The 72,089-nt window shown below is 38.2% G+C and overlaps 1 protein-coding gene across 1 annotated transcript; it reads left to right on the forward strand.

Moving 5' to 3' along the window:
- Positions 1 to 51,145: 51,145 nt before the first annotated feature.
- LOC110888369 (protein FAR-RED IMPAIRED RESPONSE 1-like) lies at positions 51,146 to 51,975 on the forward strand. The gene is made up of 3 exons (XM_022135898.1): positions 51,146 to 51,293; positions 51,408 to 51,520; positions 51,655 to 51,975. Exons 1-3 carry the CDS (start codon positions 51,146 to 51,148, stop codon positions 51,973 to 51,975), a joined length of 582 nt encoding a protein of 193 aa, XP_021991590.1.
- The last annotated feature ends 20,114 nt before the right edge of the window (positions 51,976 to 72,089 follow it).

Here is a 72,089-nt window from a genome sequence, read left to right on the forward strand (position 1 = left end):
ACCAGTTCCTCCCAATCACCCATTACTGAGAGCATACCTCCACAAGTGACTGGGTCTGATGTTAATACCTCTGCTATCCAAGCAACAGCTGAGGAGGTTACACCCCCTGAGTTACAAGTAACTCTCGGTGGTAGTTCAAGTGGAGCAGCAACTACAACTGATGGAACAACAGATCTTCAGCTGGGCAGTTGTTACATAACTAAGACTCCCTTGAAGGCAATTTCTTCTATGGCAACATCGGTAACCACCAGCAAGTTATCTTTAGCTGCTGGTAACATCAAAGGTTCATCAATTGCTGAAGAAAGAAGTCCCCAGTACCAAGAAAAAGGGGCATCAATGGATGGCTTTTGGGCTACAGCTCCTAAGTCACACATTGATACAACTACTGCTGGTGGGGATTCAGATGATCCTGTTAATTCAGGTGATGATTCAAAATACAATGAATTGACGGCCAGAGTTGAAAATCTGGAATCTACAGTTGCAGAAATAAAAGATATGGTGCAGCAGCTGTTAGAAGCTCAAATAGCCCAATCTTCTGCTCCTCCTGCTCAAGCACCTGCTCCACAAGCATTTGCTACAAATGAGCTTTGGAATGTCTTTCAACCCATGCTTGAACAACAGCAACAAATGGCTGATAAAAAGCATGCTCTTCAAGTAAAAATGCTGACCAACATGGTGGAATCAAGGTTCAAAGACACTCAAGCAGATATCAAAGCTATAAAGGCTAGTATCCAAAAGACTGCTCAGAGTGAAAAAGCTCCATCTACCATTTTCTTCATGGATACACCCCTGGCAGATAATGCCAAAAAGGGGGAGAAAATCAGGTTGAAAAAGAAAGGTATAGAAGATGGGATGCACATTGAACCAGAAAAACCCAAATCCACAAAAACTTCTACAGCTGATACAATAGTAGTTACAAAAACTGCTGTCAGTAGCCAAACAGCTGCCATCTCATCAACACACACACCTCCAACACACACCACCACAACTACTGTTCCACCACCACCTGTATCTATAACACTATCATCATCTACAATCATATCACCACCACTGCCTCCTGCCATAAAGCAGAAGACAGCAGATGTTACAACATCTGTTGTAATGTCAACAGTGATTGAAACACTAGTTGTTTCAACCACTGTTAGTCAATCACAGTCACAAACCACTGATCCACCCAAAACATCATCAGCCTCCCCTCCACTAAAAAGGAGAAGGGTTTTCATTCCTGATGATGAGTCACCACCACCATCACCACCATCACATCCTTCATTTCCTGCTCAAAAGCAGAAGACATCTGCTGACACATCAGCAGTTGTAATGACAGCAACAGTTGAGACACCAGTTTTTTCAACAGTTGTTAGTCAACCATCCACCACTGCTCTATCTTTTACTATATCTCAACCAAGGCTCTTTAGCAGAAAAAGAAAGCCTATTACTGCCGATGAAGGGATACATGATCCAAATGCTGAAAAATATCCACTAGAGATTGATGCCATCAAAAATGAGATGAGGCAGTTCTATACAGAAACAGATCCTTCGAAAAGAAAATTCCCCTCACTCATTGGCTACATAGCTCCAGAAGATATAACTGATTATCTCAAGTTAAAGGCTAGGCAAGCTAAAGTTAAAGCTAAGGTTGACAGTGAAAAAGAAAGGCTAAGCGAAGTAGGCATTGCTAATAGACTGGAGTTCTACCTTGCAAAGGTTAAGCAGATGGAAGAATTTGCTCAAGAGCTAGAAAAGGAAAAGGCTGATCAAAAGAAGAGATTGAGAGAACAACTTCTAGCCTTCATCATGAAAGAAAAGTTCTATTCTGCTGAAGAATCACAGTTTAAAGAATGGCCTTTAGTAGCTCTGAAGCATGAGGCTGAAAGGATCCAAAAGGTCAAAAATGATCCTTCAAAGAAGAAAACTGCTCCAAACTGGAGTAAGTACAAAAGACTCATTGCTGATCTCACTACTGAATATAAAGGAAAGAAGAAGGAGTTAGTGGATGCTAAAGTAGACACTGCTGAAGCCATATCAAAATGGTCTAGGCGGCAAACTGATGAAGCCTATGAGAGGCTGAAGAAAAGGAAGAAGAAAGAACAATTGGTGAAAATGGAACAACAAATTGAAAACCTCAAGACAATGCTAAAATCAGCAGACAGTCCTACACTTGGGTCAAAACAAGATGAAGGTAAACAGCTGACTGAAGAAGAGGTCAAAGAAAAAGAAGCAGAGTTCTTCAAAGACACCATCATGAAAATGGGTCTGAAAGAAGATAGCTCATCAAAGCTTCAAAGCCTTTTTGTGAAGTTATTAAACAGCCCTGCATCCTCAAACACTGCAACAGGCATGATAGACAATGAAAAACAAGAGCTTACTGGACAAGAAACTACAGAAGACATAGCTGCAGCAAACAAAGTCATAGAAGAAGCTTTCAAAAGAATGTCTGAAAGTTTGCATGTGTTTTCAAGGCCATTATCCCTTAACTCACCAGAAGATAAATCTCTCCCAAGAAACCCATTAGGCTTTAAAATACTAAAGTGGATGTCTGATCAAAAGACCCACGTATTGACCCTGGTCAGAGCCAATGGTGAGGTGAAGCATATATCAAGGAAAGAAGCACTAGGCCTTAGTGTTCAAGATTTGCAAGATCTCCTTGAGCTCTCACTGTGCAGGGATGAAGATGACCAGAGTGCCAAAGAATCTGAAGCTGAATTCAAAGAACAAGCTAAGGCATTCTTGATGAGTAATAAAGGTCCTGAATAAGGAAGGGTTTTGGCATTATCTGTTCCAGGGGGAGATTGTTGGGATTGAACCCTAACAGAGGAACAGATAATGTAAAGCCAAAACCGGATCCCACCAGTGGACACTTAATAAGCAGCAGTTTACTCTAATCTCTCCCCTTGACAGTGGTTATCTAACAGCTGATGGATGTTAAGTGCTGCGCAACTACAACAACTGATAAACCAAACTCTGATGATTATCTAACAACTGCTGAAGACAAACTCTGTTGCTCTATCTACTGTTGTGTCCTAAGTACTGCTGAAGACTCAAGCACTGCCCTCTCAAAGACTGATCACCTTAGAAGAAAGCACTGAAGAATCAACATCTGTGCTAAGGCTACAACAGTGGAATGTGAAGCAGTAGTTTCCTTATGTTTTGTATTTTAGTGATTATCAGATGTTACATAACAGTAGTTTGTATAGAACAATATTTATAGTTTGTTAGGTCGTTAGATGTCACTATCATGGTGACGTCAGCTGAAGCATATCAGTAGTTTGGTTTGCCTATAAGTATGACAGTACTCTGTACTGTTACACTTGATCGTTTTGAGTGAGTTTTTCTCCTCAATTCATCCTTTCATCTTGTGCAACCAACTCTGGTGTATCAGGCTGAGGGGGAGTTTAGATTGTAAGCCTGCACTATAATCTTTTGCTTTTATGTAATCTTTTGACTCAATGAAAAGCAATTGTTTATCAATCTACACTTTCCTTTGTTTGTGTTTAGAAAGTTTGCTACTCATTTCCGCTGCACTTATTCGTTTCATGCAAACAAACACAATCACAGACAGCCCTCAGATCCTAACAAGCTTGGTAATAAACTCCCTTTTAAATACGTAGGGTTATCCCCCACAGTGACCTCACTCATTCATACAATTAGGTTTTTGTTGGGATTGAACCCTAACAGAGGAACAGATAATGTAAAGCCAAAACCGGATCCCATCAGTGGACACTTAATAAGCAGCAGTTTACTCTAATCTCTCCCCTTGACAGTGGTTATCTAACAGCTGATGGATGTTAAGTGCTGCTCAACTACAACAACTGATAAACCAAACTCTGATGATTATCTAACAACTGCTGAAGACAAACTCTGTTGCCCTATCTACTGCTGTATCCTAAGTACTGCTGAAGACTCAAGCACTGCCCTCTCAAAGACTGATCACCTTTGAAGAAAGCACTGAAGACTCAACATCTGTGCTAAGGCTACAACAGTGGAACGTGAAGCAGTAGTTTCCTTATGTTTTGTACTTTAGTGATTATCAGATGTTACATAACAGTAGTTTGTATAGAACAGTATTTATAGTTTGTTAGGTCGTTAGATGTCACTATCATGGTGACGTCAGCTGAAGCATATCAGTAGTTTGGTTTGCCTATAAGTATGACAGTACTCTGTACTGTTACACTTGATCGTTTTGAGTGAGTTTTTCTCCTCAATTCGTCATTTCATCTTGTGCAACCAACTCTGGTGTATCAGGCTGAGGGGGAGTTTAGATTGTAAGCCTGCACTGTAATCTTTTGCTTTTATGTAAATCTTTTGATTCAATGAAAAGCAATTGTTTATCAATCTACACTTTCCTTTGTTTGTGTAACAAAGTTTGCTTCTCATTTCCGCTGCACTTATTCGTTTTATGCAAACAAACACAATCACAGACAACCTTAGATCCTAACAATTGGTATCAGAGCCTGGACAGTTAAATTCGATCTTACAATCAATTTGACATAACAGTTCAGCTCAAAATTCATTGATACTAAGGTTGGTTGTATTCAGTTGAAAAACAGAGTAACGAGTGAATCATGGTCAAAATGGTTATTCAGATACTCTGTAAATCAACCAAGATGTCATATGACACACAAATCTCACACAACAAGTGTTATCATGCATATGTCACTCATAGTTTTCAGATCTATAAAATATCTAATGAATTATGGGATCGTTCAATGTTTTCAAAATTAATTTCAATTGTTGTTTTGATATTTGTGATGTTTTCAATAAACACTAAAGTATATACCTCAATTCAGCAAAATTTATGTTTATCTAAAACACTAGAATATTGCTGACATAGAAAAGAGGGAATAATACTTTAGTCAAAATCTCTCATATGCTCAAAGGCAAGTTGAGTACCTTCAAAAGGACCAAATCGACTTTGTCTAAACACATTGAGAAAATAAGGTGTCAAAACAGTCCTAATCATAAGTAATGTGAGATCTGTAATAAAACATGTTCAAATATGGTCAGATCTCTCAAAACATTGCTTCCAAATAATTATGGACAAAGTACGTTCAAAATATAATATCCTAGTGAGTATTTCTGAACATATGAATAAATAGGGTAAAAAGGGAAATGGAAAGTGAACAAATCTCAAAGTGTAGCTATCTCAAAGCTTTTGAAATCAAAAGAAAAGAGTATAAGCATAAAACACTCTTGAGATTTGAATCAGGTCATCAGTGGTCATTATGCAACTATGTGCACTCATCAAAACAGGAATTGTTCTGGTAACGATAGCATCTTCAGTGATGGTGCTTAAAAGGAGTTTACAATCAATTGACAAGAAAATGGCCAAAACAATGGTCAAAATAACTTGAGAATAATATGATCATGAATTCACTAGAAAACTGTCTGATCCTTTTGATAATCTTCAAAACATCCTTTATTTTTTAAGGTGTTTTCCTCTTAAATAAAAACCAGATATATTTTATTCTTTTATGAAATATATTTTGTTCTTTTTCTCATTTTTAATAGTAAAAGTTCATCTCTGGTCAGGGTGTAATTTTCTTTTTTTTTTTTTTTTTTTGTGAAATTACTATCCTTAAATCTGGTCAAAAGGAAATGACACACATATCAAGGTCATGTTAAGCTCAAGTTTGTTTTTCATAGATCATAAATTGATTGCAAATTGATTTAAGACTACTGAGATACTCATGATCTAGTTTATGTAATTAGACACAAAATGAGCAGCTCATGTAGGAATGTCTTCATCATCTGGAATGCTAAACCACTGTCTAGAAACTAGACAGATGGCAAAACCTTGAACAAAGTTTCTGAAGATAATTGCTGACAATTTAGCCTTGATAATTTACATCTAAAATGTATTTTGTCAAGAATAGCATTCTGGTACTAAACAGATGAAAGATTCCTACATCTGAGCAAACAGATGCTAAAATTATCAGTCAGTGGTCAAAACACTGCTGCACAACCAGGTGTCACACATATTGTCCTTATCAACTGTTGTATCTTAAAATGCTGTTGTGCTTTAACATCTGCTCTCTAAAGTCTGTCCACGGCTAAAGTGTCAACCTCTGCTCTTCAAAACACTGATGTTTAAAATCATTGTTTCATCCACTGTTTCATTGCATTACCGTTGTAACTACTGATACTTGATCCATCAGTAGTTGTTAAAACAACTGTCTTCCATCATTTACCATCTCATCAGATGTTTGACACGTGGTCAGTTTTTAGCTGTCAGATCATTATAACCGCTCACACGCATCAGCATTCACCTTTTTCCTAAATAAAACTCTGCCCTAACACCAAAACAGTGTTTTACTGTCGAATTGAATTCCAAAAGTTCTTTTCTCATAACAATTTCCCTCTCATAACTCCAAAAATCTTTTTCGATCTTCTTCATAAAAAATGACGAAACCAAAATCGAAAACAAAATCAAAACCATCATCTTCCTCCAAAACAGCAGAAGCCACTCAAATGGCCGCTGAAACACCGGAGATCCGCTACAAAGCTCCACACAATTATGTAGGTATACTCACAAAACCTACCGATAACCACACCTTCGACTCCATCCTTGACATCCTTTCTACATCAAAGTACAAAACTTTGATAACAGCAGACGCTCCTATTTACCTTGACACCCAGAGAGAGTTCTGGAAAAATGCCACCCTTGAAAAACAAGGAGATATCATCGCCGCAATCAACTCCTCGATACAAGGTAAGAAGGTAAACATCTCACCAAAATCCATCTCTGGAACCTTTAAACTCGATGATTTAAATGGAAAAACTTCATTTACAAAAGATGAGTTGGTAAAGGATTTCATGAACAGGGGCTATGCAGAACAACCAAATAGGGATACCCTACAAAAGGGTTACTTCCCTTCTGCACCCAGATTTTTATTCCACACACTGCTCATGTGTGTTTCTAATAAAACAACGTCTTTTAATGAGATACCAACGAAAATCCAATGCCTGGGGTATGCAATTTTAAATGACAAAAACTATAACTACTCCCAGGAAATATTTGATGACTTGGTAAAGAACGTTGATAATAAAGCATTTCTACTCTTTCCAAGATTTCTAAGCTACTATTTTGAACAAAAGTTTGTTGAGAAAGAAGCAGAATTGCCCAAACAAGGTGTCTCATTCAAAATAAACTGTTTAACAATAGAAACTTTTTCAAGAATGATGGCACCAATAAAATTAAAAACAAAAGAGGCAGAGCAGACTTTAGAAACTGCCACTGACCCTCAAGAAACCAGTGCTGAGCCCACTGCTCCAGGTGATCAGAGTAGCACACCCACTGCTCTGAAACCCACACCTACCACCACCAAAAAGACCAAAAGAAAACCATCCAGAAAACCCACCAAACCCAAAACAAAGGCAACTCTGGAAGATGAGATCCCAGAGCAACCGCCACTGACAGCACAAAAGTCACCAGAAACCACTGCTGCTACTTCCTCACAGCAGTTGGTAGAAAGATCTCAACCCCAGCCTCAAACTCCTCTTGCATCCTCACAAAAGGATCAAGTTATAAGCACAGGGACACCACATTATGAAGTTATGTATCCACTCGGATCCATCTTCCACAATCCTGATCCCAAGGACATGTCTCTTTCAACACCCATACCCTCACCAATAATAATGCCACAATCAATGATACCCCTGTTGCATGCAGTTGATATGGCACAGACAAAAACCAGTTCCTCTCTATCACCCATTACTGAGAGTATACCTCCACAAGTGACTGGGTCTGATGCACTTACCTCTGGTATCCCAGCAACAGCTGAGGAGGTTACACCCCCTGAGTTACAAGTAACTCTTGGTGGAAATTCAAGTGGAGCAGCAACTACAACTGATGGATCAACAGATCTTCAGTTGGACAGTTGTTACATAACTAAGACTCCCTTGAAGGCAATTTCTTCCATGGCAACATCGGTAACCACCAGTAAGTTATCTTTAACTGCTGGTAACATCAAAGGATTATCGAGTGCCGAAGAAAGAAGTCCCCAGCACCAAGAAAAAGGGGCATCAATGGATGACTTTTGGGCTACAGCTCCTAAGTCACACATTGATACAACCACCACTGGTGGGGATTCAGATGATCCTGTTAAATCAGGTGATGATTCAAGATACAACGAATTGACGGCCAGAGTTGAAAATCTAGAATCTTCTGTTGCCGAAATAAAAGATATGGTGCAGCAGCTGTTAGAAGCTCAAATAGCCCAATCTTCTACTCCTCCTGCTCAAGCACCTGCTCCACAAGCATTTGCTGCAAATGAGCTATGGAATATTCTCCAACCACTGCTTGATCATCAGCAACAAATGGCTGCTAAACAGCACGCAAATCAAGTACAAATACTGACCAACATGGTGGAGTCTCGGTTCAAAGACACTCAAGCAGACATCAAGGCTATAAAAGCCAGCATACAATAGAATGCTCAAAGTGAGAAAGGTCCATCTACCATTTTCTTCATGGATACCCCCTGGCAGATAATGCCAAAAAGGGGGAGAAAATCAGGTTGAAAAAGAAAGGTATAGAAGATGGGATGCACATTGAACCTGAGAAACCCAAATCCTTACAAACTTCAACAGCTGATACAACAGTAGTTACAAAAACTACTGTCAGTAGCCAAACAGCTGCCATTACATCAACACACACACCTCCAACACACACAACTACTGTTTCAACACACACCACCACAACTACTGCTCCACCACCATCATCATCTGTTGGTGCACTACATCTGTTGATTCCGTCTAGGTGTCTAGGATCAGGTCTTGCATTGTATTGTATAGCATAGGGTACATTTTTCGAGAAAACAGGAGTCTGTATAGGTTTTAGGAGCATGGATCGCTCATAGGGTCATAGATGTCTTGGGTCGCTTATCTGTCAATGGTGGATCGCTTTTGTGGTCAAAGTCTGGATCGCTCATATGTACATGTCCATATGAGCGGTTCCAAACCACTATATATAGGTGTGCTTGAGCGATCCCCAGTAGTTATGCCTTGTATTCCACGCCGAAGCTCTGCCGGTGTGAAGATTGAGCTGTAAATCGTTTCAAATCAGTAAAACAAACAGTTAGGAAGAAGTACTAGCTATATCTACTTGCTTTTCTTATTATTCCGCATCTGAATTGCAAGAGACGACCTCTGAACGACTCGTTCGGGTCAGCAATCGATCCTACAAGTGGTATCAGAGCATAGGAGGAGGTTTTCTACAGATTATAGCCGGATTTCATTGTTTCTTCTCACTTCTACACCTTCTTTTCACATTTACAGGAGATTTCACGGTTGAAATTCGATCAAATTCTCACAGATTGTGCGTAATAGTGCTTAGTCAAACCCTTGGAATTTTCAGACCGAAATTCAGCTTAAAAACAGTTCAAAATATGTTCGTAATGTGGATCGCTCAAATGACGTCATCGTAAACCGCTCGTAATTCACAGTTTTGGATCGCTCATTCTAACATTTCTGGACCGCTCGAGTGAAATTTTTCTGGTTCGCTCCAAAGAACATTGTGTGGATCGCTCATTTGGTTATTTGTCTGGATCGCTCTTTTGATTAATCAGTTTGGTCCGCTCGAACGGACACTATTTGCGAACCGCTCCAAAAACAACTACTGGATCGCTTATTTGAATCATTTCTGGACCGCTCAAAATTGATAGTCTGGATCGCTCGAACAGTTATCATTTATTCTGGATCGCTCCAAAACATTTTTTCTGGATCGCTCTTTTGTCATTTGCATTGAAAAACGTGCTAAGTCAACATGGATTCCGAGTTTTTCAACGCCTTTGCTACATCGACCACTCCAGCCGCAATTGCTCAAGCAATGAATTTAGAAAATGAGATGGGAACGACTCAAAAGCCCCCTAGACTGATGAGCATTGAGGAGTACTATGGGTGGAAAGATCGGTTTGAAAACTGGGTTCAAGCAAACCATCTTAGATCATGGGAGTGCATATTGAAGAAATACACGTTGCCTAGAACAGAGTTGCAAGTTATTAAAGAGATATCCGAGTTTACTGAGCAAGAACGAGCAATGTATAGAGCCGAGAAAATGATGATTAGTTTGTTACAGCAGGCGATTAAAGAAGATATATTCATTTTGTTGCAACACGACAAAACTGCTAAGTCTATTTGGGATGCATTAAAAGTCAAGTTTGAGGGAAGCGAAAACATGATTAAAAGCAAGAAAGCTTTATTAAAGAAAGAGTTCGATCTGTTTAGTAGTTTGCCGGGTGAGGATACTAAAAAGTTAATCGAAAGATACTGTCACTTGGTGCGATCATTATCAATGTTGGGAGTTGAAAAAGGTCGTGAGGAATGGGTGGATAAATTGGCTGACGCGTTACCTCAGAAAGAGTGGGGAACGTATTTGATGATTTTGAAAAATACTGGTGTGTACGATGGATTGACGATCTCACAGTTCATTGAGAAAATTGAAAGCCAGGATCTTGAACAGCAAAAGATCGCGAGGATGAATAGTCCGAGTGGTCAACAGGACGTGAAGATGTATTACAGGGGTAGTATTCCATCTACGGAATCTGAAAGAAGTCCGAAAATTCAAACCGCTTTCAGTGCTGGTGATTCATCTAAGAAAGCTGATCAGGGTTCGAACAAGAGTAGCAGCGGGTTTTCATCGTTTCCAAGTGTGAATCCAAAAGAGACTAACACAAGTTTTCAATCTCAAAGTACAAAAACTGGAAACGGATATGTGATTCAATGCAACATAGCTCTCAACCTACCAGAAGGTCAAAGCTTTTCTGAAGACACTGCGAAAGATCATATGGCACTTCTGGGTTCAGTTCTGTTATCCTATGAAGGTCTAGTGGCTGGTCGGATCGGAAATCCTATGCTCACTAAAGAGGATTACGATCAAATAGACGCTGAGGAAATGGAACTTATGGATATCAAATGGTGTCTTGCAAGTGTTCTTCGTCGGGCTGAGAAATTCAAAACCATTACCGAGAGAAATGACTTTTTAGATGCTCATGTTTCAACTTTAGGTTTTGATAAATCTAAAGTTACTTGTTTTCGATGCAGGGAAAAAGGCCATTTCAAGCGGGAGTGCAAAGGAAGAGAAGCTAGCGGAGCACAGAATCCATTCGGGAAAGATGATTATTATCGCAAAGCTATCTATCTGCAAGTTGGGCAATCCCATGAACCTCAGACTGCTCATGGGAGAAAGATTGAAGATCCTAAGAGAGCATGTTTGGTAGATTTCAGCTGGAGTGATTACATATCATCTGAAGCCACAGAAGCACGCATTATCGATCAAGATGATGAGAAACTACCTGAAGGTTTCAGTTGGGATATGTTTGTGGATAAGAAGGGAGAGTTCAAAGCCTTCCTTGCCAAAATTGTCCGAGAACCAAATTTGTTTGCTACTTGGATGAGATCTATCGGAGAGAATGTGAAAAGTGAAGATGAAAAGTCTGTTTCATCTGATGAAAGTTCAGACAGTACTGATACACTTTCAGAACACTCTGGAGATGTTTCAGATAGTTCAGATGATAGCATACAGAGTTTAGATGAACTTGAGCAAAATGAAAATGTTCCAGAAAAGGAAGTTGTTTTTGACAAAACACCGTCTGATTCTGATATATCAGATGGTGATTCTGATAAATCTGTACACTTTGATAAATCACCTGATAACAGCAGTAGTGATGATGAGAAAGAGAAACACATAAATATTGCAAAATCTCATTTGTCTCCTGAAAATTTTCATTTTTATTTTGCAGAAAGAATGAAGAAACTGAAGGAAAAACAAGCTGCAAAAGAACAACAATCTGAATCTGAAGGTGATGTTCAGAATGTTGAAAGTGTTGATGAGAAGGTTATCAAGGTAGAGAAAGAAGTAGAAAAGGTGATTGAAGTAGAGAAAGTGATTGAAGTTGTAAAAACAGTCGAAGTTGAAAAAATTGTTGAAGTCGTCAAGCCATGTGAGAAGTGTTTGGAAGCCTGCAAAGAGTGTGCAGCAAAAGATGATATCATAGCTGAGTATGAGAAAAAGAAAGAGCAGTTATTGTTCAATCTCAATTATGTGAAGGAATCATACGACGTATTGAACAAAACAGTAACTGGTCTCCAAACAACAAACTCAGAAAGAGAACAGGCGCTGACAATGATGAATGCAACTTTAATGTCGAAGCAAAAAGCTATAAATTTTTACATTGAAGAGAGTGCCAAATGGAAGCAAGAGTTGGAAACTGAAAAGATTGAAAATCAGAGAATTAGGAGGTTATTGTTGAGTTATTCTACCTCTGATTATCTTATTGATCGTGTTTATCCAACTGTTGCAGGTATGGAAGCTTTTCAAGATGAGAAGCCGAAAGAAAAGAAAGACTGTGGTAAGAAAACAACTGTTAGCTATAACAAGTGTCCGCCTCCAATTTGGGATGGGTATTCACCTAGGAAACCAAATGAGGAGCAACTTGCAAAAGCAGTCAATATAAAGCTTAAAACCGACACAACTGACGTTTTACCAGAAAACATTGATGTGACGTTTACCTCATCCGATACTGATCATGAGTCTAAATTAATCAAAAAGGTGGTCGATCAGGTGTTGGATACTGATGAGAAGACAGAGTCGAAATCTGAGTCTGAAAAGCCAAAGTCGTCAGTCAACAGTCAAAATTCGTCGGTTAAACGGTCTTATAGTAAAGAATTTTTGTTATCAAAGGCAGATTTGAATGATGAAACATTCGAAGTTGTGTATACTTTGAATGGTTCTGAAAAATTATATTACAACAAAGAGTTTCCGATAATGAGTATCAAAACAGAATTAATCAACAAAACTTTTAAACTAATAGAGGTTAATATTCCTAAATTAAAAGTTTTGAAAAGTTTTGATAAACCTAAAAAATATACTTCTAGAGTTCAACAACGTCTAAACAAGAAAAAAGGTTACAATTCTGGTTCTGATTTTTCAAAGAAACTTAACCAAAATCGTAGCTACAAAAAGAAATGTTTAGGTTTTGTTCTACCAGAAAATCATAAAAATGAGAAAAATTCTAAATCAAACACTGAATTTGTATCAGGTGGAAGCTCGGAAGATGAACAGCAGAAACCATTTTGGAGACAGTCTAACAAAGAGTTTCTTGCTGAGAGGAGAAGGAATGGAACTGGAGTATTTCATCCGAGAAATACTCAAACCTGTTTTAAATGCAATGACGCTGGTCACATTGCATCAGATTGTCCAAAAGATATCAAAGCAAAACAGGGAGTTTCTCAGAAGTTGAAAGAAAAAATTGTTGAAAAATCAAAAATTTTTGAAAATTTGAAATATGAGGTTGGAGAATGTTCAAAGAAACATTTTTACCAAAGGAAAGGAAAAGACAACCAAGTGTGGGTTGCAAAAAAGGTAGAAGAAAAGGTCGGCGATGAATCTGGTTCCACAAAGCCAGAAGAGCCACATGTTGTGAAGAAAATTTCAGTGAATGATGATGTTTTTCCATCACTGATGTTTGAGGAAGTTAAAAAGAAAGTTGGCAAAATTGAAATTTCAAATCAATTTTACAATGAAGAAAAAGAATTTGATGTCGAGAAAACATTCAACGGGAATGTTAAAAATATTTTTGGGAAAATGTTAACTGGGAATGCAAAGGGGGTAAAAGATTTTTATGCCACCAAAAAGGCGACATACAACCCCACTGAGCAAGAGTTGAAATCCATCAAGTCTGAGAAGACTTGGGTGGAAGTTTGTTTCCCATGATAGTCTTAGGACCATGCCGGAGATCCCAAGTTTATATCGTGGATCAGGAATCGGCATCTTTCTAGTATTTGAGAGGTTTGAATGTTTGTGATTAATGTTTGAATGTTTTGCAGGTGAAAGGACTACGCCAGAGCTTCCAGGTTGGTAAGTGCGAAGCAGGAATCAGCATTTTGATTGGTAAAATGGTGATGTAGACGTAACATTCCTACAATTGATAGTTTTTGGGTATCTACAAGTGGTAATCTTGATCCCACAAGTGGTATTTGTGGTTAAATTTTGAGATGTTTGGATACTTTGAAGTAATTACATTTACAAGTGGTACAGAAGGTTATTAAATGCAAATGGTAAATCAGGGACATTAAATTGTACTTGATTTACTATATATGGCAAAAGATAGACAAAATGATGAACCATATCCCCGTTTTTAAAAGAAAACAATCCTACAAGTGGTTGTTATCAACACATATTCATTTTCCGGAAAAGTCATTTTGATTAAAACAAACTTAAGTGTTTTGAAATCTAAATGAGAAAATGATTTGTGATAGGGGGAGTTCAGATTGTTTATGTCTAGTGAATGGCGATTTGATGTGATTCAGTGTCAGTTGTCAAGTTTCTGTACAATTTGTTTTTATGTTTTTTTTAAGTCTAGAAATTTTCAAATTTTCTTTAAAATGTGTTTGCATTTTAGGGGGAGTAGGGAAATTTCGAAAATCCAAAAACATTTGAAAATTTGAAAAAGTCAAAAACATGATAAAATTCAAAAATGAGTTTTGTTGCGAAAAAGAGGAAATGATAGTACATCAGTGGACTATCACAGCACGCTAAAGAAATGTAAAGTTAAAAAGTGTTAAACAATCTTACTGCGGATGTGTCAGTAGATTTTCGCACATTTAGTAAATTGAAACGAGATATAAACCTAAATTCAAACTTGCTTGATTCGTGGGTAACTATTCTTGAATATATGGGTAACCCCCGAAATCTTGTTTGAAAGGTCCCATATTCTGAGATATTAGGTCTTTATGCTCAGTGATATCTAGGGTATTATCCCGGGACTTCTGCTGTATGGAAGTACTGACCTAGTCTCCGGATAATACTTTCTGCTAAAGCTTTGAAACATAAGCTTCGCCCTCAGCATGCTGATGAAACAATAAAATTGATAGTCGCTGCTGTTGAAATGCAAAAAGATCCTCTAAAGGGGACCCACCAAAAGTCGAGCCGTCATCTCTCTGCTGAACGGAAGTTCTGACCTGAGCTCTCACGGTTTCGCATTTAACCCCTTGACAGATATCAGCTGTGGTATACTCACCTGTAAGACTGAATATTTGGGATCTGGAAACGGGAGTATATTCAAGTGGAGTGATACACAATTAAGTTTAAGTCTCTAAAACATTAATATCGTATCTCGAATCGATTGAAATTTGTGTTGAGAATTTAAGAGGACAAACATACTAACAATCTAGGTAAATTGTTTAAAGCTAAAAATGAAATCAAGCTTAACGGTGTTGGTGATTTGTCTCATAAACTGATATGATCCTCTTGCACGAACTCACAAAATATTGATTGTAAATATTTCATTTCTATATGTTTGTATTTTCATGTAGTGTCAAGATATATCTCTCAGAAAATCCAAAAAGATTTTTTGTGTGTTTTAGTTTAAATTTTGAAAAAATCAAAAAGATTTTCGACAACTGATGTTGATAAACTGATTTTCAAAATTCCGAGTGCTGAACATGATGAGCAGAATTTGAGGGGGAGTGTTTATGTAAATCTAATTGTTTTCATTAATTCTAATCTTCTTCAAGTGGTTCATCATAAATTGTTTTGAGAAGAGTTATGTGTTAGTATATAGTGATTTGAAATGTTAGTGAAAGAAATTTATTTCTAGGTTGAGATTGTGCAGGTAGCCAAGTTTCGATCCTGGAAATCAATTCTGAAGATTTCTGTTAGAATCAGACTGATAGATTCTGAAAGCTTGTGAAGATCAGATTATGATTCTAAAGATCATGTCATCTGTTGATGCTGATGAACTTAAGGAATCAAGAGATCTGATCAAGTGAATTAGAGAGTTTTATAGCCAGGCATTGATCCTGAAGATATTACTGAAGAACAAAAGAATGCCAGTGAATTGAGATGGGGAGTCTGAAGATTGAAAATAGAGAAAGCCCAGAGACTGATCAAGACTGAAGATGTGAAGACACAGCTTTGAAGTCAAGGTGTGTTGGCGACTCCATCAACATCTGAGGGGGAGTCTGTTGGTGCACTACATCTGTTGATTCCGTCTAGGTGTCTAGGATCAGGTCTTGCATTGTATTGTATAGCATAGGGCACGTTTTACGAGAAAACATGAGTCTGTATAGGTTTTAGGAGCATGGATCGCTCATAGGGTCATAGATGTCTTGGGTCGCTTATCTGTCAATGGTGGATCGCTTTTGTGGTCAAAGTCTGGATCGCTCATATGTACATGTCCATATGAGCGGTTCCAAACCACTATATATAGGTGTGCTTGAGCGATCCTCAGTAGTTATGCCTTGTATTCCACGCCGAAGCTCTGCCGGTGTGAAGATTGAGCTGTAAATCGTTTCAAATCAGTAAAACAAACAGTTAGGAAGAAGTACTAGCTATATCTACTTGCTTTTCTTATTATTCCGCATCTGAATTGCAAGAGACAACCTCTGAACGACTCGTTCGGGTCAGCAATCGATCCTACATCATTTGTGTCTATAACACAAAAACCACCACTATTTTCATCTACAATCATATCACCACCACTGCCTCCTGCCATAAAGCAGAAGACAGCAGATGTTACAACATCTGTTGTAATGACAACAGTGGTTGAAACACCAGTTGTTTCAACTACTGTCAGTCAGTCACAGTCACGAACCACTGATCCACCCAAAACATCATCAGCCTCCCCTCCATCAAAAAGGAGAAGGGTTTTCATTCCTGATGATGAGTCACCACCACCATCACATCCTCCATCCCCTGCTCAAAAGCAGAAGACATCTGCTGACACATCAGTTGTAATGACAACAACAGTTGAGACACTAGTTGTTTCAACAGTTGTTAGTCAACCATCCACCACTGCTCTATCCTTTCCTATATCTCAACCTAAGCTCTTTAGCAGAAAAAGAAAGCCAATCACTACCAATGAAGGGATACATGATCCAAATGCCGCACAATATCCACTGGAACTTGAAGCCATTAAAAATGAGATGAGGCAATTTTATACAGAAGAAGATCCCTCAAAAAGAAAATTCTCTTCACTCATAGGCTACATAGCACCAGAAGATATTAATGATTATCTCAAGATAAAGGCAAGGCAAGCTAAAGTAAAAGCTAAGGTTGACAGTGAAAAGAAAAGTTAAGCTAAGAAGGCATTACTAATAGACTGAAGTTCTACCTTGCAAAGGTTAAGCAGATGGAAGAATTTGCACAAGAGCTAGAAAAGGAAAAGGCTGATCAAAAGAAGAAGTTAAGAGAATAACTTCTAGCCTTCATCATGAAAGAAAAATTCTATCCTGCTGAAGAACAACAGTTTAAGGAATGGCCATTAGTAGCTTTAAAGCATGAGGCTGAAAGGATCCAAAGAATCAAAAATGATCCTTCAAAGAAGAAAAATGCTCCAAACTGGAGTAAATACAAAAAGCTCATTGCTGACCTCACTGCTGAATATAAAGGAAAGAAAAAGGAGTTAGTGGATGCTAAGATGGACACTGCTGAAGCCATATCAAAATGGTCTAGGCAGCAAACTGATGAAGCCTATGAGAGGCTAAAGAAAAAGAAGAAAACTGCTTCAGATGCTTCAAAGAAAAGAGAACAGATGATGAAGCTTGAACAGAAAATTGAAAACCTCAAGACAATGCTAAAATCAGCAGACAGTCCTACACTTGGGTCAAAACAAGATGAAGGCAAACAGCTGACTGAAGAAGAGGTCTTAGAAAAGGAAGCTAAGTATCTCAAGGACACCATCTCAAAAATGGGTCTAAATGAAGACAGCTTATCAAATCTTCAAAACCTTTTTAAGAAGGTACTCAACAAACCTGCATCTCCAAACACTGCAAAAGACAAGACTGAAGTTGAAAGACAAGAGCTTAGTGAACAAGAAACTGCAGATGATATAGCTGCAGCAGACAGAGTCATTGAAGAAGCTTTCAATAGAATGTCTAAAAGTCTGCAGATGTTTTCAAGGCCATCATCCCTCAACTCATCTGATAATAAATCTCTCCCAAGAAACCCATTAGATTCAAAAATACTAAAGGGGAAGTCTGATCAAAAGACCCACGTATTGACTTTGCTCAGATCCAATGGTGAGGTGAAGCATATATCAAGGAAAGAAGCACTAGGCCTTAGTGTTCAAGATTTGCAGGATCTCCTTGAGCTTTCACTGTGCAGGGATGTAGATGACCAGAGTGCCAAAGATTTTGAAGCTGAATTTAAGGAACAAGCTAGGGCACTCTTGATGAGTAATAAAGGTCCTGAATAAGGAATGGTTTTGGCATTATCTGTTCCAGGGGGGGATTGTTGGGATTGAACCCTAACAGAGGAACAGATAATGTAAAGCCAAAACCGGATCCCATCAGTGGACACTTAATACGCAGCAGTTTACTCTAATCTCTCCCCTTGACAGTGGTTATCTAACAGCTGATGGATGTTAAGTGCTGCTCAACTACAACAACTGATAAACCAAACTCGGATGATTATCTAACAACTGCTGAAGACAAACTCTGTTGCTCTATCTACTGTTGTATCCTAAGTACTGCTGAAGACTCAAGCACTGCCCTCTCAAAGACCGATCACCTTTGAAGAAAGCACTGAAGACTCAACATCTGTGCTAAGGCTACAACAGTGGAACGTGAAGCAGTAGTTTCCTTATGTTTTGTACTTTAGTGATTATCAGATGTTACATAACAGTAGTTTGTATAGAACAGTATTTATAGTTTGTTAGGTCGTTAGATGTCACTATCATGGTGACGTCAGCTGAAGCATATCAGTAGTTTGGTTTGCCTATAAGTATGACAGTACTCTGTACTGTTACGCTTGATCGTTTTGAGTGAGTTTTTCTCCTCAATTCATCCTTTCATCTTGTGCAACCAACTCTGGTGTATCAGGCTGAGGAGAAGTTTAGATTGTAAGCCTGCACTGTAATCTTTTTCTTTTATGTAAATCTTTTGATTCAATGAAAAGCAATTGTTTATCAATCTACACTTTCCTTTGTTTGTGTTTACAAAGTTTGCTACTCATTTCCGCTGCACTTATTTGTTTTATGCAAACAAACACAATCACAGACAGCCTTAGATCCTAACAGTTTTCCTATTAAACTCAGTTCTTGGGATCTCCAGTCTATTAAGTTAGGTTTCCATCATATGAACTTAATTTTTCAAGGCCTTCAGTCCCATTCCCATAGACGACTTCTGAACTAACTCTCTACTTAGGCCTTTTGTTAGCGGTTCCGCAATATTATCCTTTGACCTCACGTAGTCAATAGTGATAATTCCAGTAGAGATTAGTTGTCGTATCGTGTTATGTCTACGTCTGATATGTCTGTTCCTACCATTATACATTGTGTTATGAGCTCTGCCAATTGCCGATCGGCTATCACAGTGTATACAAATGGCTGATGCCAGCTTAGACCATCTTGGTATATCCTCAACAAATTGATGTAACCATTCTGCCTCATCACCTACTTTATCTAAAGTGATGAACTCTGATTCCATTGTGGATCTAGCAATAAACGTTTGTTTCGAAGATTTCCACGATATAGGTGCACCTCCAAGTGTGAATACATACCCACTTGTTGCTCTGGAATCATTCATGTCAGATATCCAATTTGCATCACAGTGTCACAGCAACAGTAGAAGTCATGATCGCAAAAACAGCAGTGTTCATGGGTTGGGATTCCATTCTGAAAAGAAAAGGACAAGAACAGTCAGTAACATATTATGTTTAAGTTTGTTAGTAACCTGCTGATTGAACTCGAAAGCTGAAACAGAAAAACAGGAAAGCTGAAAAAGAAACAATAACAGTGAATCGGGCTTGTGTTTGACACAATTCCCTTAAACAGATTTGTGGTATGTTCCCAGGGTACGCCGGTTCAAAGCAGCAACAGCGCACTGCCGGACTTGAGCACTTGCCTGAAAAGAAACTGGAGAAATGTCGTTGCAGAGATTGAGAGAGAAGAGAAGAAGCTGTTTGTTGGTGTATCTAAATTGATTAGCTTCAGTTATGAGTCTCGAGTGAAAAAACTGCCTCATGCGGGCTTGGGTTTTCGGAGCTGCATTTGTGTCCGCATGACGTGCGGACACGCACAAGTTCAATCAAATTCCAGTTCTGAAACTCAATTTTTGCAACCCCCCCCCCCCCCCCCCCCGCGCGCGCGTGGATAGGACTTGTGGTAAAACATGTTATAAGACTTACAATGGTTTGGTAAAGGTGTCTTACCACTTTGAGACTTTCATTCACACCCATTAACTTCCAACAATAACTTCCAACAGGGTTTTCATGTAAATATAATTTTTGTTTTCCTTAACGAATCTATGTTTTAAAATCTATAAACTACTAAATTTTGACAACTGACATATGTATCATCGTCACCATAAATATAATTAAAATATTTAAAAATATAATTATTTATAATACTAATCTCAAAAAATAATTTTGTATTTCGTAGAAAATAAATGTAAATAATTGCATCAAAATATATATTTCAAAAGAAAAAAAAATCCCAGTAACAAACCTACTAGAATGAAACATTGTTAACAATAGTGAAGGGGAAATAAAAATTAAATTTTGGGTACACGTTTCAGTTATATGATTCGAGTAAACGAGTATATAGTTTCGGTAATCGAGCTGGGTATCACCTATTCCATACCCATCCTATAAGTCCTCATGATGATATCAATTCATTCATATTACGAATTCTAGCGTCAAGGAACCACATAATTTTTTTGTGGTAATCAAGATTCAAACAAGAACATGAATCTAAATACCAATTATAATCTTGTATTATTATGAACTTTCCAAACCCTAGATTTTATTACAAGATGTAGAAGTGAACTCCCTAGAATCTCTTATTAGCAAGCAATCTAATCCTATTTGTAGCCCATGGACAATTACACTGATATTACAATAATGCCCGTAATAGTCCTTAAATTCGCTTCACATGCTTAAGCGAATTTAAACAACTTCGCTTATCTCTCAGTAAAGTCACTTCACATATTAATTTCTCTTATCACCTTAATTGATCTATTATCACACAGAATATGCACCAGCACCCCCCCCCCCTCTGAAAATAACATCAATTATGCAATTATTCGTATATTGACTTGATTATTTTGAAATGCAGCCATTTATGCACTAGTACATCTAATACTTGCGATTATTTTCACATCCCACACCCGTCACGTATCGGGTATACCCGTCCTGTTTGCTTCATGTTTCTAGTATACATGTCCCGTTTGCTTCAAGTTTCGAGTATACATGTCGAGCTCCGGGTTTTTTGCCATCCGTACATATTAGTTACTCATCGTTAAAAATATGTTAAATTCAAATAGTATATCATTTAACCTTTACTTAAAAATATATATATAGAAACCCCACCCCCTATTCGTCACCATGAAAACATAACGACTATTGTTTCGATACAATCAAAAAAGAGACTCGGTAACTTCGTAGTTACAAACGACCCTGGAGATAAATTTCAAATGTTTGTTGTCATCCTTTCCACTTGATTGTCGTTATAATAATGTGAACTTGTTGCTTCACCATAACTGCAATGTAGACACAGTAACTCCATGATGATGAATGAGAGAAGAGATGAGGTTATGATGGTAGCATTTAGATGTTATGTGAAGTATCAAAGGGAGCGTAAATGTGAGGATGATTTTTAAAAACTAAGACTATGCACCCTAAGGTGAACGTGAAGAGATTTCAAAAGGAGGGCATGGACGGGTGTTTTGATCGAGTTGTGTCATTTAGGAATTGTTGGAAAAATGTTAGTGAAAATGAGTTTTTCACTAATTTTGGACATAGATAATAAATATATTTATGTATGTGTTGTATGAATATTCATTAGTGGGTTTGTGTTCTTCTATGTGAGAGCATCATGATGAACTAAACCATGTCCAAAATTAAACTAAGATGAATGAGATTGCGAGCTCGAGGTTGTATGGCAGGAACAATTAAAGATGAGAAAATTGATTGAGCTCTATCAACTTGTCTCACATAGGTGGGATGACAAAACTTGAAGTAGTTTATAAGGAGTAGCACTCCTTATATATTGTTTACCTTTAGACAAACACTAGTGGGGACCCTAAAGGGTGTTGCATTTATGCGCACACATGCGCATGAGGTGGGCGATGGGATGTAAGACCAAACTTAAAACAACAGGATTTATGACATTTATCATGCATTTAGTACAAAAGTTTTTCGAGTATACAAAAAAAAAACTTCATGGTCTTAAGATCATACTTGATCATAATATTCAAGTCTACATCATGCTAGATAAACTTTCAAAACATAATTTCAAGTGTTTACATGTCACTAAAACAAAATAGACAAAATGCGGAAGCTTTGTTCGGTGTGTTCGGTTCTTGACATGGCTTGATCATCCTCCGGGGTCTAAGGAGCATCTTTACCTATCATACAATTTCATTTAAAAGATTAGAAATCAACGCATTTGAACAAAATAATTAAATACAAGACATTATATATTTTGTTTTCAGCCCCTTCACCCGGCCATGTCAAAAGGATCACCCGGCCGTGTCAGCTTAACATATATTTTTCACAGCTCAGTCACCCGGCCGTGTCAAAAGGTCACCCGCCCGTGTCAACTCTACACGTTTATTTTTCATCAAATTTACATCCAAACCTATCCAAACACATTTTAATTGCTTGGGGTTCGTTTCTTAACATGTCTAAGCTATCATCCATTACCCGGATCCATTATTCATATATTTTACGCTCCCGCTACCGGGTTTACGTTTTGCTTTATTTTGACCCGTTTGTTTACAAGTTCACCACTTGCATTATTGACATTTCTTCTTTTAGGCCACTTCGCCCGTTTTCGTGTTTACCAATTATGGCTTTTCGCTCCCCTCCCGAGGGAGCTTATGTAATAACTATCATGCTTAATTCCAAGGATTTAACCATGCTTTTCGAAATCATTTGACAAGCAAATATTCCGAACTTTGATCCTTCTACAAAGGTTCATGTTTTTACAACTCAACTTGTTTGACCCGTTACTTGCCTAAGTCACTTTGTCACTCTCGTGACTTAACGGTTTTCCTTGTTTTCCAAATTTCAATATAACAAAGTAAGACCAACAACTAATCATAATGTAGCGAAATTATAAGTCGCGTGCCTTCAAAGCGCACCCTTTAAGCGTGTATCACCTCCGGCTTGTCCACTTGACGACCCGGATTCTTTACCTAAAGAGTTCCATCTGAAATGCTTTTGAACTCTTTTACAATCAATAACGGACAATTTATTACGGTAATCAAATCTGTGTTTTTTTTTGTCCGATTATCAATACTTTGATTTTCACTTAGGCGTTTCTACAAACATCTAGCGGGTGAGATTTCTACAAAATGATTGCTAGGTTCTTAACATGTTATTTTCATCCATATCCACTTCAATTAAGCAATTTACACACTTTTAACACCCAAGTTACTGAATTTTATCATATAATTTCAGTTTTCACTAGAATGGAAATCATAATCCTAGTGTTTATCAAATCTCTACAATTTCATCATTCACCAACAATGGTGATTATTAACTTCTCAAGAATCATGCAAAGATTTTTACAAGAATTCATCTAGGGTTTACTCTAGACATCATATTACTTCAGATTCATTCATGCATCACATATTTAAGCTAAATTTCAGTTTTTCACATTTAACCTAGAATTCAAGGTGAACAAAATACTGAAATTTTACATACCTTTTTGATCCCTACAACGAGGTGATCACTAATTCATGTTCAAGACTTGATTTAGGGCAGATTTGAGGCTTCAATTTAAGGATTTTGTGTGTAAACTAGGGTTTGAAGGAAACCCTTTGTCGCCCCTGCCTTCTGTTCGATCCAAGCACCCACACCAATGTGTGTTTGGGTGATTTTGTTTACTAATTAGTAATTAAGTTTCAAGTTGGCAAGATTGGTCCTAAACCTTGTTTAACTTACAATCAAAGTGATTTAACCTCATTATATGCCACCTTAAGTTTTGTATTTAACTAGGTTATAAATTCCTAGTTAAATGATTATGTAAATTTAAATTTTAATATAAGGTTTTATATTTTCGGGTTGTTACATGGGCACTTTGGTGGCGCACTATGAACTTCGCATACTCGTGTTGACGTGAGCCACTTAGGGACCACCTTTGTATTTATGAAAGTAGGTTCAAGCAACGTGGTTTAGGTTTAACTGGTGCATGGTTCTGATCTGATGCGTGTGGTGTAAGCCAAATAGTTCGGGTTTGGAATAATAGATGACGTCAAAAGTAACACTCGATGATTGTGTTTTATATGTTGGGTGTGTTTTATATTGTGTTTTTTAGGCACTGGTGTGTTTTGTTTGTGTGGGGTGTGTTTAATTGTGAAAACTGATATAACCCAATGTGAAGAAAAAAATACTTCCGGTAAAGTATGAAATAAAAAAAAAAAAACTTTAAAAGATAGAAGTTTTATCTCTAAGAAAAAAGTTTAGAACATCACTTACCATTAAAAAAAATTATTTCAGAAGGAGACATAACGTAAAACTCAATAATGGAGGGTAAGCTTATGAACTTTCAGATACTTAGTCTTCTCTAGGGTACCCAAGCTTCATTGACTTACGCATCGTCATCAACATATGTGGCTTAACATGTGTCTAATACTCTAGAAGACTTTTGTCACACCCCCAAAATCCAACTGCGGAGTATCACCGCTTGGGAGCGTGACTGACCAGGATCAAGCCACCAATCATATAGAACATTGTATAAAATAAAAGTAATTACAATATAATCCAAACCAAATCCATATGATAGGTGTTTCCAAAACATAAGTAAGTTATCATTGTTTAGCGGAAACGTATAATCAAAACCCAACGTAAATAAGTACGACATGTCATAAGTGTTTAATAAGATAATCACGATCCAAGCCCACAACGACCCGCTCCTCCATGTGCAAGCTCCATATACCTAACGACCTGCAAGGCATGTAACAGAGGATCAACAACTAGTTGAGCGAGTTCACAGAAAGTAAATGCGTAATAGTAAGTTCGTTTGTAACAGGTGGCTCTACTGGGCCGTTAGTACGTTCTATTGGTGGGGGTTTCCCACGTTGTATAACCACTAGACTACTCGTAACCATAAGTATCCTTCACAACCGAGGATAGTAATAAGCATAAGTATCCTTCACATCCGAGGATAGTAATGAGTATAAGTATCCTTCACATCTGAGGATAGTAATAAGTATAGGTATCCTTCACAACCGAGGATAGTAGTAAGTATAAGTATCCTTCACATCCGAGGATAGTAATAAGTATAGGTATCCTTCACAACCGAGGATAGTAGTAAGTATAAGTATCCTTCACATCCGAGGATAGTAATAAGTATAGGTATCCTTCACAACCGAGGATAGTAGTAAGTATAAGTCTACGTAGATTGCAAGTATGTGTCCTGCACAACCGAGGACAGTGAATAGCATAAGTATGTGTCCTGCACGACCGAGGACAGTGGTGTGGTAGTCTAGTATAAGTATCAGTACGTATCCATTCAATCATATTCCTTCAATCCCATTCCCAAGCCCTTGGGAATCCCATGCCTTAGTAAGGGTGTGAACTCACCTTGGTTTGCTCGGTATGTTATTGCTTCTAGGGTTTATGAATCTCTAAGTCCGTTACACACGACCTAGGATATATTGCACATGATTCGATGTAAGTGTTTGAAATCAATTATCAATTAGGGTTTACAAATCTTGGCGTTCAATCAACTGTGTGTGATAAACGATTACATACTCATCTAACATGGATTGCACATAAACACAGTAATATACCACAATTACAGCAACATAGGCATCATATCATGCAGAACAGAACATAGTACATGCTGTTATTGTATCACACAGTACACAGATGGTAAAACTCAAATGTTAACACATTCAGGCAAGGTTCAACAAAGAAAGTCGGACTACATACCCATTCAATAACCTCGGGCCATTAACCATTAAACAAACTCGGTCCATTTAACCAATCAACAAACTCGGACCATTAACCATTAAACAAACTCGGTCCATTTAACATTATTAAATTCGGACCATTACCCATTCAACAAAACTCGGTCCATTTACATCATTAAACTCGGACCATTATTAATCCATTAAACTCGGACCATATGTAAACATTATACTCGGACCATATGTAAACATTATATTCGGACCATATGTAATCCATTAAACTCGGACCATATGTGATCCATTAAACTCGGACCATATGTGATCCATTAAACTCGGTCCAAAGGCAACCCATTAAACCCGGTCCAAACAATCAACATTAAACTCGGACCACACAATCACATTAAACTCGGTCCAAAGGATATCCATTAAACTCGGTCATAAGGTACCTCGGACATTCACGAATTATCATACAAACTCGGGCATATAAAAACCATTAAACTCAGACTATCAAATCATGAATAAACTCAGATAAACAATTTCTCCTACGGTCATTGGGATCATAACAGTTACGTTTTGCTATCATTTGAACAGGAAACCCTAAATTCATACGTCTGCAATACACTGATCAAAGCAATGACCACCATGTCTACATCTTACGCGTCACAATCATCAAGCAATTGATTATCTGACTAATCATCTTCATAACACAACAATCAACATCAATCAAAAACACAGAAGCATCATGTGAAGACTAGGGTTTGCACGCATTACAAGAATTAAGCATTGCTAACAATCAAACGATTAATAACAAATGATAACATAATTACCTTGGATGATTCTAGAGAAATAGCGAAATCGAAAGTGATGATTATCTTGCAAATGATGATGGTGATGATGATTGCTAGAGAAATGAGTGTACGTGCTTTGGTTTTTGTGAAAAGTGATTAGTGAAGTTGAGATTAGGGTTAAGTATTTAGGATTTCACTAATTACCATTTACATCCCTAAGTATTATATTTTTCACATGCACACCATCTCATAACCATTTCCTAATTTTACCACCAAGTTCATATATTTACCAATTTCACAAATAACAAACAACTATGCACAATCCAATAATCAAAACATATATAATCCCATGGAAATCAATTGTGCAAATACACGACTAATCAATACATGAACATGCAATAAATACGAAATAGAATCTTGGAAATTCGAGTTGTCACATTATCCCCAACTTAAAAGAAATTTCGTCCCGAAATTTGGTACGCACTCACTGAGGAAGCTAGGTAAGCTGTATTGTTCACTGGTTTTCCTGGGGTGTCACATCATCCCCCCGTTGATTTGGAATTTCGTCCCGAAATTCCGCAGTAGTAGCTTCAGTCTCAGTAGTGGTTGCACGGTTTTCGAATAACTGGGGGTACTTTTCTTTCATTTGGTCTTCGCGTTCCCAGGTGTACTCTGGGCCACGTCGGGAGTTCCAACGAACTCGAACAAGAGGGATTCTCTTGTGTTTGAGGACCTTAACATCCCGGTCCGTGATTTCAACTGGTTCCTCGACGAACTGCAACCGCTCATCGATAGTGAGTTCCTTAAAAGGAACTATGAGGGTCTCATCTGACAGGCACTTCTTCAGATTCGACACGTGAAATACATTGTGAACTGCACCGAGTTCAGCTGGTAGGTTCAGTCTGTAGGCTACTGGGCCTATTCTTTCAGTGATTTCGAACGGTCCAACATACCGTGGATTGAGTTTGCCTCGTTTACCAAATCGAACCACACCCTTCCAGGGTGAGACTTTAAGTAAAACCCAGTCCCCGACCTGAAATTCCAATGGCTTCCTACGCTTATCCGCGTAGGCTTTCTGACGGTCGTGTGCTGCCGCCATGCGTTGTCGTATTTGTGCAATCTTTTCTGTGGCGTCCACTACAATCTCTGGACCCGTAATCTGACTATCCCCCACCTCTGCCCAACAGAGAGGTGACCGGCATTTACGTCCGTACAATGCCTCGAATGGAGCGGCTTGTATGCTGGTGTGATAACTGTTATTGTATGAGAACTCCACTAAAGGGAGATGCTTTTCCCAGCCGTTGCCGAAATCAATGACACATGCCCGAAGCATGTCTTCAAGAGTCTGGATCGTTCGCTCAGACTGCCCATCCGTCTGAGGATGATACGCTGTGCTCATGTCTAACCGTGAGCCGAAAGATTTGTGCATCGCTTGCCATAGCTCTGACGTGAATCGTGCATCCCGATCCGAAATGATGGAGGTGGGCACCCCGTGCCTCGAAACAACTTCTTTAAGATAAATGTCTGCAAGAGTGGAGAACTTATCCGTTTCCTTAATAGCCAGGAAGTGTGCAGACTTGGTGAGTCGATCCACAATCACCCATATAGTATCATTCCCACGCTGGGATCTGGGTAGGCCTGTAACGAAATCCATGGAAATTTCTTCCCATTTCCATTGCGGTATCTTGGGTTGCTGAAGTAGGCCCGCTGGTTTCTGATACTCCACTTTGACTTTTGCACACGTCAAACACTTGCCGACGTAAGTTGCTATGTGGGCCTTCATGCTAGGCCACCAATAGGTAGTTCTGATGTCGTGATACGTTTTATCCGAACCTGGATGTATCGAGTAGCGAGACTTATGAGCTTCATCCATCACAAGCTCTCGTAAATCGCCATAAAGTGGGACCCAAATACGCCCTGTTACATAGTAGGCGCCGTCTTCCTTTTGTTCCATGTGTTGCCTTGAGCCGCGTAAGGCTTCAGCTTTGACGTTTTCAGGCTTTAATGCTTCCATCTGAGCAGTTCGTATCTGTGCAGGAAGATCAGACTGAATAGTGAGCTGCAAAGCTAGTACACGCTTAGGTAGAGTGTCTTTCCGACTGAGAGCGTCAGCCACAACATTGGCTTTGCCTAGATGGTACCTGATGGCGCATTCATAATCATTAAGCAGTTCGACCCATCGTCGTTGACGCATGTTCAAATCCTTTTGCTTAAGGATATGCTCGAGACTCCTGTGATCGGTGTAAATTGTGCACCTGGTACCGTACAGGTAGTGTCGCCATATCTTAAGTGCAAAAACAACAGCTCCTAGCTCTAAATCGTGCGTCGTGTAGTTCCGTTCATGAACCTTGAGTTGACGAGAAGCATAGGCAATAACTTTATCCCGCTGCATCAATACACAACCAAGCCCCTGTATCGACGCGTCACAATAGACTACAAAATCGTCCGTGCCCTCTGGCAATGAGAGAATAGGTGCGCTGCAAAGTCTATCCTTTAAGTACTGAAAAGCCGTTTCCTGGGAATCTCCCCAACGGTAGGTGACACCTTTCTGTGTCAACATTGTGAGCGGCTGCGCGATCTTGGAGAAGTCTTTAATAAATCGTCTGTAATACCCCGCCAAACCCAAGAATTGGCGTATTTCCGCTGGTGTACGCGGTGCAGGCCAGTTCCTGATCGAATCTACCTTGGATGGATCGACATGAATCCCATCCCTGTTCACCACATGGCCTAAGAAGTGGACTTCTCGAAGCCAGAAGTCGCATTTTGAAAACTTTGCGTACAGTTGTTCCTTTCGAAGAAGTTCCAAGATAAGACGTAAGTGCTGCTCGTGTTCCTCCTGACTCTTGGAGTAGATCAGAATGTCGTCGATGAAGACAATGACGAACTTGTCAAGATAGGGTTTGCACACCCTGTTCATAAGATCCATGAAAACTGCAGGCGCGTTCGTAAGCCCAAATGGCATGACTAGGAACTCGTAGTGACCGTAGCGAGTTCTGAATGTTGTCTTGGAGACATCCTCACCCTGGACTCTCAGCTGGTGATACCCTGATCTCAAGTCTATCTTGGAGTAGTAACTCGACCCTTGCAACTGGTCGAATAAATCGTCAATGCATGGAAGTGGATAACGGTTCTTCACTGTGACCTTGTTCAGTTCGCAGTAATCAGTGCACATCCTGAAAGTGCCATCCTTCTTTTTCACGAATAGTACTGGAGCTCCCCAAGGTGAAGAGCTTGGAAGAATAAAGCCCTTATCCAAAAGCTCTTGTAGTTGTTTTGAAAGTTCTTCCAGTTCAGTTGGAGCTAAACGATACGGTGCTCGAGCTATGGGTGCTGCTCCTGGTGCGAGCTCGATTTATAATTCGACCTGACGATGAGGCGGTAGACCAGGTAAATCTCCAGGAAACACCTGAGGAAAGTCGCGTACAACTGGATGGTCTTCCAACTTCTTTTCTTTCGTTGATGCGTCAGTAACGAGAGCCAAAATTGCGGTGTGGCCCTTCCGCAAACATTTCTGAGCCTTCAAGAAAGAGGTGATGCCAACCACAGCACCACTCTCGTCGCCTTGAACTTCGAGAGGTTCTTGACCAGCACGAGGAATGCGAACAATCTTTTCTTTGCATAGGATTTCTGCTTGCTGTTGCTGCTGGCGATTCTGATTTGCAGGCCGTGGGCTCCTGAATCCTTAGCTTCATGGCCCATCTTGAGACACCTCTGGCAACGTCCCTCGTTGCACCAACCACCGTGGTGTCTGTTGCATTTGTTACACATTGGGTGAATTCCCCGATATCCACCCTGCCCCTGACCACCAGAAGTTGGCTGACTCGGGCTCTGGTGATCACTATTCTTGCGCTGCTGCTGTGCTTGAGACTGAACGGTAGCGGGACCCTTGCTGGAGTACCCATCCCATTTCCGCTTGTTGTCACTGAGAATAGCAGAAATAGTAGTAGTAGCACCAATGCGTCTAGGCAGCTTGTTCTGTTCCACTGCCTGATCTGTGAGGCGATGAGCAAGATGAGTGACATCCTGGATAGTAGCAAAGTTGGCCGATGTCACGTAACTTTAAATCTCTGAGGCTAGACCCTTGAGGTACAATTCGATACGCTTGCTTGGAGGGTCCACCATGGTTGAACACAAGATGGCCAGTTCGTTCGACCGTTTCGTATAAGCATCAATTTCCTGACCCCGTCATTTTCAAATGGTAAAGCTCCACTCCCAACTTGTGGATGTCATCATGCGTGCAGTATTCCCTTTTAATGCGTTCTTTGAATTCGTTCCAAGGGGTGGCGTTAGCAGCTGCCAGCCCTAATATCTGAACTTGCGTGTTCCACCAGGTTAGCGCGATTCCTTCCAACGTAACAGTGGCGTACTTGACCCTGCGAGTCTCAGGGCATTCACACATCTCGAATACCGACTCGAGCTTCCCAAACCAATGGAGCAGTCCCACTGCTCCTTCTGTGCCACTGGATGCGTTTGGACGACAGTCCATGAAGTTCTTGAATGTGCAGACAGGTTGCTATGCGTTCTGACTCGTTGCGCGAGAAAGATAGATCAAGGTTAAGCGCGAGAGTTGGGTCACGAGAGTAGGATCTAACATCCTAGGATAGGTCTGGATTAGCAGGTTATACCTCCTGCTTGTGCGGCTGCAAACGCCGCAGCAACTTGTTTGTTAATAAGAGCCGCCAACTGGGCTTGAGTCATGTCAACACGTCCAGACATGATCGAACGGCAAAGGTAGCATAAGTATGAATGGTTCGCGAGTAGGGCGATGACAGAAAAGTGTAGGCACATAGGTGTTCTTAAGCAGTAACAAGTAATGAGCAAAGTAATGTAAGCATACTACGAGCAAAGTTCTATGCAATTCTAGCATGTAGGCAATAAACATAAACCTTATTACCTAGGATGTCGAGTCTTGCACGTGGAGCGAAGCGTCGTTGTGGATCGTTGAGAGCACTGTTCAGGTTATAGTCTGGTTTTAATAAAAACGTTTTCCCATATTAAAACCAAGTTCTCTATAACCAATGGCTCTGATACCAATCTGTCACACCCCCAAAATCCAACTGCGGAGTATCACCGCTTGGGAGCGTGACTGACCAGGATCAAGCCACCAATCATATAGAACATTGTATAAAATAAAAGTAATTACAATATAATCCAAACCAAATCCATATGATAGGTGTTTCCAAAACATAAGTAAGTTATCATTGTTTAGCGGAAATGTATAATCAAAACCCAACGTAAATAAGTACGACATGTCATAAGCGTTTAATAAGATAATCACGATCCAAGCCCACAACGACCCGCTCCTCCATGTGCAAGCTCCATATACCTAACGACCTGCAAGGCATGTAACAGAGGATCAACAACTAGTTGAGCGAGTTCACAGAAAGTAAATGCGTAATAGTAAGTTCGTTTGTAACAGGTGGCTCTACTGGGCCGTTAGTACGTTCTATTGGTGGGGGTTTCCCACGTTGTATAACCACTAGACTACTCGTAACCATAAGTATCCTTCACAACCGAGGATAGTAATAAGCATAAGTATCCTTCACATCCGAGGATAGTAATGAGTATAAGTATCCTTCACATCCGAGGATAGTAATAAGTATATGTATCCTTCACAACCGAGGATAGTAGTAAGTATAAGTATCCTTCACATCCGAGGATAGTAATAAGTATAGGTATCCTTCACAACCAAGGATAGTAGTAAGTATAAGTATCCTTCACATCCGAGGATAGTAATAAGTATAGGTATCCTTCACAACCGAGGATAGTAGTAAGTATAAGTCTACGTAGATTGCAAGTATGTGTCCTGCACAACCGAGGACAGTGAATAGCATAAGTATGTGTCCTGCACGACCGAGGACAGTGGTGTGGTAGTCTAGTATAAGTATCAGTATGTATCCATTCAATCATATTCCTTCAATCCCATTCCCAAGCCCTTGGGAATCCCATGCCTTAGTAAGGGTGTGAACTCACCTTGGTTTGCTCGGTATGTTATTGCTTCTAGGGTTTATGAATCTCTAAGTCCGTTACACACGACCTAGGATATATTGCACATGATTCGATGTAAGTGTTTGAAATCAATTATCAATTAGGGTTTACAAATCTTGGCGTTCAATCAACTGTGTGTGATAAACGATTACATACTCATCTAACATGGATTGCACATAAACACAGTAATATACCACAATTACAGCAACATAGGCATCATATCATGCAGAACAGAACATAGTACATGCTGTTATTGTATCACACAGTACACAGATGGTAAAACTCAAATGTTAACACATTCAGGCAAGGTTCAACAAAGAAAGTCGGACTACATACCCATTCAATAACCTCGGGCCATTAACCATTAAACAAACTCGGTCCATTTAACCAATCAACAAACTCGGACCATTAACCATTAAACAAACTCGGTCCATTTAACATTATTAAATTCGGACCATTACCCATTCAACAAAACTCGGTCCATTTACATCATTAAACTCGGACCATTATTAATCCATTAAACTCGGACCATATGTAAACATTATACTCGGACCATATGTAAACATTATATTCGGACCATATGTAATCCATTAAACTCGGACCATATGTGATCCATTAAACTCGGACCATATGTGATCCATTAAACTCGGTCCAAAGGCAACCCATTAAACCCGGTCCAAACAATCAACATTAAACTCGGACCACACAATCACATTAAACTCGGTCCAAAGGATATCCATTAAACTCGGTCATAAGGTACCTCGGACATTCACGAATTATCATACAAACTCGGGCATATAAAAACCATTAAACTCAGACTATCAAATCATGAATAAACTCAGATAAACAATTTCTCCTACGGTCATTGGGATCATAACAGTTACGTTTTGCTATCATTTGAACAGGAAACCCTAAATTCATACGTCTGCAATACACTGTCAAAGCAATGACCACCATGTCTACATCTTACGCGTCACAATCATCAAGCAATTGATTATCTGACTAATCATCTTCATAACACAACAATCAACATCAATCAAAAACACAGAAGCATCATGTGAAGACTAGGGTTTGCACGCATTACAAGAATTAAGCATTGCTAACAATCAAACGATTAATAACAAATGATAACACAATTACCTTGGATGATTCTAGAGAAATAGAGAAATCGAAAGTGATGATTATCTTGCCAATGATGATGGTGATGATGATTGCTAGAGAAATGAGTGTACGTGCTTTGGTTTTTGTGAAAAGTGATTAGTGAAGTTGAGATTAGGGTTAAGTATTTAGGATTTCACTAATTACCATTTACATCCCTAAGTATTATATTTTTCACATGCACACCATCTCATAACCATTTCCTAATTTTACCACCAAGTTCATATATTTACCAATTTCACAAATAACAAACAACTATGCACAATCCAATAATCAAAACATATATAATCCCATGGAAATCAATTGTGCAAATACACGACTAATCAATACATGAACATGCAATAAATACGAAATAGAATCTTGGAAATTCGAGTTGTCACAACTTTTATACAAAATCTATGCAATTGGGCTGACTTTAATAAAGAATATTAAGAAGATAAAAACTGTCAAATTATCAAATAGAACACTTGGTTTGAACCTCTTTAAAAAGTCGACTAATCACAATTACCGCTCATTCTCAACTTAACTAAGACGGTTTGCCTAAGTCCTCAACTCAAGTGTGTGGACTACCCACCCAAATATTTTGATTTGTTCCGACTATCTAGATATATGTTAAAGTTTTATTGAGTTGTTTTGTGTTGTAAGCATTATTTGATATTCAATATAAACTCTACATTATATCTACATCTATTTTTTAGTTGGGTATGTGTATGTGTTAGTGTTGATCTTTCATTCCTCATATATTGTGTATCATTTGTTGAGATGATTGATTGTCAAACTCATCCCATGACAAATGTTTACCCCTTTGATAACAAAATAAAACAACCCGTAACCCCTTGAACTGCCTCTTGCCTTTTGTTCGTTATCATTATATTCCCACATACCATAAAATCGAAACATGACTTCCATGTCTCTTGCCTTTTGTCCGTTGTCATTATATTCCTAATCAAACCTAAAACTATAGATTCCCAAATCTCAAGTTTCAATTCTTGACTACAATTCTATAATCGATTCAAGAGTTTTACCTTGTTATTAATCCAAATGGTGATGGGTTATAGTGGTGTTTTAATGCTTATAATTATTTGAATATAAATAAATTAATTTATCCAAAATAGAGATTCACATTAAGACCACATGGAATGGTAGCGTGGATAGGGGAGGGCAAGCCCCTTCACGCCTACCATAGCACCCCGCTCCCTTGCCCGTGGGCGTTGCCTCTTTCCAATGGCAAGATTCTTATGAGTATTACCCCTCTTCCATTCCTTAACCTGTTGTATCAGTTCTGTTTAATCATAATGGAAAACATGTAAACATACCTGTTACAGCAGACAGTGCAGTGGAGAATCCAGTCAGAGAAGATGGCATCGAGTTCGACATAGTTGTCAGTGTGATCTGGTTCCTCCTTGGGGTGCTAACTGATGATGGTGATGATTAAACCGAATAGGGGATTCGGTATGGAGAAGAGGACGATGATGATGATGTTATGATTATAGGGTATGTCTAATTGTGTAACTGTGTAACCCTTTAACCTCTATATAAGTCTCCTTATATAAGCACCCAGGAGGAAACCTAATTAGTTAATAAGGGTAATATGGTCCATCAACAATTACCAACTAATTATTAATAGGTTATTATATATTTTGATCTATATTATGTAAATGATTATAATGGCTACTAGATTAAATATTAAACATAATATATTTAATCTTACATTCTCCCACTTAGCTGAGTAATCATTTACCATGAGTATTAGATAAGCCTGATCAGGAGCTAACACTCATTTTAGCCTTAAACAAGTACTATAGCAGAGAAATACAACCGTTGAATCATTATGCGACTCAGGACCCCATTAGTCATGCTATAGCCTTAATTTAAAACCTAATCGTTATGATCAAAATACGCATAAGCCCTTTGTTTGATTTGTAACTTTATTTGTCTATATGCCATTATACCGGTTGAACATATTCTAAGAGACATACAAAATCAAACTGAGGAAATTTCATTAATCATAAAACATAAGCTAGTACAATATGCTAAACAAGGTCTGTACTAAATCCCATATTCCGAACATGTTCTTCGTAAACCTTAGGAGGGAGACCTTTAGTCATCGGATCCGCAAGCATATCTTTAGTACTAATATACTCGATACAAAGATTATTTTCCTCAACTCGTTCACGTACAAACAGATATTTTGTATCGAGATATAAACCAGCTCCAGTCGAACTGTTACTGTTCGAGAAACTAACGGCAGCTGAGTTATCACAATAAAGCTTCAATGGTCTAGAAATGGAAATAACGATTTTGAGTCCAGTGATCAGATTTCTAAGCAACATTCCATGACAGGTTGCGTTATAAACAGCAATGTACTCTGCCATCATTGTGGAAGTTGTAGTCAACTGTTGTTTATGACTCTTCCATGAGATCGGGCCGCTTGCTAACATAAAGATATAGCCCGAAGTGGATTTCTTGTCATCTTTGCATTTGGAAAAGTCAGAATCAGAATAGCCCACCACTTCTAAATGATCACTTCTTCTATAAGTCAGTTTATAGTCTTTCGTCCCTTGCAGATATCGAAGTACCTTCTTAGCTGCTTTCCAGTGATCTAGGCTAGGATTAGTCTGATAACGGCCTAGCATTCCAGCAATATAAGTGATATCTGGGCGAGTACAAACTTGAGCATACATCAAGCTCCCGACTACTGACGCATAAGGTATCTGGCTCATTTGCTCCTTCTCAACCTCTGTTGTCGGACACTAGAATGAACCGAAAACATCTCCCTTAACTACTGGAGCGACGGAGGGTTTGCACTGTTTCATGTTGTAACGCGTAAGGACACGATCTATGTAAGCCTTTTGAGACAATCCTAAGATCCCTTTGTGTCTATCTCGGTGAATTTCAATGCCAATGACGTAAGAAGCATCTCCGAGATCCTTCATGTCGAAGTTATGCGAGAGTATCCGCTTCGACTCATGCAACATGTCTAAACTATTACTTGCCAATAGAATATCATCTACGTAAAGGTCAAGTATAGTAAAGTTCCTCCCACTCATCTTGAGGTAGGTGCATTGATCCACTTGATTCTTCATAAAACCTTGTTTCTTCATGACTTCATCAAACTTTAGGTACCACTGATGTGATGCTTGTTTTAACCCGTAAATGGATTTCTTCAACTTACAGCTCCTGACCTTCAGGTTTAAAGCCTTCAGGTTGTTTCATGTAAACATCTTCGTCTAAGTCTCCGTTAAGAAAGCGGTTTTAACGTCCATCTCATGCAGCTCTAAATCAAAATGAGCTACTAGGGCCATGACGGTCCTTAATGAATCTTTACGAGAGACAGGTGAAAACGTCTCATGATAATCAATTCCCTCTTTCTGAGTGTAGCCCTTTGCAACCAATCTCGCTTTGTAGCGTTCAACGTTCCCATTCAGATCCAGTTTTGTTTTGAACACCCATTTACATCCTACGGGTTTGACACCGTTGGGTAATTATACCAAATCCCAAACGTCATTTTTCTTCATGGATTCAAGCTCATTAATCATAGCTTTGTTCCATTCAGAAGACTGATCACTGCTAATGGCTTCATTGTAAGAGATAGGATCATTGAGCTTTCCGGGATCCATTTCAGTCAGGTAGGTAACATAATCATCCAAATTAGTAGGCCTTCTTTGCCTAGATGACCTCCTGAGTGGATTATCAGGTTCAACCTTGTCTTGGTGCTGAGCATTTGATGTGCCTTCGTCATGAGGTATAATGGGTTCTAATTGTAGAGGTAAATTTGGAGTTGGTGTAGTAGCTTCAGGTACAGTAGTTGCATTGGGTACAAAAAGAGTAATCGGAGTAATGGTAAGCGACGAGTCTCCCACCCCCCCCCCCCCCCCGCGTCTTGTACTTCTTGCAATTCTTCGTATGGGTTGGTACTGCTCCCACTGACCTTGAAATCCTCCAGGAACGCAGCACGCTTGGTTTCAACAATACGGGTGACATGGGAAGGACAATAGAAACGATGACCCTTAGAATTATCAGGATACCCAATAAAGAAACAGGTAACTGTTTTAGGGTCAAGTTTCCTTAGGAAAGGATCGTAAAGTTTTGCTTCAGCAATGCAGCCCCATACTTTCATATATTTAAGACTCGGTTTCCTTCCTGTCCAAAGTTCATAAGGAGTTTTGGGGACAGACTTAGAAGGAACTCTATTGAGTATATGAACAGCTGCTTTTAACGCTTCAGTCCAGAGGAATAATGGTAAATTAGTGTTGGCTAACATACTGCGCACCATGTTCATAAGGGTACGGTTTCTTCTTTTAGCAACACCATTCTGCTGAGGTGTACCAGGCATGGTGTGTTGGTTCACAATCCCCTGGCCCTTACAAAACTCATAAAATGGACCAGGAGCTTGACCCACATCAGTATGTCTTCCATAATATTCACCGCCTCTATCTGATCTCACAACTTTAATCTGACGATCTAATTGCTTTTCAACTTCAGCCTTATAATCTTTAAAAGTTGTCAGAGATTCAGATTTCTCCTTAATAAGATACAAGTACATGTAACGAGAATAATCATCAATGAAAGTGATAAATGAAGTATGTCCTGTTATGCCAGCGATTTGGTAGGGACCACTAATGTCAGTGTGAATGAGTTCTAATAAATTAGAGCTCCTAGTGGCACCTTTTTTATTCGCTAATGTCATTTTACCTTTAAGACATTTGACACATGTTCCAAAATCAGAGAAATCGAGAGGAGGTAAGACTTCATCCTTTACGAGACGATTTAATCGTTCTCTTGATATGTGGCCTAAACGTTGATGCCACAACATAGATGAAGTCTCTAAGTCTCGTTTCTCTTTCATCTTTGTGATTGATTCATTAATGTTATATGACAACAAAGATTTGGAAAAATTATCATCTAGTTCTAATCTACAGAGACCACCATCCAGAATACCAGTACCATAAAGAACAGAATCATAGAGGATAGAGAGTTTGCGGTGACCATGGGAAACAATAAAACCGTCCTTGTCTAACTTTGGTCCTAATACAAGGTTCCGAGTTACCTCAGGAACATATAAGGTATCATAAAGTTTAATACATAAACCAGTTTTCATAAATAATTGTAATGTTCCAATGGCCTTCACTTCTAATTCTCGATCATTCCCAAACTTAAGCGTTCTTTGGTTTCTTTCCAGCTTCCGGATTGTAAGGAATCCCTGAGTTAAATTGGTAACATGAACCATAGAACCAGAATCAAACCACCAAGAATTAGCAGGAACACTTAAATTATAGGACTCAAGTATCATAAAATAATCGTTACCTTTCTTAGCCAGCCACTCCTTAAAATCAGGGCATTCCTTCTGCATATGTCCTGCCTTCTTACAGAACTTGCAGTGGATTCTGCCTAAGGAGTTCATAGAGCTGGAAGGTGCACTTGCATTAGGATTTGGCCTTTGGACTTTAGAAACATCCTTCCTCTGATGATTGTTCTTCCGTTTCTTAGAGTTGGAGGTGGTGAAGTTTGCAACATCGGTGGTGCGATCCATCCTCATACGCCCTTCCTCCTGTACGCACATAGCGACCAGCTCACTCATCGTCCATTTGTCCTTCTGAGTGTTGTAATTGATCTTGAATGCTTCAAAGGATGAAGGAAGCGAAGTAATGATGAAGTGAACGAGGAAACCATCACTGATTTCCATTTCCAGCCCCTTCAGCTTATTGGCCATGTCATTCATCATCATGATGTGCTCGCGAATGCCACTCCTCCCATCATACTTAGTTGTCACCAGCTTGAGAATAAGGGTACTAGCGTGTGCTTTAGATGTCCCCTTGAACTGCGCCTCCACAGAAGCTAAGTAGGTTTTAGCATCTTCAGAATCAGGAATGGCTCCCCTGATTGCATTGCTTATGGACTGCTTCATGAACATGAGAGACATGCGGTTACACCTAGTCCACTTTTCATGAGTTAACTGCTCAGCAGCAGTACTTTGTGGAGTAAGGTCCGCTGGCTTATTCTCTCTTAGAGCATAGTCAAAGTCCAGCAATCCAAGTGTAAGCATGACAGCATCCTTCCATGCAGCAAAGTTATCACCAGTCAAAGGTGGAATCCCGCAATTGGGCGCTGATTGTGGAAATAAGATGAGCAAGTTATGATACTAAGAAAGAAGTCCTAATGTGATCTAAGGGCACGTTAAACTAAGGCAGGCATAAATAATGACCATTTTACATTATGAAGCTGTGATATTGTCTATTACTAACATCAAAATAATAGACTTAGTTAAAAATTCTACTTAAACGAAGACAAATCAGCTTTGGCCAGAAGTGTAATCATTTAAGCATATGTGCAAAGTGGTTGTAACAAATCACTTTAGCTATGCACTTGTTAAGTATGCCATCTATGAAGGAATTAAATCAGCTTTGGCCAGATATTAAGACATTCATGTTTATGATGCACACTTAACATAGCTTTCGTAATACTTGAATGATAAGTAGATGTATCAAATCAGCTTTGGCTAGAAATGATACATCAGAAGCTTATTCAAGTTAAGCCATTTTGGTTTTTGTAAAACATTATCTGATTCTGATTAATTAACTAAGTAATTACAAAAACCAATTATTTAGTAGCAAACCACCTGTTAGCGCGTTCACATTAAACAACCTAAAATAATGAGGTTTCGAGTGAGATCTCGAGTCAAGTTATGAGATCTCGAGTGAGATCTCGAGTCAAGTCTCGACTCATCATTATGAGGTCTCGACTCATTAAAAGTCTCGAGTCGCAACCTTAGTGTCTCGAGTCGTAATCATTTTCTCGACTGCTGTGAATTATGAGATCTCGACTCCTTATGAGGTCTCGAGTCGCAACCATGGTCTCGAGTTGTGAAGATTGGAGCCCTTAGTCGAAACCTTAGTGGTCTCGAGTCGAGACCTTATGATCTCGAGTCGAAATTGTTGTCTCGAGTTGTAAACATTTGAGAACACTTATGATTTCGAGTCGAGACCTTGTGGTCTCGAGTCGAGATCTTGGTCTCGGCTCGTTAGAAGGGATCTCGAAACATCCTGTTAACAGCTGTGAATGTGAAAACCTAATTGAAAATTCGAATTCTAAGGGATTATGAGATATGGTTTCCTGTTTTAAGATGATCTAATTTTATAAAAAAAAAATATTTCAAAAATTATAACTGTATATCTTTTAACAGTTTTCGAATAAACTTAGCAGATTAAATTGGATCAAAAAGGAAAAAACACTCATCAATCCTAATTAAATTCCAAAACATAAAGGAATTTCGAATTTTCGTAAGAACATGATGAACCCTAAAAAAATAAAACATAAATTGTGGAACCCGAAACCTGAATTTTAAGGCTTTTCTAAAACAGATTTCGGATATTAGTTTATACGTTTTGATTTCGAGACATTTAAAACAAATTCTTTTCCTCGAAACAGAGATCTCGAGTGGATCTTTATGACTCGAAACCGGCTGTTAGGTTTATTAAGTTATCAAAAATTCCGTTTTCCACATTTCTATCCCAGAATTGATGGATACGAAAACAGAACCGACTAATCAACATATGCTCTGATACCACATGTTGGATCAGTTCTGTTTAATCATAATGGAAAACATGTAAACATACCTGTTACAGCAGACAATGCAGTGGAGAATCCAGTCAGAGAAGATGACATCGAGTTCGACATAGTTGTCAGTGTGATCTGGTTCCTCCTTGGGGTGCTAACTGATGATGGTGATGATTAAACCGAACAGGGGATTCAGTATGGAGAAGAGGTCGATGATGATGATGTTATGATTATAGGGTATGTCTAATTGTGTAACTGTGTAACCCTTTAACCTCTACATAAGTCTCCTTATATAAACACCCAGGAGGAAACCTAATTAGTTAATAAGGGTAATATGGTCCATCAATAATTACCATCTAATTATTAATAGGTTATTATATATTTTGATCTATATTATGTAAATGATTATAATGACTACTAGATTAAATATTAAACATAATATATTTAATCTTACATAACCTACTTAACTTTTTAGCCCCTATGCCCTTGTTTGATGCCTTTCATCACCCTTTCTTTTTTGTGATGTGAACGGCAAAGCTCTTAACGTTTACGTTAAAAGGTTTTGTCCTCTTACCCTTGCTCGTCACTGTATAGTCTAACAAATCATTGTTATGCACGTTTCTTAATTCTCATTTTCATTATAAAACAAATGTTTGTTTAAGTTTATCAAGAATTGATTAAGAATAAATAAATAAACGTATAAATTAATTATAAGAATAAATAAATAAACGTATAAATAATGTGCGGAAAGCGCAAGACAAATTAGAGAAGACAAAACATGGGCCTATGTTGATGTGGCCAAGTGAAATTATCTCCACCGTGTTGATATTCTATTGGTTGTAAACACCAAGTTGGGTCCTACAATCCCATGGTTTTTTCTTCTAATTACTTATTGAGGCTAGAGGGTGTGGCTTCGCGCCACTCCGCCACATAAGCTCAATAGCGCCTGTTGGCGTCCCACCTGCACCCCGCCTCCGTTAAAGGGGGCGCTATCGATTGATTCCGCCAAAGGATTAGCACGCGCGATAGAATGAAATCAAGGGGCCCCACCAAAAATCAACCAATCAGCTTTTTTTTATTTATCTTTGTTTTAATATAGTTAAAAGGGGCTTTGTAAGGGGCGTTTTTCCACACCGTATAAGTTAACGATAAAGCCCCATGCTTATATGTCGTCTACGTGGCGCTTATATGGCATAATAAAGCCCCTAGGGATTTAAACCACACCCTCTAGTCTAATAGTGTGTTGGTTAAGAAACTAAAAATTGAGAAATTCTAGAATATAAATCTCATTTTTCCTAGGTTATTTTTGTGCACAGGTGGTTCCAAAGTAATAAGAAAACTTTTATAGGGTTGTAATGAAACCAGCTATATTATATTGAATAAATGGTTGGGTCATTAAGAAGACATGGGCACGTAAATCGTAGTTAGTAGAAATGAGAATGTTTAGGTGGATGTGTGTTCACACAAGGTTAAATAGAATAAGAAACAAGGGTTTTTTAGGAGAGATTAGAGGTTACTATGTTAGATAAGATAAGGGAGGGGGATTGAGATGGTTTGCACCTGTGAAGAGGAGAGATACAATGCCATCGGTTAGATCAGTCGAAAGCCTCACTTGCATCTCTGACGACATAGTCGGGGATAGAACCTCGTAGCGATGTATGAATAAGTTTATGGACTTTTAGAGGGATGGTAATGAGTTGACTTGGCTTTGAGTTAGTGTCTTAACTCTATCTATACTTTATGTAGCATTTGCATGGTACCTTTATCTTATATGTATGTGTCTCTATGTGCTTTATCACTACTATTACATCATTCCACAATTTTCTGTTATTGGTAGCTTGCTAATACTATATTTTTTAGTTAATTTTATTTATTTCTTGCTCTTTGCTGTTTTAGATCTTATTTGTAGAAGTATATGTTTCTAATATTCTTTTCATGACCAGGGAAAGGATGTGTTGGATGATGATAGTAATGGTTTACCTTGGAGATGGTTGATCCTTGGTGATGGTATGAATTAACGATGGTTAACCATGATATATCCTTTGTTTTTTTTTTCTGAATAGCTAATTATTCCCCTTAAATACTTACACCTTTAAAGGATTGAACCTTGATCTCCGCACAAGAGATAATTGCTCTTGACTGTATATCCTTGGTAATGGTCTATCATGAGATGGTTGCTCATAGTGATGGTATGGCTTGATGTTAGTTCGCCCTAACAACGACCATGCCTTAATGATTAGTACTACCATGAACAATGAGTAACATCTAAATTTTAGGAGTAAGTTTAATTGGTTTTGTATTTCGAATACAAGCATTTGGGACTTCAACTAAAATCGACATTATCTAAGATTTTGTAATTTTTAAGTTCTTGGTTTTCGAAAATGAAGGTGCTACAACAAACATTTAGGGGAAACAAGTTGAATTGGGGCAAATACCCGTTCAAGTGTTCTGGACTGACACTTTTGATATGGAATGTAATAGAATTCGTTTCGATGCCTTCAAATGACTAAGAGGTTGTGCTTTAACGTTAAATGATCAATTTGGTGAAGCTTGGTATTTTAAGACTAGGTGGTTGAATAAATGTGACATGTAACTCGTAGATTTGACTTATGACTAGGATCAACATAATTGAAAACTTATTTGGTAAGGCAAACTGTTTGGTCTTTTCTTAAACGAGAGGTGTATTAAAATGATAATTTAAATTGATGTGCAAAATTTTATGTCTGTATGTATTCTATGCAGTTAGGGTATTATATGATCTTACTTATCTAGTTATGCTATTTATTTAATGCTTTTCTCAAGTAAAGTTCATGTTTAGATATTGAATAACATGCTAGTATAGTTATATCTACATATTATAAGCAAGCAAGTATTTTGTTAGTGATCTTTTGTATATGAGAATGGAATTAGGTATATAACTTTGGCATGTGGATAAATATTAAGTATGTGTGACTTGGACAAATGAATTATGTGGGACAAATAAGACCAAATTGAACACTAGCAAATTATATATATATATATATATATATATATATATATATATATATATATATATATATATATATATATATATATATATATAGGGGCTGGTTATCGTACAAATGCTGTCACACCCCCAAAATCCACATGCGGAGTATCACCGCTTGGGAGCGTGACTGACCAGGATCAAGCCACCAATCATATAGAACAATGTAATTAGTAAAAGTAAATGTAAGTAAACCAAACCAATCCATATGAAAGGTGTCCAAAACATAAGTATAAATTCAACGTTTAGCGGAAGCAAATGAGTAAAAGCCCATCATAAATAAAGTATGTAATGTCATAATGTTTAATCAAAGCATTCACGATCCTTGTCCACAACGACCGCGCCTCCCAGTGCAAGCCCCATGTATACCTAACGACCTGAAAGGCATGTAACAGAGAGTCAACAACTAGTTGAGCGAGTTCACAGAAAGTAAGTTCGTAATAGTAAGTTCGTTTGTAACGTGTGGCTCTACTGGGCCGATAGTATGTTCCATTAGTGGGGGCTTCCCATGTTTGCATATACACTAGACTATTTGTAACCATAAGTGTTCTTCTTAACCCGAGAATAGTAGTACGTACAAGGCTTACGTAGGCTTTACATAAGTGTCCTTCACAAACCGAGGACAGTGGTACGCGGGGGTTTACGTAGGTTTTACGTAAGTGCCTGACACAACCAAGGCAGTAGTGAGTATAAGTTTACGTAGGTTTTACGTAAGTGTCCTTCGCAACCTGAGGACAATGATGTGTACAAGTATATGTAGGCTTTACGTATGTATCCTGCGCATCCGAGGACGATGGTAGATAGTCTAGTAACGGTGTAAGTATAAATCTATTCCTTCAATCCCATTCCTAACCCCGGGAATCCCATGCCTTGGTAAGAGTGTGAACTCACCTTGGTTTGCTCGTTATGTTATTGCTTCTAGTGTAAATAAATGATTAGGTCCGTTACACACGACCTAGGGTACATTGCACATAAACTCGATGTAAGTGCCCACGTTCAATTAGGGTTTTCAATTCCTTAATTTCCAAACAGATCATCATGACATAGATTGCATATACATACAATAACATGCAGTGACATGCATACAGTGGCATCCAATGATATATATAGTAACACACTTAACATGCAGTGGCATACAATGATATATACAGTAACCCCTTTAATGATTGAAAACTCAGACAGTACATTATTCATGAAATTTGGACCTTACATATCATTGTAAAAAGTTCGGACCTTTATATCCTTTACAAGAATTCGGACTACACAACACAATCAAAAGTCGGACCCTTGTATTCTTTGTAAAAGTCGGACATATCCCCCCTTATAAAATTCGGACATCAAGCATGTATAATATTCGGACCATGATACAAGTTTTATAAAATTCGGACAAGTAAACATCATCAAGAATTCGGACCATTTACTACATCCCAAAGTTCGGACCCCCTTTATATCATACTTAAAATTCGGACAACCCTAATACAAGTAAAAAGTCGGACAACACTTAATACAAGTAAAAGACGGACAACACTAATACAAGTAAAAGTCGGACAACACTATTACAAGTAAAATTCGGACAAGGCTCATGCCTTTAAAACTCGGACAAGGTTTGTGCCTTTAAAACTCGGACAAGGCTCATTCATAAAGTTCGGACACTACACATTAACAATAAGTTCGGACCTTGTGAGTTAATTAATCAAAATTCGGACTAAATCATCAAACATAACTCGGACAGCATCAAGTAAACAAAGCTCGGACTTTACATGAAAATCAAGAGTCGGGCCACTATCAATCATGCGAACATTCAACATCATTGTAACAGTTACGTTTTTACGATCAAGAAACCCTAGTTTTCATACATTCAAAGTGCAGTAATCTAATCAGCAAATCAAACATCTCTATCATACAAGCATCTCATTGTCAAGCATTTGATTACACTACTAATCATAAACCATTTCACAATAATCAGAATTGACCAAAACACAGAGCCATTTATATGTAGAATTAGGGTTTTGCATGAATCACATAATCAAAGATTAACAACAAGAAATCATAAAACGATTACCTTGGATTGATTCTAGATAAAGAGAGGAATCAAGAGTGATGATTGAGAGCTTGTGCCAATGATAAAGAAGATGATTGTAGAGAGGATTGGAGGATGTGAAAGTACGTATACTGATTTTTGTGAGATGATTAGTGAAGAAGAGTATGGTTAAGAGTTGTTAAGGTTTCACAATCTACTCTACTCACCCCTAAGTATCATCTTTTACATAAAACACACCCATCACAATATAATTTACAGTTTCATCACCAAGTTCATGTATTTGTCAAATCTTTCGCAATTAACACATAACCATGCAAAATCACAATATACTTTATCAAACCAGAACGTATACAGTTACAACGCAACCAATTGTGCAAGTAAACAACTAAACAAACAGTGAACGTGCAATAAATGCGAAAGTGGAATCTCGGAAACTCGAGTTGTCACAAATGCGCTTATCGTACATTACGTACGCTACAATCTCAGCCGTCAGATCATCTTCCCGCATTGAAAATCGCATGTTGTTACAAAAACCAACATGCTATTTCATCAAAATTATCACATGCGAAATTGAATTATCACATGCGAAATTGTTACAAAAAAACAACCTACTATTTCATCAAAATTATCACATGCGAAATTGAATTACCACATACGAAATTGTTACAAAAAAACAACATGCTATTTCATCAAAATTATCACATGCGAAATTGAATTACCACATGCGAAATTGTTACAAAAAAACAACCTGCTATTTCATCAAAATTATCACATGCGAAATTATAATAAAAAAACAACATGCGATTTTAATTGCGGGAAGATGATCTGACGACCGAGATTATAGCGTACGTAATGTACGATAAAGGAATTTGTACAGTACCCTTTACATATATATATATATATATATATATATATATATATATATATATATATATATATATATATATATATATATATATATATATATATATATATATATATATATATATATATATATATATATATATATATATATAGGGTCAGGATTTAGAAGAACGGTGAAAAGTGTGAGAATGGTGAGAACGATTTTGATGGTGACATGTGGCATTGATGTTATATTACACTAAGGGGTAATATTGTCAAAAAACCCACTCACATGAACTGGGCGTTCAAATAAAACGCCATAAGCTATTTTTTGAGCTATAATTTACAACAGCTCAAAAAAACCATTTTTTTAGCCATATAGCTTCTAGTTAAAACGCCATAACAAAAAAAAAAAAAACTATTTTTTTGAGCTATAATTTACAACAGCTCAAAAAAACCAAATTTTTAGCCATATAGCTCACAGTTAAAACGCCATAACAAAAAAAAGCTATTTTTTTGAGCTATAATTTACAACAACTCAAAAAAACCATTTTTTTGAGCCATATAGCTCCCAGTTAAAACACCATAACAAAAAAAAAAACTATTCTTTTGAGCTATAATTTACAACAGCTCAAAAAAACCATTTTTTGAGCCATATAGCTCCTAGTTAAAACGCCATAACAAAACAAAAACTATTTTTTAAGTTATAATTTACAACATCTCAAAAATACCATTTTTTGAACAGTAGTTAAAACGCCATAATAAAAAAAAGCTATTTTTTTAGCTATAATTTACAACAGCTCAAAAAATGTGTCTAACCGCCTAAATTAATATTTTTTGAGCTCAGAAAAATCATAATTTGTACTGTAAAAACGCCATAAAACACCCAGTTTAGAAAAACGCCATGAAAAAACTCAGTTGAAAACGCCATAAAACACTCAGTTCAGAAAAACGCCATGAAAATACCTAGTTAAAACGCCATAAAAACACCTAGTTCTGAAAAACGTCATGAAAATACATAGTCTAAAACGCCATAAAACACGTAGTTCAGAAAAACGCCATAAAACCAGTTAATTTTTTTTCGAAAAGTATATCAATGGTTTACTCGTTGGAAAGATAAAAAAACACTGAGTTTTATAGTGTAATTTTTTTTGAAAAATAATCATGTATAAAAAAGTTATTGTCGTTTAAATATGATGGGGGAAAATGGCATGTGATTAGCATGTGCACCTTTGTTTGGATCTTCCTATTTTACCCCTCCTGGTAGTTCCAAGGCCTCTATTATTTACAAAAATGCCACCGCATCAATCTCAGCCACAAACCACTAAGAACTTATGGCAGAGAATCGTTCTCACCGTTCTCACACTTTAGAGGTTCTCTCCTGATCCTGTTCCTATATATATATAGAGAGAGAGAAACGAGTTCAGGAGAGAACGGTGAAAAGTGTGAGAACGGTGAGAACGGATCCTGGCCCAACACGTGGCAGGGGGCCCTAATTGTTATGCGGGGGTACGATTGTCCTTTTATACGTTCCTTTCTTATTCGCGTTATAAATCTTTTTCAAATTAAAACTCCAAAGATTTATTGTTAGCTGTTACCTCCTTTGCAAGCTTTCTCAGATCTATGGCGTTTAACATGGATTTTGTTCGACAAAGTAAAATTCGTTGGTGTTTTCTATTTTTCGTTCCAGCAAATCATGCAACAGATATGGCGTTTTGTTCTTTTATCATTGTTCTATGGCGTTTTTTGTATTATTATTTTTATAATGTGTTGTATGATTTTCAATAGCGTTATTCAATTATGCAATTTAATCGCGTTTTAATTGATATTTAATCTATTAATAAGAACTGCAATTGGAGTTTTCGATATTAATTTTAATTACCGTTTACGTTCTAGTGTATTTCTTATGTTTTTACGATCATTAGCGTTTTTCGTCTATTTGATTAGTTTTGAATTTTATTTATTAGTATTTGTGAATATAAGTTATTACTATTTTGTTATTTTGTGTAAACATTAGTTTTGTTAATTTTGGGGTTTTTATTATGATATTATATTTTGTTAATTATTTCTGTTGTTAAGTGTTTTTAATTATTCATCTCATTGCTTTTTTTATCATGTCATTTTTAAATTATGTGTTTATTATGTCTTGTTTATTATTCAATTAATGGCGTTTTAATGTATAATGTTATTACGAGACATCACTCTGTTTTTCTGATTTTTCTATTCCTCTCTGTGTTTTCTCAGACAAAGCATCTTCCTCGAGTCAAAGGCATTGCCCCAAAACTGGATTATCATGTATCATTCCTGACGTCAGTGAAGAATTAAAGCCCAGAAAGGAAATGCTATTCTCAAGCCTTGATGATTGTTATTCAATGTATATTAAGTATACCAAGGAGTGTGGGTTTTCAATCAGGAAAGGGACTACAAAGACAAACTCTAAAGGTGTCTTACATATTAAGTATTTCTTGTGTACGAGAGCTGGGGTATATAAGGACAAGAAGGTTGATACGTTCGACCCCAATCAAAAGGAGTGAGTAGTTCGATCTAACTTTTCAAAGAGGACTGATTGTGGTGCACTGTTATGTGTAGAATTCGGGGATGGATTTTGGAAGGTGTATAAGTTTGTCGAGGAGCACAATCATGAACTTGTTGAACGTCCTGTAAGAATTTTCTTCCATCTGAATGACACCTCACTCAGCTCCAGAAGCAGGTTATACACAGCATGTCTAAGCTGAATTTGGGTCCTGTCAAGGCGTTTAATGTTATGAAGACTTGTTTTGGCGGTTTTGAAGACGTGGGCGCAAGCAAAGTTGAATTTAAGAAGTATAAGAGGCAAATTAACTTGTTCATAGGGGAATATGACGCTGATATGGTTAAGAAACATTTGAATGAAAAAAAACATTCCCAGCCTAATTTCTCGTATGATTACAACACAGACGAAAAGAATCGTTTGAAGGGTCTTTTTTGGTGTGACGATCAAGCCAAACGTAATTACCACGTGTTTGGTGATGTGATTTCGTTTGACGCCACGTATCGTTACAACAAGTAATTTTTTATAATTCAACTTCTTTGTTTTTGGCGTTTTATTAATTTACATGCAATGACGTTTTTTTACTTTACATGCAATGGCGTTTTATATTTTACATGCAATGGCGTTTTTATATTTTACATGCAATGGCGTTTTATTAGCTTACATGCAATGGCGTTTTACTAGTTTACATGCAATGGTGTTTTACTAGTTTACATGCAATGGCGTTTTATTATTGTTTCATTTCTCATGGCGTTTTCATATGCAGATACTCTATGGTGTTTGTACCGTTCACTGGTATAGAAAATCATCACTGCAATGTTACATTTGGTGCAGCATTGTTGGCGTCTGAAACTGCTGATACGTATATTTGGTTGTTAAGAGTTTTTCTAAAAGTTGTTGGTTCTCAACCAAAAGTTGTTGTCACTGACCAAGATCCAGCGATGAAAAAGGCTATTTCTGTTGTATTTGTTGACATTAGGCATCGGTTATGCATGTGGCATGTGATGCATAAACTTTCTCTGAAGGTTGTTATGCTTTTTTACCTTTGGCATTTTAGGATTCAATGCGTTTTAAGATACATGGCGTTTTGTTCCTTGTTACTGTTTTTTAATTAAGTTTTCTCTTTTGTTTTTTTTATTTTATGCATGACGTTTTCGTGTTATTTATAGGTTGGTGTTAGGCTATGCAATTCCACCAATTTTAAAGAACGTATCTGTGGTGTTGTATGGACGGATATTCTCACACCTGAAGAGTTTGAATCAGAATAGGAAGCGGTTATTGCAGAATTCAATTTAGAAGATAGTGACTGGCTATCTGATATTTTTGCACTTAGGGAATCTTGGATCCATGCATACTATAGAATGGAGCATATGTCTGGTCTTATGCGAACGACATCCAGGTCGGAGAGTGAAAATCATTTTTTTGGTCAAGTGTGCAATTCGAAAGCTACTCTTGTTGAGTTCATGACACATTTTGAGACTGCAATAGAAGCACAGCGTCACACGCATCGTAAAAATGATCATGAATCTCGATATAAAAGACCCTAGTTGAAGAGTAGTTACAAATTGTTGGAAGGGCAAGCTGTTGATATATACACAAAAAGTATTTTTTGTGACGTTCAAGCTGAGCTTATTGGAGTTATGGATTGCATAAATCAACGTTACGAAGATCAGCCTGATGGGTTTGTTAAGTTTTATGTAAATGACTTCCAACAGCTTTGTACATCCTTATTTGAGGTAAATAATGGTGTTTTGGTTTTTATGGCGTTTTCTGTTAATGCAGTTTTATCATATGCAATGTGTTCTTTTCTTTTTTTAGACAAACATTCTATGCATGGCGTTATAGATATATTGTTTTTGGCATTTTTCAGGTAATGTTCCGTAAGTCTGATTGCACATGCAGTTGCTCATGCAGGCGTTTTGAACAGTTTGGTTTGCTATGTAGACATATATTCTATGTTTTGAGACTTATGGACATTAGGGAATTTCCAAAACAATACATTCTGAATAGATGGCGCAAAGAGGCCTCCCCAAACTGCTCTCCTGAATTCTCAATTAGTCGTGAATATATGACCGAGCTTGATCCTGATGTGCAAAGTATGATGCGAGATATTATTTATTCAACCGAATACACTTTGAACCGTTTATCTGGTAATAAAGAGGAGCTATCCTTATACAAGGATCATGTTTAATCTTATATGAAGAAGGTTCAAGATATGTAGATTGTTGCTCCTCCCGCTAGTTCTTGGGATAGATTTGCCGAGATAACTGGTCAATATAAAAACGACAAGAATCCAATAAGAGTCCCTGTAGGTTATAAATCCAAAGGTTCTGGTTCTCGGAAGCGCCTGAAATCTAAACAGGAGATAGCAATCGACAAAAAGAAATCAAAGTCGAAACCCAAGGCCAAAGAAAGACAGTGTCAGAACTGCAAAGCCTATCGACACTACGCATCAACATGCAAACAGGCCGTTATTAAAAGAAGATCAACAAGGTCTTCGAGAGCCAGTGAAGAGTAGTTTGGCGTTTTGTATTTGTCATTCTTACATAACACATACAGATGGTCTTTGAGAGCCAGTGTAGAGTAGTTTGGCGTTTTTTTTATTTCAATGCTATAGAACACAGACATTTCTCAGTTTGGCTTTTTTTTTTGCATCTTTTTCTTTTTTCTATCTCTTTGTTCATAACATGCTACTTAACGCCAAAAAAAAAAAAACTATAACACCACTAAATAAAACTTCCATAAACTTCTATTTTTGGTCGTGCTAAACTCAATAATGTTTTGCTGAACGAAATGGATAACATTGTTAATCCTCAGTCAAGAAAGATGTGTAACAATGTTATCCATCCCGTTTAGCTAAACTTTATAGAGAACAAAAACAGAATCTCCATGAAATGGCTTTTTTGAAGTTTTGTGGTTTTTGTATGTTTTGGCGTTTATATTGAGGATCTTGCTCATTACATAGAGCGAAAGTTTATTGAGAAAATAGTGTATATCAAAGAAACATGAATTTGAATCTTTGATATTTTGGTTTTTTTGTCGTTTATAAGATGAATGATATAGAGGAAAATATAGGTTTTTGTGGTTTTGGTGTGGATTTTAGTAATTCTGAGAGTTTGTTTATATAGGAAGTTTTTGGCGGTATTTTAGGCGCGATTTTTATTGCAGTAAATGCTAGTAATAAAGTTCCGTCGTTTTAGTACTGTTTGTTCAGCTTTATCGGTTAAAAACAAAGTTTGGCGTTTTATATCTATGGCGTTATATTATGATGAAGTGTGCTATGTGTGTTGAGGAGGGATTTAAATAGCGTGAGTTTGGCGTTTTATGTTAAGTCAAAAGACCCTTTTACCCTTAATGAAGCGCGCCAGATTAATAAAAGTGATTTTATATACGAAAATGCAACCGCGTCATCTAGTCCATAGATTGTTTTGATCTGACGATCCATAAGCGTTCTCTCCGTTCTCACACTTTTGAGCGTTTTCTCTAAATCCTGACCCTACATATATATATATATATATATATATATATATATATATATATATATATATATATATATATATATATATATATATATATATATATGTATGTATATATATATATATATGTATATATATATATATATATGTATATATATATATATATGTATATATATATATATATATATGTATGTATATATATATATATATGTATGTATGTATATATATATAGGGGTCCGCTAGAATGAGAACCACCTCGAGTTGTAAGAACCGCGAGAACCACACGGTACGGGGCGAGGTGGACCAAATTTTTTTTTTCAAAAACATAGATGCATTTACTATAAACACATTCGTAAAAAAAATTTTAAAAAAATGCCGTGCGTGTAGTTTTTTACACCACAAGTTTGTGGTTTACGTGTTCCGTAAATTTACGGAACTCGTAAACCACAAACTTGTGGTGTAAAAAACTACACGCACGATATTTTTTTTTAAATATTATTTTTACGAATGTGTTTATAATATATGTATCTACGTTTTTGAAAAAAAAAATTGGTCCACCTCGCCCGGATCAAGTAGTTATCGCGGTTCTTACAACCCGAGGTGGTTCTCATTCTAGCGGCCCCTATATATATATATATATATATATATATATATATATATATATATATATATATATATAGGGTTAGGTTAACGTACAAATGCCCTTATCGTACATTACGTACGTGATCATCTCAGCCGTCAGATCTTCATCCCACATTGAAATCGCATATTGGTTTTTTGTAACAATTTCGCATGTTGTTTTTTAACATGCGATTTCATCAAAATTACCACATGCGAAATTGTTACAAAAAAACAACATGCGATTTCATCAAAATTATCACATGCGAAATTGTTACAAAAAACCAACATGCGATTTCATCAAAATTATCACATGCGATTTCATCCATGCTATTTTATAACATGCGATTTCACTATATCGTACGTATTGTACGTTAAGGGATATTGTATTTTACAATTTCACTATATATATACATACATATATACATATATAGGGTAGGGTAGGGTTCTAGAGTGAACACTAGGTTGAGAATGAACTGTGTGAACTAATCTGAGCCATTGGATTACATCATCTAGAGATTTTTAAACAATGGCAAGATTGTAATATAATGTTGTAACTTCCCTTTATAATAATTGATAGAAGGGTATTTGCATCTTTTGTAAATTGCATTTATTAAACAATATAATTAGAATCCCTAAAATCTCGCTAGTTTCTGTATGTACAAGATACACAGTTGTTAGTGTATACACATGTGTAAAGTATCGCTAGTATCAGTTTATACAAGATACACAAATGTTAGTTTATACACATGTGTACAGTCTTGCTAACTATCAGTTTATACAAGTTACACAACTGTTAGTTTATACATATGTGTACAGTCTCGCTAACTATCAGTTTATACAAGTTACACAGCTGTTAGTTTATACACATGTGTACAGTCTCGCTAACTATCAGTTTATACAAGATACACAATTGTTAGTTTATACACATGTGTACAATCTTTTATACATCTGTGTATTATATTCAGAAATGGTTACATATATGTGTATATTAACAACATATAGTATATTATGCATGCACGCGAGTAGATTCTTATAAAAATTATGAAATTAATGAAAACGAAACATATCACATGTATGCAAAAATAAATAACTTCATCATATATTCAAAAAAAAAAGGTTAAAGCCCAAAAATAATTACAATTTCAATCTCAGATAAATTTTTCAATATTTATTGAAAATTATAAAAAGTTAAAAACATTATATTATGATATCTAGATATAAGGATAATAAAAGAAAAACAATATTCAAGTTAAAATTAAAACAAAATCTATGGATAAAGAAATGATGGAGAAATAATTAAAAATGAGAGAGAGAAAGAGAGTTAAGAGATGAGAAAATTAAGGGATTTTAATTAAACATACTCGTCTAATGTCAGTCTTACCCTTTTAATCGAAAAAATGATCAAGGGCTAAGATTAGTTCACTCAGTTCACTCTCAAGAAGTTGTTCACTCTTGAACCTAATCCTATATATATATATATATATATATATATATATATATATATATATATATATATATCCGTGTATGTGTGTGTGACAATTACCAAAATTTGCATGTATCCGTACAATGATTAAACAGTAATTAGTACCTTAATGATTGTGCTGATTTAAATTAATGACATGAATACTTTCTGATTACTGTTATCATACATACATGTGCATCATATATATTGCATAATATCATATCATTATTGCATGCAACACCTTATTTCTTCAAATGATACACGAAACAAAGTAAGCACAGTTATCAGACAAATCAGAAAAATGCTGACGGGAGTTCAGTACATAGACAGACATGGTATTGAGACACAGAATGGGCCAGAAAACAAGAGTTACATGAGTATAGTGTGTAGGAAAGTAATGATCATAAAACTACCTTCCTAGTGGAAAGTGCCTAAAACTCACATAAACTGCAAAATTCAGCAAAAATCAGCTTTTAGACAACTTAATATTAGGCAGAATTATGGTTAAATGGTCCAGGATACTTTCCTAAGTGTCAGGAATCAAAACGGTCACAAAAGGTAACATAAAGCACACTAAACTGCGTAGTTTAGCACCTTAATGAACCGGTAACCAACCGAACAACCGGACACTATCCGAAACACCAAATTTTCACTAGAAGTATTGTTTCATCATTTCCGAGCTAGTAATGGTCCCCGATCATCATAACACACTATATAACATCATAACAACTAAACACCCTAACTAAATCACTTAGATTTCAACTATAACCTTAACTTACCATTACAGGCTAGCCTATGCCCCCCCTCCTATTCACGGCTACACAAGGGGTGGCCCACCTTGGATATTCTTTGATTGTTTAATAGATCATGTTTAGTCTTTTATAAACATATTACACATGAGATAACATTGTGTTGGAGAATTATATAATTAACCATGAGTTCATCATAACCTTCATTCCTTCACAACACTTCACACCTACATTTCTCCTTCTCCTTCCTCTAGTCACGGCCGAGATCACCACCACCCCTACCATCAACTTCACTTCATTTTCATCCAATTTCCAAGTGATCACAAGGTGTAAGAAGCTTGTTTAAGGAGCTAGGAGCCATTGGGAAGTGAAGGACCTCTTGCAAGTGCTATTAACCACCAAGTTCATCATCTTCATCTTCTTGAACATCATCCCTAGCCTTGTGCTAGTAGTAAGACCTTCTTAATCTCATTTTACATCTTGTTAAGTTGGTTAAAAGATGATACAAGTAACTAATCATGAAGAACACTAAAGACCAAGAACATAATCTTTAACATAAGACTAAAAAATCATGATGATCTATGTTGTTTAAGTGTTATTATGCTTCTTGATTGTTGATTGTTTGTGTTAATGATGTTAAACATCATATGAACTCGCTAGATTGTGATTAAAGACATGATCTAGAAAGATGAGAGGATGATTATGATATAAATTAAGATGATCATCCTTATGTGAAACATGAACTTGAAAGGTTAAATGTTTTTCTTGAATAATGATGATCAAAGTGAAGTATAAGTCTTATAAATGTGTGATTTCAAAAATAGGTTTCTCAAGAAACTAAGTTAAAATACATGATTTACATAAACTTGGTTCTTAAAGAAACTAATCACATTTTTAGTGGTTAATCAAGTGTAGAAACATATTAATGAGAAGAAGAATTCAAAAGGAAATATTTTTAGAAAATTATTTTACAAGTTGTAAACATCTAAAATCTTCAAGAATGATGTTTTTAAATAAACAACCACACTTTAAAGGGTAAATAAGCTTACTAAACACACTACCAAGTTACTACAAATTTTTTATAAATTTTCAAGTTCATGAAGTAGTGTAAATAGCTTGATTTTGGCACTTGGTAAGTATTGTTTGCTTTGTTGATGATTTGTGATGATTTTTAAAATAATATGATATGCTTTGAAAGCATGGAAACCTCCATTATTAAGGGGAAACTATGGCAAAATTTTTCTAGAAATTAAACACTTAGAAAAATATTTTTAAACAAATATTTACAAGTATATTTTAACCATAAATTTTCATATAAAGTTTGCCATAATTTTTGTTAGAAAAATCATAAATATTGGAGGGTTGGTTTTTAAAAGTGACTAAGTATGTATTTAGGAGAATATATATTTAGATGTCACCATGTGTGTGATTACTTGTATATTATGTGTATTAGTTATATTATTTTAGGACTTGAAATAATATAACTCACCAAAATACAAAAAATTACAATACAAGATATTACCAAAATTCCAAGAAATAAATATAAAATTTATACCCAAAATATTGGAGAAACCGAACAAGGAATATAAACTATAGAAATATTCCGGAATTAAATTCATGAGTATATTTTGGTAAACCGTATTTTGGACACCAAGAGAACAAAAATATGATTTTTACAATTATTACAAAATTATATCATATTTTTGACAAGAAGAAATCATATTATTTTTAGGAAAAGAAAAATATATATGTTTTCTTGAATTACTAGAAAAAATATATTATTTTTGAAGAAAATATATATATTTTCTTAAATAAACTTAGAATATATTATTTTGGGTGAAAATGGATTTATAAATATTTTCTAAGATAAACTTGAAAGTACATTATTTTTGAGGTTTATATGAAAATATAAATATTTTTGCCAAGAAAAAGTAGAGATAAAGTTCTATAAATGATTTCTTAGAAATATATATTTTAAGAATATATATTGGTGAACTTTTATTAGAAATATTATTCCGGAAAAATAAATACAAAAATTAAGTATAAGAATACTTAAAAAACACAATAAAAATACGTATTCTCGTACGTATAAATACATCGGAATACACCACCGATACTTGGCAAAAATATGCAGGTTTAAGAATACGGGTATGAATACACGCACCCTTGGGGAAGTTACATGTACAACTACATAATGTGTCAAGTTAAAATATATTATTTTAACTAATATTCCAAAATTTAATAAATATAATTTAAGTTGAAATATTATTTATTTTAACAAATAATTATATACTTGGAATAATACTAAGACACAAAGAAATGTAACTCAAAGATACTAATTAAGTTTAAAGTCAAGGCACGACCCATCCGTCTAATAAACCATAGCACGTGTGTAGGTAGTCGTGCGACCAAGTAAAAGCATTGAGTTACTGGATCGAAGAACGCAAGACTGTGAGTTCATGTCCCCCTTTTCTTTTAACTGTTTTCAGTTTTATAACTTCGGGGGTGAAATACATGTTACAAATGATTACGATTACAAATGGTATGGTTAGCTAAGGAATGAACTGTTAGATCATGTGAATGGATAGGCGATTAACTAGAGACCATTAATCCTTGTTTTAGGACCGAGGGGCATGAGTGATAGATCTATTGGGTGTTGCAAGCCCCGCCCATGAGCCCGCGGGTTGGACCATGAAGCGACTATGTCGTTCCCGCCGGATGGCCCGGTACGAAATACGCATAAAGGATTGAGCCATTCCTACACCGTTGCACACATATTAATGGCCTTGCAAACCATTAATTGATCTGTTTCCTTGTTGCTTTCATACCGGTTTACAAGTACATACATACATACATACAGAAGTTTTACAAGGTTATACGTGCACACATACAAAATACATGAACTCGCTCAACTTTTGTTGATGTTTTCAAACTACATGTATTTCAGGAAACTAATTATGGATCTGGTGGGCGTTGAAGGTTATCAAGTTGTGTCTTCGAATAAAAGATATCATCCGGAGTCGAAGGGTTTGGATTGTGTACCTTACCCTGGATAAGATACATAGTTGAAAGCCTAGCTTTTAATAGTGTCTTTTGTTAAGTCCAGCATGGAACTTAAAAACTTGGGTTGTTGTGTACTTTAAACTTGAAGTCTTGAGTTGTGGTTAAAAAGTGTTGGTTCTAATGTTTGAAACTATCTAATGGATGAACATCGACGTTTTTATCATATAATGGTTTGTTATGGTTGAATGCAATGATATTAAGCATGTCACACGTAACCACGCTTCCGCAAAAGTCAGGGTGTGACAGTTTGGTATCAAAGCTTCGATTGTAGCGAACTAAGATTCTTTCTCGACTCTAGACTACAATCATTAGGGCTCTCACGAAAATATTTTTACAACATATTTTTCATTGCATACACAAATGCCCAGATCCATGGAACAAACATTTTACAAAAGGAAAGACAAGAAACACGATTGCAATCACAAACCCCATGCAGACGGGTAGACTAGGAAAGGTAGAAAAAGTTTCATGAAGGATAATGTGAATACATGAGTAGGTGGTAATTGTCTTGATTGCATACTAAGTGATAGTGCTTAAGGTATGTGCACATGTTATGATTACTATGTTACAGACACACATGTCATCCTCAGAGAGTGGGTTGTCTGATACCCATGACCCGATGGCTGTCATTTCAGACGACGAGGTTATACCCGAGCCAGAGATATTTACGTCAGACACTTAGTGTAATCCTGATATGCTATCCGAGGATGAGGACGACTTCTAGCCATTCGAGCTACCAGATTTTGGCGATGATTTACCTTTTGCTGATGGTTTCCCTGATGAGGATCCTTTTGACATTCCTGCTCCAGTCCATGATCACCTCATCATTGGTCACCCCGATGGTGAGCACATCATGGCTCCGATACTCAATCCTGTTCCTCTTGTGGCCATCCCTCCCAAGGATTGGCCTTTCGATGACGACGTCGATTTGTTTGTAGACGGTCCCCCCAGCTGACACCTAGGGCGATGGGGAGATAGATGAGGATGTTGTAGCTGTTCCACCTCCTTCTGTTCCTGTCGTTGAGATATCTTCTGATTCCAGTCTGCACTCGGTTTCAGACTCATTTGAGTCTGTGACTTCTTCAGCTTTACGGGCGGCCGGATTGCAACTTTATGCTACTAACTCAGACGATGACACCGCTATGTCTACTGCACCATCTCCTGCTCGTGACCCTAAACCTCCACACGACCCCGAGCCTGGTCCTGAGCCAGCTCCTATTCATTTTGGTCAGCCTGACCATGTTCCATTTGGATTACCCAACATTGCACCTCTTATTCCAGACCCGGTACCTACATCTGTTGACCTTCCTCTTGCTGAGCCATTTATTCCTCCACCCGCACCCGCTGATGATGCTCCTCTCCCTCCTGTAGAGTCTGATGTCCACTGCACTGATTTGCCGATTACTTTCTTACAGGACATCCCTGCACCCCGTCCAGGGGAAGGTACGTCAAGCCAGCCCCCGAGCTACGATCCTTTTGCTTCAGCAGTTTTTCCTCCGACTCCTCAGACTGCACCATTTGCTCCTTCCACATCTACACCGGTTGACAAGCCATTTCGATGGTTCGCACCATACTCTATGCCGATCTTAGACCCCTATCATCCCTCACATTATGGAGGCTACACAAGGGATGAGTTGCTCCTGTCGCTTCAGCTACAGTTTGAGGTTTTGAGTCGCAGAGTTTTGGAGCTTGAGCTGACTCCACGTCCTCCACCTTGTCCCTGTCAGTCTGCTTTTGTTTCTCCACATTCATCACCGTCTCCTTTTGCACACCCACCTACTGCTCTTACACCCTTTCCAGATTTTGATGCTCGTTTCCTTACTGTCAAGCAGCAGATCAATTATTTGCTTCATCGTGTCTACAAGCTCGAGGAGGAGCTTGTGCATGTTCGCAGCTTGCTATTCTTCCCTCCTCCTCCCCCGCCATCAGTACAGTAGGTTTTTGGTTTTATGCAGATTGCATTACTTTTGGTGCGAGCACTACTATTGGGCCGAGATTGTGAAGACCTTTGAAGACCACTTATGACCATGTGATATTGACATACTTAATGGACAAGGGTAGTGTGACCCTGTGTCCCTTTTGATGTGATACACTTTATAAACAATGTAACTATGGTCGGTACTTAATGAAACCTCAATCGTCATGTTCCCACTAAACACTTTGATTTACACGTTGTGCTATGATTTGGTTATTGCTTGATTGCTTGCTATGATGATTTCTTATATGTATATGTACATACTACCTTTAGACAACTATTTATTTATTTAACGAATAAGACCTGACCCAACCGATCTTCTTCTTAGAAGAAAGATGCCGCGTCGAAGGAACACCGATACCAACAACCCTCTGCCGACGACAGAGGCGGAATTACAAAAGCGCATCTCACAGGCCATCGCACAGCACGAGGCCATTCGCTCTGAACACAGCGGAGGCACCTCAGGGAATAACCCACCAAATGGTAATGTTTAAGTCACCTAAGACACATTACAAATACGTTTGGACATTTCCGTGTGTGTTTTGCTAAATGCCTTCTATGAATGATGTTGCTTGTGTTGCAGGTTGCACCTACAAGCAGTTCTTGGACTGCAAGCCCCTGAATTTCGACGGCACTGGGGGTGCCATAGCCTTTGTGCGCTGGGTCGAGAAGACGGATTCTGTTTTGCGAATTAGTAAATGTACCCCGGAGCAACAAGTCACGTACATTTCTGGACTGTTTCTAGATGGGGCTCTGTCATGGTGGAACCTTCAGGTTCAGACGTTGGGCGAGGTTGCTGCATATGCCTTAACATGGAATGAGCTGAAAGAGCTGATGCGTAAGAAGTATTGTTCGAGGGCAGAAATCCAGAAGTTGGAAACTGAATTTTAGCACTTGAAATGGAAGGTCCAAAGATAGCTGAGTATGTGCAGAGATTTCATGATTTGTCCAGAGTTGTTCCGTATCTAGTGGAACCAGAGTTTAAGAGGATAGAACAATTCATCTGGGGATTGGCACCTCAGATTCTAAGCATGGTGACAGCATCTAAGCCTCCAACGATTACCGAGGCTATCGACTTGAGTGTGGCGCTTACTGAAGAAGCAATCAGGTTGGGCAAGTTCACGATTTCTGAAACAAAGAAGAAAGAGATTCATGTGGAGTCATCTGGGGAGAACAAAAGGAAGTTTACAAATTTCAAGAAGGGTACTCGGGTGAGTAACAACAACAATGCCAAAAAGGAAAAAGGGTACATGGGTAACCTACCTAAGTGCGACAATTGCCGACGTCATCATACCGGGCAATGTAGGTATGGAAAATGTGATAATTGTGGCAAAGTGGGGCATGCCAAGGAGACGTGTTGGCATGGTACTAGACGTGGAAATGGAGGTCAAGATGTTAGCGGAAATCGCGGAGGAAACAACAACAACGACTATCAGAGCGGAAATGGTAATGATCAAGGACGTGGTCAAGGGTGTTTTAACTGCGGTGATATGGGGTATTTCAAAAAGTATTGCCCTAAAAACAATCAGGCACGTGGGAGAGTGTCCAACATCGGAGCTAGGGAAGCACGTCAGGATCCAAACGTGGTTACCGGTACGTCCCCTCTTAATCAACGTTATGCATTTGTGCTGTTTGATACTGGTGCCGATTTTAGCTTCGTATTTCTAGACTTTAAGAACATGCTTGGTTTAGTTGCTAGTAAGTTAGACATCCAGTATTCGATAGAATTGGCTAACGGGAAGTTAGTAGAGACGAATGAAGTGATTAAGAGGTTGTGTTATAAAGCTTGGAGATATCCCTGTGGTAAGGGAATATCCTGAGGTCTTCCCCGGAGACTTGCAAGGATTACCTCCTCAAACGACAAGTCGAGTTCCGCATTGACTTGGTTCCAGGCGCCGCGCCTGTGGCCAAGGCACCCTACCGACTTGCGCCTTCAGAGATGCAAGAGTTATTAACGCAGCTTCAGGAGTTACTAGACAAGGGATTCATAAGGCCGAGCTTCTTGCCTTGGGGAGCTCCAGTGCTGTTCATCAAGAAGAAGGACGGTAGCTTTCGAATGTGCATCGACTACCGGGAGCTGAACAAGCCAACCATCAAGAATCAGTATCCCTTGCTGAGGATTAATGACTTATTCGACCAACTGCAAGGATCCAACTACTATTCTAAGATTGATTTTTGATCGGGTTATCATCAGCTGCGAATTCAGGAAGAAAGTATACCGAAGAACAGCAAGTCAAAAATTGTTTTTGACATACGCTAGCATTGTGTTTTATACTTGGTACACAAAACAGTTACACGCAGAATATAAAACTTTGAAAATTTAGGAAACATGCATTTAGGACCTTTGGAAACTTATATCGAGGTTCATTAAAGGTTATCACGTAAGAAACATGTCTAGTAACTCGGGAAAACGCCATTATTCTGTCATGTATGCTATATTAGTTAACCGAATAGGTAAAGTACTTAAATTTCTTTTATTGAAATTTGATGTGTACAAAATGCAACATATAAATTACATAAATTGCGGCATAAAACTAACCCTTTTTAGTACTAATGTTGGAAAATGTGACAACCCTCACTAAACCAGGTATCCGTACGATTTAATTAACAATTAATTACTGCTTAATTACTGTGCTTACTTGGAATTACTGATGAACTGCCACTTGACTGTTGATACTTGTACATATCTGCATCATACTATGATTTCCGTCACTACGTTATTTACATACTAAACCCTAGTGACAAACATGATACGCAAAAGCACAGTAGCACCATGAACGGATAACCTATTGAACATGCTGATAAAGCCAGCATCAGGCAGATACTGCCTCTAAGGCCTGTATGAGCCAGAATTATTTTACTACACCCATAGTGAGTGTAGGGATACAAGGGTTGTAGAACTGCGTCTCTAGGAATAAGTTACGATGACTGGATGTGCCTAAAACATACACTGAGCACAAAACACAGCACTTTAATTAACATTTCAGCTTCTTGCTAGCTAATAAAGTGCCAAAACATGAGAAAAATATTACTAGACACTTTCCAAAGTGTCAGGAATAAGTTGTGTCACTAAAAATGGTATTTATGAGACTTAAAAGCTTTGTTAAGCGCCTTAACGGATTACTATCCAACCGAACAACCGGACTATACCCGGAACATAAAAATATTGACATTAACAATATTGATCTTTTTCTGAGCCAGTTAGGGTCCCTGAACACCCTAACACCCGCGTTAAAACACATCGCATAACTAACCAAGTTAATGCCTAGACTTAACAAGGTTAACCTAACTAAATAACCTAACTAATCTAGTTGATATCGAACCAAGACCCCCCCCCCCATTGAAACCGGCCCCAACTAGAGGGGACATACCTTGTCCTTCCATGCATTATTTTAATCCCATATGTTTAATATCTAATAGACACAAGATCCCTTGGATTATAACCTAAACATTGCCTATAAGTAACTTGAGATTACATGCAAGATCATTCACTTTCCAACATCACAAACTCTCTCTCTTTCCCTCTCTACACCTTACGGCCGAACACCCCTCCCCCTCTACATCCATTTTCGGCTCTTGATCATTCCATTCCAAGGTTATACAAGTGTCAAGGGTCACGCATTAGGAAGCTCGGAGCAAACGGAAGACGAAGGACCTCTCTACCTAGCTTTTATCCACGCATTTTTCGCATAGATTCTTCCCTAGCCTCGAGCTAGAGGTATAATGCTTAAAACACTCTCTCGAACTATTCTAAAGTGGTTAATATGTTATGTAACGGTTAAAATTCGGAAACTCGCAATTTGAAGCACAAAAGTCTACAAAAAACATGAATAATGTTGGTTAAAAGCTCACTAGTTGTGTAAATGTTGTAGTAATTGAAAGTTGTGATTATTTACACCCGATCTATGTTGTGGTAGCTCGGATCATCATTTAACCCGGTTTGGTTAAGGTCATGGATCTTGACATAAGCTTGTTTTGAATGTTACAAGGGTTAAAAGGTGAAACTCTACCACACGCGAATCATGAACTTGTGTAAAAATGTTTTACTTGTAAAATAGTATTCAAAACTAGCAGATCTACGTATCTGCGGGTGGTATTTTCAAAGAACCACATATCACAGAAATCATGTTTTCTAAAAATGAATCTTACATTAACAAGCATGATTTTATAAACCACAAGTGTGTAAACACTTGTGAAATGAAAGGTTTCGACAAAATAACAAACTTTGTAAAAGATGACGAGAAGTTGTAAAGATGGACTTACTCTAAAAACGAGGTTTTTACGAGATCAAATTACTTTATAAAAAGATCCACAAAATATAACGGGATTTACACTATAGTTTCGGAAAAACTACAAGTTCATGTGATTTATGCGATTTACATACTTGTCGACTAGTTGATGTGTCGGAAATTGTTTGGTTGAATAAAGAAGTTGTTGAAATTGATTTAGTAAAAGAAAATGATACGCTTGAAAGCGTGGCCACCTCCAGTTACAGAGGAAACTCTGGCGAAATTTTTCTAAAAACCTAACACTTAGAATTATTTACACTACAAGTGTTAGAATTATTTTTGACATGTTTTCGAAATATAAATTTCGCCATGACTTTATTTACTAAATATTCGGAGGTGGGATTTTCACAAAAACTAAACGTGATAAATATATATATTTGGTAAATATATTTTCACAACTTTGTTTATGATTATTTTGTGAAAATACATAAATATTATTTTTAGAGTAAAAATAATATTTACGAACCTTAACAGATCCAAAATAATACGAACGCCTCTACGATAATTATATAAGTTACACTGGTAATTATTATTACCACTCGATCGATAAAACGTAACTTACGCTTTATGCGGAAATTTTTACGAACGCATATTTTATCAACGTATTATTTTTGGGGAAAATTATGTGAAATGAAAATATAATGTTTTGAGAAAAATATTTATATTTTGGAATTAGAAGTAAAAATATATTAAGTGAGACTTAATGATATAATTCGAACGCACATGTATTAAATCCCCCATCCTTGGGAAGGAGATTAACTACCAAGTATATACGAAAAGTAAACACGGAATAGTTGTCTAACTATTTCCCAAAAACTTAAACTATAAAGCTAAGGCACGGCCGTCCGTCTAATAGATTTACCACATGTAGGTCGTTGCACAGCTGCCCGATTTGGAGTACTTGGTAGAGACGCACCGACTGTGAGTTCATGTCCCCCTTTTCTCTTAACTGTTTTCAGTTTTCTAAACTGCGGGGGTGAAATACATGTTACTATGATTATGAGTACTTTTTACATGGTATGGTTAGCGTAAGGAGGGTTACTACTTAGATCATGTGAGTGGGTAGGCGGGAACTGGAGGCCATTAATCCTCATTGTAGGACCGAGGGACGTAAGCGGTAGATCTATCTTGGTGTAGCGAGCCCAACCCCAGGTCCAGCATAACGGACCTCGGGGTGACTTTGTGCCCCGACGCAAAATCGCAAGGGTTGAGTCTTCCTACTTGCACTTCACACATATCAATGGCCTTGCAAACCATTGGTTATCTCTTTTTTCCTTATTTGCTACATACCAGGATTTTGATAAATACAAAGGTTTATTTACTCACTTTCGCATGAACTCGCTCAACATTATTGTTGATTTTTCAACTTACATGTATTTCAGGGAATTAAAGATCTGGCACGGTATGGCACGTTTTCCCGCTGCACTAGTTTCCGAGGTCATCCGGGGTTTAGGGAATGTGACTCTTTCCTGGACAAGTCACAGTCCTTAAACCATGTTTATGTTTTGTTTGGTTGTTGAAGAATGTTATGGTTGTTAGGGTATTTTCCCGTTAATACAATGGTACTGTATTTGGTTTTTAAAATTTAATGGATGATCTTGCATGTTTTTAATTCATATAGCTTTGTTATGATTAAGCTATGGTATTAAGAAGTCACACCAAATTAACCACGCTTCCACAAAGCCAGGGTGTGACAGCTTGGTATCAGAGCTCTGATCATAGCGAACTAGGATTCCTTCTCGAGTCTAGACTATGATCACTAGGGCTCTCACGAGAACATTTTTACTGCATACCACTTAAGTCCAGATCCAAAACGTTTTTACAAACAAATGTTGAGCACATTTTATTCATTATTTTTAGGCTCAGTCTTGGAGGCTGAGGCTCGGTCTTGGAGGCCGAGGCTCAATCTTAGAGATCGAGGTAGATGTTTATTATTTTAGGCTCAGTCATGGAAGCTGAGGCTCGGTCTTGGAGGCCGAGGCTCGATCTTAGAGATCGAGGTAGATGGCTAGTGAGACTAGGAAGAGTAGGCTCAGTCATGAAGGCTGAGGCTCGGTCATGGAGGCCGAGGCTCGATCTAGGAGGTCGAGGTGGATGATAGAGCAGTCTTAGAGACTGGGAGGAATTTGGCTAGTGGGACTAGGAATGTCAGTCTTAGAGACTGGGAGGAATTTGGCTAGTGGGACTAGGAATGTCAGTCTAGGAGACTGGGAGGCTAGTGGGACTAGGAGAATTATGTGATTTCTTACTTGGTGACTTATGTGATTACTTGATTGTATGATTGATTCTTTGTGCATATTTGTGTTTATGTTACAGACTTATGGCCTCGCCCTGCACCGGCGACTCGGACACCACTGGACCTATACCTGTAGTATCTGATGACCTCACATCCTCAGAGCACGAGGTGCACACTTCTGACTATACCAGCACTGACGAGGACGATTTTCAGCCCTTCGCACTACCTGAGGGTGCTGATGAGCCTGCAGATGGCCCTCCCGTTGGGTACCTACCATTAGTAGAGATTCCGGCTCCTATACCCTTAGCCGTTTATCCTGCGTATGACTTACTTCTTGACGCCGAGGCTGACGGTGACATTGATCTGTATGATGACGAGCCCATCGAGGATGAGATCCAGGACGCGGCCCTACTTCCTGCTGGCGATCTTCTGATGATCGCTGATGCTCCCGCCGAGGATTCGCCTGCGCATTCTCCGGTCCCAGACTCCTTTGAGTCTGTGGCATCCGCACCTTCCCACCCTTTGAGCGCACAGCACTTTTCGCATGGTTCAGACCCTGACCAGGCATCCTCTGTTGCTCCTATTCCCAGCTTTGCGTTTGACCATGATGACATAGAGGATTCTGATCCTATCTTTCCTCCGGGATTCGACCCGGATCATGATATAGAGTTTATACCGATGGATCAGCCCATGGAGGATCCAGCTGACCCCGAGTTCGACCCCGAGTTCGACTTCGAGATGGCTTTTGATGATCCCGAGCCTGCCTTGGCTCCTGAGCAGGCAGCTGCTTTAGACCCTATGCCCGAGCATGACCCCGTACATGCTGGCATCCCTGTTGAGCCTGTTCTAGCTGACCCACCTGTCGATGATCATCTGGAGGGTGATCATGTTATTGCTGCCGATCATGTCGATCCACCTATTATTGTTGATATACCTGTTGACCATCCTGTCGATCACATTGCACCCGTTCACCCTATTGTTGCTCCCCCACCTGATCCCGTTCCACTAGAGCCCGAGCATGCACTGTTCGTAGCACACATGGATCCACCGGACGAGCACGCACAGCACGGATGGATTCCTGCTGATGAGGATGTTCCACCTATTCCCCCACACCACACTGATACACGACATGTTGATTTCTCTTTTCAGGTTCCTCAGTTTGTACCTCCAGCGAGACCTGGAGAGGGTTCGTCGGCCCATCCCTTTGGGCATATACCGACATCTGTTCCTGTTATGCCACAGTTTCCACCTGTTGTACCCCCTGTCTCTCCTTTTCATGTGGCACCTTTTGATCACACCGGTACGCCATTCCTTTGGTCGTAACCGCCTGTCATGCCACCGACTGATCCTTACCATCCGTTCCACGTGGGACACACTATTGAGGACGTTTTGATGTCTTTCGTTTTTCAGCATGAGTCACACACGCAGCGCATCCAGGAGCTTGAGAGAGCTCAGCTGCCACCATGCCAGTGCCATGGTCAGATACACTCTCCTTTGCAGCCTTATCGACCGGTACCCCCAGATTATGCTGCACGCCTCTTTGCTTTAGAGGAGCAGGTCGCTTCATTCATCCGTACTCAGAGAGCCATGGAGGAGGACTGGCTCCAGTTACGTCGTTTGTTTTACACTCACTTTCCCCCTCCTCCACCGCCATCTGTATAGAGCTCATCAGTGTTGTTTGGGTAGACGTTGGTGAGAGGACCGCGATTGCTTTTGACTGCACAGCATTTTTGGAGACTACATGATGATACTGACTTTTGTTGACATGTATTTGACGTATTTGATGTATTTGACACTGACTTGATATAGTTTTTGGACAGGGGTGATGTAGCCCCTAGTTGATTGATGATTGTATAACACAGTGATGTACTGATACACTTACTATGTGGTCTCGATATATGGCAATCGCAGTATTCTCATCATATTCGATTCGTTTGATTGCTTATTTATATTTTTATGACATGGGATGTTGTGTGTATAATATTTGTGACATGGGATGTTGTGTGATTAGTATTTGTGATATATTGATAACATGAGATGTTACGTGCTATTACTATTACTATATACGTACGCTTCACTATGGCCTGATCAACGTAAACACATCTTTAGAAGATGCCGCCAAGATGTCAACAACAGCAAATGCCTACGACTCAGGCCGAACTACAGCAAGTCATTGCTGCTGCTATTGCTCAATATGCTGCCTCTCAAGGAGGAATGAGTGGAAGCAACTCTGGCAACACTGGCAACAATAACAATCCACCTCATGGTAACCCTAAGTCATTAAGACATACCATGACCTGAATGGATTTCCTTAGCAAGAATGCTAATGCCAATCATATGTGTAATGTATGTGCAGGGTGCACCTACAAGCAGTTTTTAGACTGCAAGCCCGTAAACTTTGATGGCACAGGAGGTGCTGTCACTTTTGTCCGCTGGGCTGAGAAAACAGAATCTGTTCTTCGCATGAGCAAATGCGCACTGGATCAGCAGGTCACCTATATCTCTGGGCTATTTTTGGATGGAGCCCTCTCTTGGTGGAATCTACAAGTACAGACACTTGGCGAAGCTGCTGCCTACGCGCTGACCTGGACCGAACTGAAGGAACTTATGCGCAAAAAGTACTGTTCCCGCGCTGAAATCCAGAGATTAGAGACCGAGTTCTGGCATTTGAAAATGGAAGGCCCAAAGATAGCAGAGTATGTTCAGAGATTCCACGACTTATCGCATGTGGTACCCTACATGGTCACTCCTGAGTTCAAGAGAATTGAACGTTTCATTTGGGGATTGGCTCCTCAAATCATAAGCATGGTGACCTCCTACAAACCTGCGACTATCACTGAAGCCATCGATTTGAGCGTGGCTCTCACAGAGGAGGCAATTCGTTTGAACAAGTTTGATGAAGCTGAGCCAAAGAAGAAAGAGACTCATGTGGAGTCACCTGGAGGAAACAAGCGGAAGTTTTCGAACTTCAAGCAGGGATCCAGTGTGATTGTTAAGAAAGGAGAGCAAAACGCACCAGCTCAGGATACAGCTGGTGGTAGGAGTAAAGGTAAGGGATATATGGGTGTACATCCCAAGTGTAACTCTTGCCAACGCCATCACTCTGGTCGATGCGGGCCAAAAGTATGTGAAGCTTGTGGAAAGACTGGTCACTTGAAGGACTCTTGTTGGGCTAGTGCTGGCCGGGGAGGCCAAGGAGGATTTGGGAATAGAAATAATCATGGTGGTATTGGGAATCGCCCACAAGGAAACAATGGAGGTGATGGGAATCGGGTCAATAATGCAAACCAAGCGGGCACTATGAATCGTAATCAGAGGAACAATCAAGCTGAAAACGGTGGTGGAAATGGGCAGAGACCCGGATATTTCAACTGTGGTGATCTTGGGCACTACAAGAGGAATTGCCCGGAATTAAACCAAGCCCGCGAAAGGGTTTTCAACATAGAAGCAAGGGAAGTGTGCCAGGATCCCAATGTTGTCACTGTTACGTTCCCTGTAAACCAACGCTATGCATCCGTTTTATTTGATACTGGCGCCGATTATAGATTCGTGTCGTTAGAGTTTAAGAACATGCTTGGTTTAGCCGCTAGTAAGTTAGATGTTCCGTAATAGATCGAATTGGCGAATGGGAAGTTAGTAGAAGCTAATGAGGTGATTCGAGGTTGTGTGATCGAATTGGGAGAGCGTGAGTTCGCTCTAGACCTACTACCAGTCCAGTTGGGAAGCTTCGACGTGGTAGTAGGAATGGATTGGTTATCAGGCAACAAGGCAGAGATAGTTTGTCATGAAAAGGTTGTTCGTATCCCAACCAATGGTGGTGAGACAATTGTGGTTCACGGGGAGAAGCGTGAGACGCCATTAAGAATTATTAGCTGCCTGAAAGCAAGAAAGTGTTTGCAGAAAGGATGTGTTGCTTTTCTGGCACACATTGTGGATAAGAAAGCTGAAGAACCGAAGATCGAAGACATCCCTGTCGTGAGGGAATACCCAGAAGTCTTCCCAGAAGATTTGCCTGGATTGCCGCCTCAAAGGCAAGTGGAGTTCCCCATTGACTTAGTTCCAGGCGCCGCGCCTGTGGCTAAGGCACCTTATAGACTTGCTCCGTCTAAGATGCAAGAACTGTCGACACAACTTCAAGAGTTGTTAGACAAGGGATTTATCCGACCGAGCTTCTCGCCTTGGGGAGCTCCAGTTTTGTTTGTCAAGAAGAAGGACGGTAGTTTCCGTATGTGCATTGACTACAGAGAGTTGAACAAGCTGACGATCAAGAATAGGTATCCTCTGCCAAGGATTGATGATCTGTTCGACCAACTTCAAGGTTCAAGCTTCTATTCGAAGATCGATTTGCCATCTGGTTACCATCAGCTAAGGATACAAGAGGAGAGTATCCCGAAGACAGCCTTCAGAACCCGTTATGGGCACTACGAGTTTCTC

The sequence above is a fragment of the Helianthus annuus genome, chromosome 11, assembly GCF_002127325.2.
Source record: "Helianthus annuus cultivar XRQ/B chromosome 11, HanXRQr2.0-SUNRISE, whole genome shotgun sequence".
Taxonomy (NCBI): domain Eukaryota; kingdom Viridiplantae; phylum Streptophyta; class Magnoliopsida; order Asterales; family Asteraceae; genus Helianthus; species Helianthus annuus.

Coding starts and splice junctions, on each gene's coding strand:
- LOC110888369 (XM_022135898.1), top strand. CDS start 51,146: ATGGAGCATATGTCTGGTCTTATGCGAACGACATCCAGGTCGGAGAGT. Junction 51,294..51,407: donor AGCACAGCGTCACACGCATC/GTAAAAATGATC, acceptor GTGACGTTCAAG/CTGAGCTTATTGGAGTTATG. Junction 51,521..51,654: donor TTTGTACATCCTTATTTGAG/GTAAATAATGGT, acceptor GGCATTTTTCAG/GTAATGTTCCGTAAGTCTGA.